The sequence below is a fragment of the Gossypium raimondii genome, chromosome 4 (genome assembly GCF_025698545.1).
Source record: "Gossypium raimondii isolate GPD5lz chromosome 4, ASM2569854v1, whole genome shotgun sequence".
Taxonomy (NCBI): Eukaryota; Viridiplantae; Streptophyta; class Magnoliopsida; order Malvales; family Malvaceae; genus Gossypium; species Gossypium raimondii.
In genome coordinates, this window is record NC_068568.1 from 3,482,075 (window position 1) to 3,543,022 (window position 60,948).

The following is a 60,948-nucleotide window of genomic DNA, read 5'->3' on the forward strand; positions in this document are numbered from 1 at the left end:
AAAACAAGAATGTTCTAATGATACAACGATATATATATATATTTATGATTGGTGGGTGAGAAAAACTTTACGAGAATTTCAATTTAGGCTTGGTTTATGAATGATTTTCAAAAGTATTTTGAAGAGAAATTAAAATTTTCGATTTCATAAAAAAATGATTTTGAATTAATTTTAGCTTGAGAAAATACTTTTTCTCTAAAATAAATAGCTTGTTTAAGCATATTTTTGTCTCAGAAAACATTCCTATATTGACCCAGATTCCCAAGAATTTTATATAACATTTTGAAAATTCTACTAACATGTTTTTCTTTTTCTTTTTACTATTTACTAAATTAGTAATTAAACATTTCAACTCCTTGAATAATTTTTTCCCAACATCACATCAATAGTTTTAAACACATTTTTAAACCCAATCTTCTTTTAATTTAATATTTTTTCCACACAAAAATTATTTTAAATTGGCCCTCAAAATAGACATGCTCCATTTTCTTTTAATTAGCAACCCATCAAAAAAGCGAATAAAGTTGGTCGTAAGGTTGACAACGAAAATTTCCACTAAGAAATTCATCCCTATATAAACAAAAAAGATAATGGAAAATAAATAAAGATAAAAGTTTGTCGTTAAACAGTTCAATAGATTTTGTCACATTAGAGCAATAATGTCGTGTTTATCAAGTAATTGACCTATCCTACGCATTACCTTCCCACATATTAAGGGTTTTTTTTTCTTCCTTTTTTTTTAATTTGCTGTTGATTTTTCTGTTTATATTTCGGCTTATAGTTATTTCTTTTAAGTAACATTATTTCAAGGTTTTTTTTAATGTTATTTTTGAGCGGTTAGAATTAAGTTGTGTATTTTGAGGTTTTCTTTAATGTTATTTCAGGTCTTCTAACCTACTCTTTTTTGGGTTGTCAGTCTAGCACATATAGAAAAGTAGGCATTTTTTTGTTTTTCAAAATTTAGCTTGGAAGTTTTTGGAAATCATTAAGATATCAATAAGTTGGGCTGAACAATATTGCATAGTACATAGCTGAGATTTATTTAGGAAGAATAACTCTAATCATAGGACTTTTTTAGGAAGTTATTGGAATGGAAGGGTAGCTAACTGTTAGGTATAGGTTTTTTTCACAAAAAAAATAATAATTTCATCATTGTATTAATTTATATTTATAATTTTAAGAAATTAAATTACAACTTTATCATTTGGGGTTAAAGTACAATTTAACAATTTACTAACTTATAATTTTATAAAATTTAATGGGCAAAAAATGTTATTTTCCCATTTTAGGAGGCCTTGGCCACTGTCAACCACTTAGTGCAGTTTTTATGCTTTACTACTACACCTAATGCTCGTTAGCATCTTTAAGGTTTTTATTTTTATTTTTATTTTTTAGTATAAAGAAGTTTTGGATGAGTGAAAATCTAAATTTATCATTATATTAAACTAATAGTTTGATTTTTTAGAGGTGTTAGAATTGAATTATAAATGTTTGGTGAAATCAAAATGTAATCTTAACTTTATATTAACTTACAAGTTTATAATTCTTGAAGGATTAAACTAACAATTCTCCATTTAGGGACCAAGGCTACTACCTATTTGTTGGAGTTGTCCCGAAAAATTATAAATATTAATACTCAAATTTTTAAAAAAATGTTTATAAGTACAAAGCAAAAATACGTGTTCGAGTAAGCATAAAATATAAAATCAATTTATTTCAACACAAATAGAGTAAGAACTGTAAAGTTAAACAATTACAATGCAAACATACCTTAATAATGGGAAGATTCTAAATTAGAACTAAACCTACACATGATAAGACTCAAAAACTTACAAATAATTATATATGATGAGTCTTGAACCTAAATATTCCAAACCCAAACTTCCATTTTTACTAGTCATGCTAAAACCAGCGTATTAATATTTGAATTTTAAATTTACCGAAATTTTATGTGACTAGCAAACCATCGTTGGCCGATTGTGGTTGAACCAAGACGACAAGATCCCTAATGTAGGTCTCCATTATATTTTTCTTTAAATTTTTTCTTTTAATTTTAAAGTTTGTTTAGAGATGTTGATATGAAATGGTTGCGTGGATTTTCAATGGTGGTTGACAGAGAAACGATTTTTTGAGTTGAAGCGCGTGCCATGCTTAAAGGATTGCATATAGCTTAAAAGAAAAGATTTAGGCAATTAGAAGTAATGTGATAATGTACTTCTAATGGAGACTCTGCTAATTGGTGGAGCTGTCAATAGTAATTTGGTGGATTTAGGTTTAATTAATTGTCTTTTCAGACGAAATTGAAAGATAAGATTTCGTCATATTCTAAAGTCTTAAAATATTGCTACTGATCAGATGGCTAAGTACCTAAATAATGGTACATTGGATTTATTGTTATTTGTGGACCCATTAAATTTAGTTCAAGGGACTTTGCAGTTCGATAATAATGGCTTTACACGGATTTGATTAGTTTAATATAATCATTTAACGTTGTTGTTTTCTAAAAAAAGAAAAGAGAAAAATATTAATAATTTGGGTCATTATGGCCAAAACAATAATAATTTTGGTCATTAACGATGCGTGCGGTGCACTAAATCGTAATTGGCAAGGAAATGCTTTAAAATAAGTTAATGAAAAACAGTATTTGCTATATTGCAAACAAAATCGAATTGGTCACGTGTATTGTACAGTAATAAAATAAATAAAATGTGACATTTCTTTTTAACTTAATAAAAAAATCACTACCAACAAGTGCCGGGTGTAGTGATTAATCACAGTATACTTTTTAGACCAGGTGTAAATTTAAAATTTAAAGAGATTGTTGAAAGGACAATCACGAACTCTAAACATGGATTGTAAAATAGACATAAACGATACAAAAAAACCATCAATACTAATGTGTTTAAGACCAACCAATCAGTTAACTAGATTTTAGCGATTCAACTTGTTTGTCTCAATTTTTGATTTTACCGATTTCAAGCAGTTTCCAATTCATTCAGTTCACCCCCTTTGTTTAGATTAGTATAACGGTCGAATCTCGGTCCAACCGACCTACTTCAATTAAATTTTGGGAGCACTGATCACATCATCAAATCTCAACGAAATCCAAATTCAATGACATAAATGGATCTAATTGCCAAGTTCAAATACCAAATTGAACCTAAAAATATACAAGTACCAAAATAGACCTAATTACTAAATTTAGCGACCAAAAATTATATTACCCATTTAAGAAACAAAAATTCTTATCTAAATACAATTTGATCTGACCTATGATGAAGTCTAATATCGATAGGTGAATATGTGATTTAAATTCAATTTTTTAGTGGACATATAAGCCTAAATTACTATTCATTAAACATTAAAAAAATAATTTTTAATATTTTTAATTGAGTAACATCAATCTAGTAAACCCCTTAATATAATATAACATAATATAAATAAATAAATTAAAATTAATTTTTTCCAACGAAGAAAATCGAATTTCTGTATTGACGTTATGAAAAAGCCAGTAATATGAATATCTTATCTGCACACCTGCAGTGCTCCCATGTGCTATTTTGTGCACGTGAGTCCACTGCTAACGAAGCACCTATTTTTTCTTGCTGCACACGCAATACGTACTCACTCTCTCGACTATTGTCTTATACTGCATGCAAAATAAGATTTTAAATCAATTTGATATTTTCACCATGTTAAAACAGTCCCTGTAATTTTATATAATTTAATATTTAGTCCACATACTTAAAAAATTAAAAATTAAATCCTTTTACCTATAAGAAAATTTTAACTATATGATTGACGTAAAATAAACATATTAAATTAATAGAAAATAAAAAAAACTTATCTCTCAAATTTTATCAAATATAAAGACTAACAACATATTTTAACCTAATGTCAGATCAATAATAACATTTCATGACTATAAAAATAATTTATATTCTTTATCAAATATTATTTTGTAATAAATTTGAGTGCGAGTTGCTGCATATAGAAAACGTGCATGGTTTTGGGTGGACGAAATCATTATTATTTGGGAATTGGACCACAATTTATCTATGGGAAATGTTTGATAATTAATTAGTGGCACTGAGTCAGATTTTATTAAAATAAATTATCTTCCTTTTTCAGGTAATAATACAATATATCTTCTTAATATATAGACTTAGATACCAGACAGAATCTATGAAAATCTTAAATTCAATAGATTGTACCACATCGTGTATGTGGGACAAAACAATTATATAAATAATTTGAATAATCTATTAGATTCTTATCATATCATTCTTTTTAACACGATGCTTAAAATTATTCATAACCTTTCCCCAACCTATAAATAGGAAGATAATGCGTTTCAACACATTCGAAACCCATGTCCTCAGTATTGACAATAATATTCATACTAATTGAATTAAGACTCAATCAGTAAGAATTATGTATATTTTAGATGTTATATAATTTTAGATTTTATATAGTCAAAATTGAGTGGGACTCAATTCAAATATGTATACATATATATATTTTAAAATTTTATAAAAATGAAAAAAATTAAAATAATTGAGATGAGACTCAGTGGAGAATAACAATAGTAAATAATTTAAAAATATATAAAATAAATATATTTTAAAAACAACAAAATTAATTAATAAATAAATATAAAAATTCTAAAGAATTCAAAAACTATAAAAGCTTTCCAAATTTTCAATAAAAATGTAAGAAAAAAATTAATTTTAACAATTTTAAAAATTCAAAAATGAAAATGAAAATGAAAATCCAAAATAATGAAAATAAGAGAATCTCAAAATAAAAAAAATTAACTTAATTGAGTAAGTAATATTAAATATAAGCTTAAAGCCTTAACGAAAAACACAATTAATTGGACTCTCAAATTTGAAATTGCATCAATTAAATTCTCTAATTAATGAAATTTATTATTGACAATTATAGTACTGATAAATATAGTTGAATCAACAATTATTATGTCGGCTTGACAATACATATATATATATATATATTTAATTGTTGATGTAATATTATTTTGTCATTTAAAAATTAAAAAATTTATAATAATCTATTAATTTAACTCTGACATGTAAGACACTTAAGAATGTATTTGGTACATCAAATCTCAGATTACCTTTCATAATAAAATTATGAGAATGTAAGTTTACCTCATTTGGTTTGTTTGATTGAAATGTAAGATTCAAGTGCTTAGTTGACAGAATATAAGGTTACTTAAAAGTAAATTTTACTATATTATCCTTGTTATAGAGTTTTTATTTCTACAAGTTTACTTCTTTTAACATTTTAGGTGTTGTTTGATAAACTGAAAAATTAAGTACTGAAATTAATTTATAAAATTTATTTGATATATTTGTTAAAACTAAATGTGGAATGTGATTAGTATGTTTGCTAAATGCAATTTTAAAATTTTAAAAGTAAAGTAATTGAAGGATAATATTAAAAGAAATAAAATAAAAAATTGAGAAAAATTCCATATTAAGTGATAAATAGATCCTTATCTACTTTTGCTCAAAAAAAAAAAGATCCGTATCTACTTGTTATTTTTCACACTTATTTGTTGAAAAGGTTCTATAATTTATTTTATTTTGAATGATCAAATGTGCTTAAAAATTAAATCACCAAAAATATTAATTTTCATTTGATTTAAGTTTTCAATGACTTATCCAAACAAGACCTTAGTCTTTTTTTATTATTATAAAAGTATAATAACTTAATAAATTTATTGCTATTACACCTTGATTTTATCATATGAATTCAATTCAACCACCATTGAACCTAATTATGATAATTTATTTATATGTTTTATCAATTTCTTGTTGTAGAGGAATTAGTTGTTTTTAATATGAAAAGAGGAATGAAACTAAAAATTTCACAAAAGTAATTATTATATTTATATTGAAAAATTATTTAGTACACTGTCAGTGGAGTTTTTAGACTCCATAAACAGGATCAAGACATTTTTAAGTGCCCTATAAAGGTATAGTAAAATATTAAAAAAACAGACACATATCAACCGACGAAGTCAAAACAGGCCCGACGTCGGGACAAGGAGGTCCCTGACGCCGGGACGGCGTGACAGTTTTTGGTAGTGGATGTGGCGACGACGTCGTGACAAGGAGAGTTGGCACGTCATGACGATTCGTGATGTTATGCAACCACGTTTTGTATAACTCGACAAGACCTCTTCTTCCAGTTGGACTCTGATTATTTCATGGTTATTTTAGTCATTTTAGCCCTTAGTATTGAACCTATTTAAAGGGTCTTTGTAACCCTAATTTAGACACGCCAATCAGCAATGACTTTTCTTTGAAGGCGACAAGATGTAGTTGCATATGGAATTTTGGTGAGAGTTTGAGAGAACTTTGTGAAACCCTTTTTGTGAGAGCTTTGGGTGTGAGTTTTGTATTTGGGGTTTGGGTTTTGTATTATCTTTGTACTCTCATTTTGTCTACTCCATTAATATTAAGTCAATACTTCTTTTGTCATGGTTTTTATTCTCTTTGAAGGAATTTTCTACATAAAATTTGTGTTAATTTTTTTACTTTTTTTTTTCATTATTTATACAAGTCCATCCTAACATGCATAATTATCTTTAATTTGCTAGGCTCACATCATGAATACCAATCTATTAGCAATTAACTGTCTAATTTAATGCAAATTAACAAATCAATATATAAACGCACAATAAAATGAAGTACTCTAGCAATAATGCTATGCCCAAAACAAGAGAAATAGGTTTATCTTCAATGTATTTGGTCACTTCCCAACTTTACTTATTTTTATTGGAAAATTTGCTTCAAATGGAAGGATTAAATTGAATAAAGATTTAAAAGTTGATGATTAAGTTTGTTATTATGTCTAACATATAAAATATTGTTAAATAATTCTTAATACCTATAACTCACCAAATCAAAGGATAATACGTGGTTAAGCGTGATTTAACACACGTGATCATGTGTATGTTACAATAACAATGATGTCAACTCAACTAAACTTAATCGATGATAAAATATTAAAATAAATATTTAACAATAGAAAAATTATTTTACTCTTTCATCAAATATATAAAAATTAATTCGATTATTTTTCAATAAAAGAATCAAAATGTAATCCAAATATATAGTAATGATTTGATTTACATGGTAATTAGTATAGAATAAAGATTTTTTTATAAACAAATAAAGAATAGTTTTAATGATATAAGGCTATTTATGTAATTCAAGTCACCAACCATGTCCAATTTCTTCACCTTACTCCTTTATAAGACATCCCAAATAAACTCTACATTCCCACAAGTTGTTTAAGAGAAAGACGAAGACGAAGAAGAAGAAGAAGAAGAGCAAAGCAAAAAGAAAGAAACCCTTATTCAACATCTCCATCCATTTCTCTCCCATTAAAACCCTACTCTGTTGATTATAGAGATATAAGGGAGATAATATATAATGGGTGGTGGGAAGAGATTTGCTGTTCTTCTGTGTGCTGAGGATTCCGAGTACGTTAAAAAGAGGTACGGCGGCTACTACGGCGTTTTCGTGGAAATGCTGGCGGAGGAAGGCGAGACTTGGGACGTGTTCAGGGTGGCCAACGGTGAGTTCCCCGACGACGAACAAGTTGACCGCTTTGATGGCTTCGTTATAACGGGGAGTTGCAATGACGCGCACGGCAATGACGCTTGGATATGTCGGCTGGTTTCGCTTTTGAAAAAGTTGGATTCTTTGAATAAAAAAGTCCTCGGGATTTGCTTCGGTCACCAGGTTGGTATATTTTAATTTTAAGTAATTAACATTTAATTATTTTCTCTAGTCCTTTATTATTACTATATTATGATACATATACTATGCACGTAAAAATTAATATTTATAACGTATTATTAATATTATTATTCATTTCATTTATTTAATAAGAATATAGTTTTTGCTCGATTGATATAGATATTATTGTCAATACAATATGACGTGAGTTCGAGTATATTAAAACGTATTATTATCTCAGTTATAGATTGAAGTGAAATTATAAGTAGTTTTATACATTAATAAATATTATTGGTCACAGTATCCATCAATTATATTAATGAGGGGATATTAAAAATTGAGTGGTCCATAGACCATAGTGTACTGACATACTTTCCATCTAATTTGGAGGTTTTTATTTTTTAATTATGGACCAACGTTTTCAATCTTATGCCACTTTTCTTGGCCGCAGAAAGGCTTAAATGATGAAATTTGTATGGTGTGAACCATTGGTTAAAATGTGCAAAAAATAACCAAAAGCCAAAGACCTTTGTTTATTTTTTTTATTATGATAATTTTTTTTCCAAAAATGGTATAAAAAAGTAATATTTATTTAAAACTTGAATATAAATTTTTTCACTAAAGGCCAAAGGCCAAACCTGAATTGTGAAGTGAAAGAAAATAATCATTTGTTGCACATGGGTTATGTTTGTTTTGCCTTTTTCTTCTGTCTTCACCAAATCCCATTATTCACCACTTAATTAACATTTTGTTTTATTTACTAGAAGTCCGGTCGCACAAAGTTAATTGAATGGGAGGATTTGAATAAAAGTAGGTTAGAAAAATAAATTTAGGTAAAATTTAAATTCTATTTTTTAAATAAGTTAGGCATTGTATAAAATTATTTTTACTCTAATTTGACCCGAATATAATAATTATTGTTGAGTGAGGACTAAAATTTTAAAAATCGAAAAATATAAAAGTTAAAAATGACCAAACTAATATATACGAAATTCATAACTTTTATAAATACAGGGAATTAATAGCAGAAATATTTAACCTTAATTAAATTATGGATGACCCTAGGAACTTTAGAGGTTATATATATGAATGAATGTATGATAATGTCGACAACTCAGGAACTGGTTGGCAGTCTCAGCATATGGATTTAAACAAAAGCTGCCTTTGTTGTCAGCCGCAAAGTTATTGGACTCACAGCTCATTGGCTGAATACTGATGGAGAGAAATAAATTCCATGAATTGATTTAGGAATTGATATAAATCAATTGAATTAGTGAATGAATGGATTAAATCTAATTTAATTAATTGAATTGATTGAATTAATAATCATTGATCTAATTAGAAAAAAATTGTGAAATTTTCTGAATTTCCCACCAATTGCACCACACGTATATTTTCTCCATATGATTCATACAATGTAATATGATTTCTTTGACCTAAATGTTCACTTTTCTTAACTATCATAAGGTTCTCAGCCGTGCACTGGGAGGAAAGACAGGCCGTGCCATCAGCGGTTGGGACATTGGTGTCACAACCATTCATTTCTCATCATCTTCATCAAAGCTCTTTTCGTCTTTGAAAATCCCAACCACTCTTTCCATCATCGAGTGCCACCGTGACGAGGTTTGTCGATTTTACCAAGAAGAACATTCGATAATCTATTGTTTCGAGATTTAAATTAATGTTTTTTTTCCCCTTCTAATGTACTACCATAGGTCCGAGAACTTCCGCCGAAAGCAGAGGTGCTTGCATGGTCCGAGAAAACTGGGGTCGAGATGTTTCGATATGGGAATCATATCATGGGCATTCAAGGTCACCCTGAATACACTAAAGACATTCTTGTTCACCTCATCGATCGGCTCAGCCAACGCGATTTCATTGCGGTAAATCGATTGTTATTTAATGGTTGAATGGTGAAGAATAAATAAAAAGATTTTGAAGGGTTTTACGTATCAAATGCAGGACTCATATGCTGATGATTTGAAAGCAAATATGGGGAAAGTGGAGCCTGATAAAGATGCATGGAAGAAGCTATGCACCAGCTTCCTCAAGGGTAGATTATGATCCAAATTTACAAAAAAATAAAAGAAGATTGAAGTTGAAGAAGTATATGTTGAAGTGACATGGGTTGCCTAAGAACTTGGATTTCGAATGATCCATTTTGATTTCCAAGAAAAATTAATATTCAATTATTCATAATTATATTTTTTTCATAATTGGTTTTCTATTCTTAATTTTGAAATAATAAATTTAAATTTGATATCTAAAATCATTATCATCAAAATCAATTTATTGTGATTATTGGAGTGTTCCAACTTTAAATGTTATAAGCACCTTTCTAATTTCATTCCGGGACTTTTGGTGTGTAATTCCTCTAATATTAAGTACTTTTAGAACAGAAACAAGTTGGTAAAATTGATAACAATATTAAAAGAAATCATCCAAATTTTTGACATGACATGTATGTCGGCACAAATTTAACATGATATTGACAGTAAGGGTAAATTATTAAAATAGTAATTTTTGTTTGTTTCGGGTTACATTCTAATCACTTACGTTTTCGTATTGTAACATTTTAATCACTGAGCCTTTAATTGCCGTTAACAATATAATGGTAAGCTGAAGTGGCACGTTAAATTATCATTTTAAACAAAAATTTTAGGTTAAATTCTACAATTGATCCCTATTTTTTTTCATTTTGAGCAATTTAATTTTTTTTCTTTTATGTTCTTTTCACTTTTTTTTTTAATTTTCCATTCTCTTCCGCTTCTCTCTCTGTTTTCCTCCCTTCTTCATTTCTTTTAATGTAGTTTTTCTATGTTTTTCATTTGTTAAAACTAGTCCACAAGCTTGCCTCACTCCAAAAAATTAAATTGTTAAAAAAATAAAAGTATAGAGACTAGTTTTAACAAATGAAAAATAAAAAATTACGTTAAAAAAATAGAGAAGGAGGAAAACAGAGAGAGAAGTAAAAGAGAATGGAAAAAAAAAGGAAAAAAAAAAGGGAAGTTAGAAAAAAAACATAAAAGAAAAAAATTAAATTGCTCAAAACGGAAAAATATGGCCAGATAAACCTAAAATTTTTATTTGAAATGATGATTTAACGTACCACATCAGCTTACCGTTATACCGTTAACGATAATTAATGGCTCAATGATTAAAATGTTACAACGCGATAACGTAAGTGATTAAAACTTAACATTTCAAACATAAGTGTCCACAGTGTAACCTGACGTAAATAAAAATGACTATTTTGATTGTTTACCTGAACAATAATATCTAGAATACAATAAAATAATTAATTTTAATATAAAGTGAATTTTAATTACAAAAAAATACATGCATCTAATATTAATATATTGTAAAAAAACTAAAATTGTGTGTTTTTTTTACTTTAATTTACTAATTACTTTAGAAAATAAATAAAATATGATTGGCTCTATTTAATAAAATTAAACAAAATAAAGTGAAAAATATATAATTATTGAGTAAAAGTTTTTTCTTTTGGGTAAATTATAAGAAGAGGACAAAACCCTAAACAGCAGCGCGACTAGCACAACTTAAACTTAGACCACACTTGAAGTGGCGGACATCCTAAACATCATGCCGACAAATTGATTCCATTTGAATTAAATAAAGAAACATTTTAGTTGACTTTTTTCTCTAAAATTTTCCCTTTTTTTTAGTTAATTAATTAATTAAATCAAAATATCTCTTTTAAAAGCCACATGTCAGCTTTTATAACAAATCAATATTCACTACCTGTACAATTTTATTATTAATTATCATATTTATTTTAGTCATCTTCATCAATGTTATCACTATTTTGAATGATTTTTGTTAACACCCTTAATTATTTTAAAAGTATAGGGACTTGGTTGGTCCATTCTTTAATAACTTGAAATTAGAAGAACTGAGTAGAGACTAGACCTGTCTATGGGCTGGGCGGCCCGGCCCGACAGCCCGCCCGAAATATGGGAGGGTTCAGGTAAAAATATAGGCCCGAAATATGGGCTTGGGCAAAAAAACGAGGCCCGTTTAAAAAACGGGCCGGGCCTCGGGCACCACTTTTTTGGCCCGGCCCGAATATAATAAATATATATTTTTTATTTTTATTTTTTAATTTTAAAATACTTTTAAAATATTTTTATTTTTAAAATAATTTTTTAATGTTTATTAAAAAATGGGCCGGGCCGGGCTCGGGCTTATGATATTTTTCCCGGGTCGAGCTTGGACAAAATTTCAGGCCCATATTTTGGGCCGGGCCTGGTTCGGGCCTAGGAGGCAGGCCGAAAATTTTTTTCGGGCCCAGCCCGAACCCGGCCCAGCCAATGGACAGGTCTAGTAGAGACTCTCCCATAAATAATTACATTTAAAAATAATAAAAATAATTAAATTAAGAGGGAAGATAGTTTACAGCTATGGCTATGATGATATAATTAAGCAATTATTACACTTTGAAAATCATAACAATGGGCAAATTATCAAAATGGTCACTTTTATTTTCTTCAAGTTATATTTTAGTCTCTTATGTTTGAAATGTTATGTTTTAGCCACTTACGTTAACGTGTTGTAACATTTTAGTCACTGAGCTATTAATTGCCGTTAACGGTGTAACGGTAAAAGAAAAAAAGTACTCAAAACGAAAAAAATATAGGCACCAATTGTATAATTTAACCTAAGATTTTCATTTGAAATGATGATTGAATATGCCACATCAGCTTACCGTTACCCATTAATAATAATTAACGCTCAGTGACTAAAATGTTACAACATGTTAACATAAATGACTAAAACGTAATATTTTAAACATAAGTGACTAAAATATAATCTGAGACAAACAAAAGTGACTATTTTAATCTAAGAAGTACAAGACAAATAGTGATCTTCATAGCCAATGAAAACAACAATACACAAAGTGTAGAAACCATGGATGTAATGTAACAAAGCATCAAAACTGGAAAACAATAAATTGACAAAGAAGTTAACTACCAAGAACTCACTCCTTGGCTTCCATGGACAGTGCTGCTTTGAAAGAAAGGATGTCGACTGCCTGCGTTATCGATGGGCGGTCAAAATAGTTTGGGTGAGCACAAGCCAGCCCAACTAACAGCAGCCGTTCCATTTGTTCCATGTCGTAATTGCCAGACAATCTTGGGTCAGCCGCATCAAAAAGACTCTCTTTCCCATATAGTTCCCAAACCCATTCCACCAGTTTTGTTTTGAATCTCTGGCCGTTCCTTTCGATTAAAGCAATGGCCTTCTTTTCGGAGGCTATTTCTAAGGCAACAATACCAAAGTTATATACGTTGGATTCTTTAATGGCTTTGTATGTGTCAAGACACTCGGGTGCTATATAACCGCCGGTTCCGAGCATAACCTTAGTTGTTTGAGACCCTTGTCCATGGTCAACAACCCTAGCCAACCCAAGGTCACTAAGCTTGGCATTGAAACTCAAATCCAACAGAACATTGCTTGACTTGATGTCTCGATGCAGCACGCATTGGTCACATTCTTCTTGCAAATAGAACAACGCTGAGGCCACTCCCATGGCGATTTTATACCTTGTATCCCGTGTCAACAAGCATGGCTGGCGATTTTATACCATGTATCCCGTGTCAACAAGCATGGCTCTCTATGTAGATGGTAATCGAGACTCTTATTTGGAAGGAACTCCTTATTCTCATGGCACCAACCGATGAGTTGGACCAAATTCCTATGCCTCAATCTGCCACTAGTTGTAACTTCTGATTCTACTCTTTCACTCCTTGGTGATGGGTGTCGAATCCACCAATATAAACCTACACCTTAGTTTGCAAATTATGCGATGAGGGGGAATAGGGTCGATCCTCGAGACCGGTTTATCAGAACTGCTGTTGCTCGCTTGACCAGATTTATGTCGGGGTAGCTGTCGTGCCCAAGACATTTGGGGGGATAAAAATTTGAAAACCTAAAATTAACAGAAAAATAACGTCAAAAGTAAAAGTTGAAAACAGAATAATAAAAACCGTGAAATAAATATTAAGGAAATTAATTAGAATGAGCTCAGCTTTAGACATGAATTTTCCTCGTCTTTGAACCGATTCTCGAAATTGGATGAACTCCTCTTTTCCAATAAGCTAGTTATAGCTACCAAGGATGCCTCGGACACCAACTCTTCCTTGTGTAAATTAGTTATGGAACGTCCAATAACTAATTCTTACCGATCGAACAACCACGAAATGTTCGTGATTTAGAACTCCAGCAGCTTTGCGTTCTAGAAGAGCCTAGCTCGAACCAATACCCTCAACCGCGTGGGACATTTAAATCCGGTTACTACTTCCCTTGACGGAACCAAACAGCAATCTCCACTTGGCACGCCAATGTGTTCACAGAAAACCGATTAGAAACGTTCCTTTTGGAATTCCAAATGTACGTTTAACCACACTAAACCAAACGATGTCTTTTTTGACTTAGTGTTGATCTGACTTTATGAGTTGACAAAATCATACTCTTAATCCGGAGAAGTAATAAGTACTGGAATTTTAGGAGTTAAATGGCTCGGGTTCGTAACTCACGGGTTTTGACGAGGCTAATTTCGGCCAAAAGCTGAAAATAGGTTTAGTTGGCTAAGGTTTGGGGCATGTTGGTATTTGATAAATTAAATAAGGTAGGAATGGTGAAAAGATGGGTGATGTGATTGAGTATGGGGGTTGGAATATATTAAACTGGGGTGGTTGACTATTTGGAAAAAAAAATTGAAAAAGGAATTGCAAATGGCTTGATTTGGTGATTAGCTACTGGAAATTAAAAATTGAAGGAAAGGAAACTAAAGAAACAACAATACTACGTGAAAAAAGACAGAATGTATTGAAAGACAAGAACTTAATATTTTTGATTCATTCATAAATGAACAATACATGCTCTATTTATACTAGAGGATTTACTAAATTAGGAGCCAACTAGTCATAGGAAATTAAGGAAAAATATCCCATAATAAAATAAATCCCGAAATAATCTCCCCCACTAAGTCAACAAAATTTTCAGCTAATTAATATTGGAAAAATTCTACTTTGGCCCTCCTTCTTTGCTTCTTTCTTTAATTTGGCCCAATTGTTTCCTTTTTCTTCTATTTAGCCCCAAATTGCAATCCTGCACAAAATTCAATAAATATGGCAAAATTAGTGGTGCATTCTCATAAATTAACCAATTTAATTACATAAAATATGTAACTTTAGCATTTAATCACTTGGTGAGAATTTGGAGTTTTCCTTTTGACAGCAATACTACAGTTGATGTTACTCAAGAAGCCTAAATAAACCTTCCCAAGACCTCCCTCTCCAAGGAGCCCTTCATCGGCAAAATTACTAGTTGCAAACCTGAGTTCCCTGTAGGAAAACTTCCTAGCTGCTGTCACCATTTCCATTTTTCTGTTGACAGACATGGCTTTATCTTCCCTCATCCTACTGTACTTTTCTCTCCTACAGAATAACCAAACCAGACCCAGAACTAGGAGTAAAGTAGAAATGCCACCAACAATGGCTACAACTACCATAGCCATGTCAGGCTATCCCCCAACCCTCGACTCTCAAGCTTTCCCAACTATTGTCTAGCACCGGTCAGGCATCGTCAACCATCGACTATCAGATTCGGATATTAATTTTAAAATGAAAAAATGTAAAATAAATTAGTTTTTTATTTGATTTTATATTAATTTTTAAATTTTAATTTTTTTGGGTTCGAATTTTTTTGAGGATTTGGAAATCCACGTATGGTTGAAAATGTTAAATTCAGAAATTTTACTGACCAATATTGCTATTTAATTGGGTTCAGATTTGGATAATAAAAGTTGGATTTTTTTGAATTTGGATTTTAAGACAAATATGTGGATTTGGATAATCTAGAATTTACAAATATCCGACCTACTGCCATCTCTAATTAATAGAGTAATAGAAAGTTAACATATCATGTTATATCATCATTTGAAAATTTTAAATTAAATTTCACAACTAATATTATATTTATATTTTGAGTAATTTAATTTCTTTTTACCGAATGAAAATAAAAAGGTATAAATATTGACCGTGTAATTTGACCTAACATTTCTTGTTTAAAGTAATGGTATAATATACTACATCAACTTGTAGTTCGTTAACAATGATTCACAACTTAGTAATTCAAACGTAATTTAAACTATATATAATTGACTAAATCTATAGTTTACCCATAATTTTCATTAAGTTTTAAATCCATATAATTTAACTTTGAAAAATAATATAAACCTATGTACGGGCCCAATTTTACCCGGGCCTTAGATACCAAACACAGAACACAAAACATAAACAAATTTAAAACAAAATCCCTAAGCCCAATTACAAATCCAACCATGGCCCAAACTTAAAACAATTTCAGCAAAAATCAAACCCTAGTCCCAGCCTCCACGCCGCTCCTCCTCGGGCGCAACGCCCACGCCTCGTCCCAAGGCCTACCTGGCCACCTTGCACCAAAATGGCAAAAAGCCGAAACCTTCGCCTCCGTTGACTTCACCAGTACCTGCAAACAAAGCAAAAAAGGAGAACCACAACAGCAACAGCAGCGATATTGGACAGAAATGATAAAAATAAAATAGGAAATAGAATAGATTTTTAGGATTATCTTTTGGCTATAAAAGCACCAAAATCTGTATTAAAAAAAAGGAACCCGAATGAAAAGCAGATCAAAAAAGAAAAATTGAAAAGGTTGACTCCAATGTTCTTCTTCTTTCTCAGTTTTTAATTTTTTTATATTCTTCTATTTTTTGTTGTTTGCCCTTTTTTTTAATACTTTTAAAAACTAAAAACAAAACGAAAAAGAAAAGAAGGGGATACCTACCGGTCTCGAAAGCCCGTCGCCGGAGACCACCTTCGGCGTTGGAATCGGACTAAAAGGGGTACGAAAAACCCCTCCTTTTTCGACTTTTCGGGACTAAAAGGGTATATTTTAGAGGGGATTGAGATCGAGGTTCTAAAAACCCAACTTTTGGGTACCCCGGCCACCGCCCGCGGTGGAACTGGCGGCGGTTTCTCGCCGGATTCTGGGGAACGCCCGAAGGAGACAGAGAAAAGGGGGATTTCATTTTTCTCTTTTGAGTTAAAACAAAAAAATAAAAATAAAAAATAAAGAACTTTTTTTATTTAAATAACCATTTTTTGAAACGGCGCCGTTTTGCCTTATGGCCTCCTACCCGCGAGCCGACCCGACCCGCAACCCAGGATCCGCGTATTTCCATATTAATGGGATATTATCGCGTAAGGTCCTTCCGCTTTTGCGCTTTAATGCAATATGTCCCTTTTTTGCTTCTTTAATTCAGCTACATAATTTTATTTATGTTTCATTTCAGCCCGTGTCAAAACGCTGCGTGTAGGGACTGGGATATTTTCCAAATCGATCCCCTGGGCTTCGCACGCGTTATAAATCAGTCCCCTTTTTATTTTCCATGTTAAAATTCGCCCAGTATTTTTGTTTTTACTTCGATTTAGTCCATGATTTAGCAATTTCATTATTTAGTTTATTATTATTATTATTATTAGTGTTATTATCATTATTATTACTATTATTAACTATTATTAATTTTATTTTCCTTTTATTTATTTGTTACTACTATATTAATTAGTAATATATTATTTTTAGCTTCATTTTTATTCTATATATACATACATATACACCTATACATGTACATATTTTTTTTATAACTTGTTTATATATATGTATACGTACATACTTATATATTCTATATATTTTAATTTACATACATATCTATATATATGTATTTATATACATTTTACGAATATATTCACATACTTACATGTTTTATAAACTTTATATACATACACATGTATATACACGCTTACATAAACTTTATAAATTTAATATATATATATATATATGTTTTCATATTTTCATAATTTTATATATATACATATATATTTCCCTTGTATGTACATACATATTTTCATATTTTATAATTTTCATATATCTTACTTTATTTTTGTGTTCATTTATGTATTTATTTATATGCCCATTATTGTGCTTTAATTTATTTATTTATTTGCTATGGTATATGCATGATTGATTTATTTTATCATTCGTTTTTGTTGCCTTTTTTATTATTCCCATTATCATGTTTATTATTCCATCATGCATATAAATATCATATTTCAAAAAAAAAAAAGAGAAAATATTTCTAATTGAGGCAATATTTAGCGTTTGGAAATTCGAGAAAACGTGCCCTAAGGTGCTGGGTGTCGATTTTTCTCGTTCAACAAAATAGCTAAATATCCTTTCAAAATTTTAAAATAAGGCAATGTTTTGCGTTTGAAAATTCGAGGAAACATGCCCTAAGGTGTTGGGTGTCGATTTTTCTCGTTCAACCAAATGGCTAAATATCCTTTTAAAAAAATTCGAAATAAGGCAATGTTTTGCATTTGGGAAATTCGAGAAAACGTGCCCTAAGGTGCTGGGTGTCGATTTTTCTCATTTAACCAAATAGCAAAATATCCTCTTGAATTTCAATCCATATCATCCGAGTTGTTTTTAGGATCGTATTTTTAAATTCATTAAAGTTTTCAATTTTTCGACACTAAGACATTAAGTAATCAACTAGGTACCAATTTTGGGCGTATCGAGGGTGCTAATCCTTCCTCGTGCGTAACCGACTCCCGAACTCATTTCTCTGAATTTCGTGGACCAAAATCGTTGTTTTAGTAAAATTAAATCGTTTATTAAAAACAACCACTTTTCAAGGTGATCCGATCACACCTTATCAAAAAAAGGATTGGTGGCGACTCCCGTTTTTGTTTCATTTTTCAAAACTCAAGTCGACCCCGTTTTCAATCAAAAAATGGTGTCAACAACCCAAAATCCAAAATAACTTAAAAAAATTTTATGAAAAAAAATGGTAGTGATCGTATTATAAATTTTTTAAATTTGGTGATTAAAATATAATTTAAACTATATGACTCATCATTTTAATAGAGTGATAAATCGAAAGTGGGATATAACTAATACAAATCCAAAAATAAATCAAATATTTATTTTATGTAAAAGATAATTTAATTTTTCTTTTGTATTTTCATGTCTATTTTATATTTATGTTCGAGATTCATAGTTGTTCTTTTAAGAATATCATCTTCAAAGTTCAAACTCGTATCTCTCTTAAAGAATACAATATACTTTAACATTGCATCTAATACTTGTTGATATAATCTATAATAACTGACATTAATCTGCAATTATTTTCTTTGGTTGGGAACAATTGTAATATTAAAATAAAAATCTTTTGTAATTTTTTATACAATTTTAGAATTACTCGTAACCTCTTTCAATTCATAAATATAAGGATAATACGCTTTAATACACTTGAACACACGTCCTCTTATATTAACAACAAACAATAAAAAATCAAACCGCTAAAACTCGAGTTCATAGACTTACCTCGTTCTAACATCCAACACGTTAATTGGTATTATCAAGGTGAACATCGAACACACTCTTTGAAAATGAGGAAAGGGGATTGGTGCCTTCATCGAAATGATTTCGTTTCGTTGTAAAATTTTAAAGTAATTGAATATATAAAAATGACCACATATTCATTTAATATTATTTGTATAATGGCTTAAATGGGTTTTTTTTTTGTAAGTAAAGCAAATTGTAAAAGTAAATATTGACTCATTGATTACTTAAGATTTAATTAAAATTAAGTTGCATTACATGATTAAATTGTAACAAAAGAAAACAATTTATGTTAGTAGTTAATCTAAATTATTCATATACCATGGGGTCAAATTAAACAAACGACTAATATAAGCAATATTATGTTGTCTATAAGTTCAATTAGAGAGATAGCTTGTCCTAGCTATCGAAACAACCACCAAAAATAAAGATATATATGCGATTGTTTGAATTGACAATACATTAGATATTAACCAAGTTGAATTTATCCTATGATCTTAAGGTAGTGGGTTAAATGTTATTATGTTGGGTATATGACTTATACATGATAATGCTTCACTCACAATTGTTGAATAATAGCTCCATAAAAATAGTAAATCATATATTCTCATTGACATTGTATGAGTCATTTGTTTGGGTCAAATTATTTTATCATTACTAGTATGAGTAATGATCATTTTCATTGCGGAGTGTACTGTTGTCAAAGTTTCCAAAATTAAAACATACGGAGTGTACGGTTGTCAAAGTTGCCAAAATTAAAATATACTTGAAAAAATTTAGTAGAAGCGATAAGTAGGGTCGGATTCACAGGGATTAGTAGAAATTTTATTCCTTCAACTAAAACAAATAAAATTTTGGGAAAAATCAATGAGATGAAACTCTAGTTAAAGTAAATTATTCATTTGATTTAAGAGTTCGATCATTGATGCAAAGATGATTTTCAATGTTCTTTAATAAATTGGTTATAGTTGCCGATGATTGTCTAGCAACCTAATCTCTTCTTATCTTATTGATAATTAAGACAATTGTCATTAATTACTTCCCTTATTGATAAACAACCCTATAACAATCACTTAAGAATTTAATCTATCAATAGCATTAAGAACGAAAGACACACAATCAATGTATATCTAGGCTAGATCACATGCCCACACTACACAAATAATCCTGCAGTAGTCACAAATATTAGAAGTCAATAGATTGACTAATTATCTAATTGGCAAAGCATTTGTTCAAAGCTATCAAATACAATTAAGAAGGCCATTGTATGATTTTAAAGGGGCCATTGTATTCATGTTTTAAAAGGCCAATTAAGAAGGCAATTAAAGATGTCATATTACAGGGTTTTTCTTTTGAGGGCTACAAGATGTAATCACAGATGAGTTTTGGTGAGAGTTTTCGTAGTAATTAAGGAGATAATTTTGTTTTTGAGTTACGAATTTGTATTTGGGTTTTGGGTTTATATGTTTAGTACATTTAGGTTTATTACTCTCGTTTGTTTACTCATTTGGTGAAAAGTCGAAGCCTCCTTTGCCCATATTTTTTATCCTCTTCGGAGGAGTTTTCTATGTAAAGTATTTGTATTCATTCTTCTCTATTGTTCTTATTCGTTGCCTAAACAAGCTGATCCCCAACAAAAACTCATGTAAAAAATAATGCCTATTCAAAATAAGCGAAAATTTTTCAGTTTCTTTACTAAAAATATAAGACATGGAAGTGACTAAATATTACCAACTGAGTTAGTTTATTGCTAACTCATATAATAAAACATGCCTAGAAAATAATACTCCAACCTAATGTAAGATAAATGATTTGCATTATAAAAATTGTGAATGAATGGGCAAAATGATGAAAAATAGATTGCATGAATTACTATACACAGAAAATGTACTTTTTCAAAGAGGCAAAAGATGACTTAAGATTAATTGATTTTCTATAAATTTTATTTAATTGAATGAATAAATTAAATAATTGAGTTCAAAGTGAAAAATTAAATTACATAATCATCGTAATCTAAATTTACTCGGATAATTAAATAAATTTGTCCATAAATTTTAATTAAATAATTAAATATTTCAGCTTAATTTTTTCATTCAAGCTTAAAAAATTGGACCCATTTAGATTGACCCAATTGGCACAAAGGGGCATTGATGTCGTGGCATAGGGAGTGCCCTCCATTAGTGTGTCATTGACTTTGGTTATCTTGAGTCTTACATGTATAAAACTCCCCCGATTTAATTAATTTGGAGCTTTGAATTAAAATTAAATTTTTGTATATTTTCCTTTATAAATACCCTAATTGATATAATACAAATTATTAAGAGAAACTCTGCAGCAAATTTTTTTTGGTATTTTATTTGAATAATTTTAGTGTACTAAAAAAATATTTTTCTTGAGTTGAGATTTTAAATTGAGAGCAATTATAATTGCAATCATTTAATAATTATAATTTGAATTTATAAGTTTAAATTTTGGTTACGAGTTGGAGGTTTGCGCAAAGCTCTTCTCAAGGGAGTCTCTATTTTTGTTTTGTTTTCGATTATTTGAGTTAGAGTCTACTCTCTAAACAATTGTGAGCTCCAGAATAATGAATAAGATGAATTAATTGAAAGCTTAAGCATTTGGATTTTAATTCGGGTTGATAGAAAAGTCCAAACACTTTACTTTAGGCACTTGCCTCCCTTAAGTTTAGTGTAATTTATTGTAACACCTCAAACCCGACCTAGACTTTATGGCCGAATCCGGAGATGTCACAAAGAATGGGTTATGAAAACAGATTCGTTAAGTTAAATCATTTCAGCTTAATAACTCATATTCGTTTATATCCATTGTCGAAAATGTTAATTAATTGGTTTATTTGCCAAAACGTAATTTACCGCGAAAATTATAGTAAGTGTTATTTTCTTAAAATCCCAGTCATAAGTTTGGAAAACCTTTGTTTAGCAAAAACCATGTTTCTAGATAACCGTTGCAGATAAAGTATTAAACGAGAAATCCAAATCCAAAAATTAAACAACAGTCCGGATAGTCTAATTAATACAAAAATTGCAGAAATAATCTTTAAATAAATAAAACATTTATTTTAAGTCAGTTCATAGACTAGTGGTCACCGCAAGCCTCAACTGCACCGATCCGCCTAAGTATGTGGATTACCTGAACAGAGCAGACAAACAAAAGTGAGTTTACGTAAACTCCGTGTGTAACCTATCAGAAATAGACATGCTATACATACAAAATTCACATACACAGTTAGATTCAGATTCATATTTGGATTTAAGTCCTTTACAGATTTAGATAACAGAAACATATATGCAGAATAGATATATAGAATCCTACCCCCATCCTCTACACACCAACTCCGACCATCCCATCACACCATGTGGGGTTAAAAACACCCACCCAACCCTACACACCACATTGTGTCATTATGACATATATCAGATAATATGCAGCCAATCTGCCAGAATAAAGGCGATGGTCGCCCTTCAGAAGACTTCCTCCACATATACAAATCTCACCCCAATCAAATATATATAATCAGAATTATCATGCTTACATGGTCATATACAAATATCAAATATATATATCAGACTAATCAGACATGCATAACAGTGTCATACTCAGAGTAGAATATTAAATTATCAGATTATACAATTTTAGGGTTCGGTTAGTCCTTACCGACCCTACGGTAGGCCCACAGTCGATTGGAACGACCCGTGAGACCTTAGAGAAAATTTTAGAATTATTGGCCCATATGCCCGAGTGGGCCCACACGCCCAACTTTGCCTAGCCCGTGTGGTCCACATGGCCACACCCATACCATCACACAGTCGTATCTTGCACATGGCCATGCCCTCGTCAAACACACGACCGTGTCTCGCACACAGCCAACCACACAGCTAGGCATACGCCCGTGTGGCGTCGACAGTAAGGTTTTTCGGCTTTTGCCGAAGTTTGATCTTCTGCGTTTTGGGTACACATACGGTACGATTTCGATGCAGAAACACTCTCGAACCATACAGCACCTAAGGTTGACCAATAAAACACTGAATTAGAAGCTTAAAACCAAATTAAAACTGAACCCAAGTCGATCCATTCATCTATTAAATAACCAAACCTTTACCTTCGATCAAACAATGGTAATTCCCATGCAACTAAGTCACCGAAGGACGATTCTAAGCCCCTTGATCTTTCCCTTAAACAACATTAACGACACCCATCAATAAAGGATTACCAAACGAAAGCAAAACTACCCTACCCAAACTTACCAAATTAAATCTCAATTGAAAATTAGACAGAAAGAAGCAACAATTGCACCACAACCCATAGTTTAATTGGAACAAAGTTCGAAAGATGGAGAGGAAAAAGAAAAAGAAAACGTAGAGAATGAGAAGCAACAGAAAAAAATTCAACAGAAGAAATTTTGGGAAAAAATAATAAATAAAATTAAAACCAATTTGATATTCCCAACTTCCCACTAACACCTCAATCTCAACCACTTCAGAACTTTAGCTCTACCGAAACTCTATCAGTCAACTGAAGAAAAATAAACACCCTCACTCACACAGGAATTCGAACTTAGGACCTCCAACACACACCAACTCCCTTACCACTAGAACCAACAGAATCATTCTGATATGGACTAACATACAATTTTATATAAGCCTATTCAACAAGGGTAAATCTTGGATCAAAAAAATATTAAAATTTGGCAAAGGTGAAACTTGAACCCAAGACCTCACACACACACCCAGAATACTTAACCATTGAAGCAGATACACATTTTTCAAGTATTTACAGAAATAGAAATAAATTATTCAGGGCGTTACAACTCTACCTCCTAAAAGAAATTTTGACCTCGAAATTTACCTGATCAGAACAGATGAGGATACTATTGATGCATCGAGTCCTCAGGTTCCGACGTGACTTCCTCAGTGCTATGATTCCGACATAGAACCTTTACTAATGCAATGGACTTCCTTCTAAAAACCTTAATATCACGATCCAAAATTTGAACCGGCTCCTCCTCAAAAGTCAAGTCCGACCTCATCTCGATCTCCTCAATAGAGACAACGTGAGATGGATCAGACCAATACCACCTCAGCATCAAGACGTGAAACACATCATGGATACAGGTTGACTCTGGAGGTAACTCCAACTGATAAGTAACTGATCTCACATGCTTCAGAATCTGATATGACCTAATGAACCTAAGGCTCAACTTGCCCTTACGACCAAATCTTAGAACTTTTTTCACGGGAAAACCTTAAGAAAGACGAAGTCACCCACAAAGTACTCAATATCTCACCTCTTTAAACCTGTATAAGACTTCTGTCTATCAGAAGCCGCTTTCAAACGATCCCTAATCAATCTAACCTTATCTTCGGTCTCAAAAACCAACTCAGGACCCAAAACCCGACACTCACCCAACTCAGTCCAACACAGTGGAGTACGACACTTACGACCATATAAAGTCTTGTAAGGTGCCATCTGGATGCTAGACTGTAAATTGTTATTTTAGGCAAACTCAGCTAGTGACAGAAAATCACCCCAACTACCTCGAAAATCAATCACACAACTCCCAAGCATATCATCTAGTATCTGAATCACCCTCTCAGATTGACCATCAGTCTGAGGATGGAATGCAGTACTGAAGTCTAATCTCAAACTTAGAGCCTCGTGTAATTTTTTCCAGAACCGAGAAGTGAAGCGAGGATCTCTACTAGAAATTATCGAAACAGGAACCCCATGAAGTCTTACAATCTCAGAAATATAGAGCTTCGCTAACTTCTACAGAGAATAGTCTGTTCGGACTGAAAGAAAATAAGCAGACTTAGTCAATTAATCCACGATGACCCAAATAGAAATCCTTATTAGTGGGTGTCAAGGGCAGCCTACTAACAAAGTTTATCGTTACTCTTTTTCATTTCGATAAGGGAATCTTAACGGGTTGAAGCAAACCTAAAGGTAACTAGTGTTCAGCCTTAACCTGCTGGCACATCAAACAACGAGCAACAAAATCTGTAACCTCACGTTTCAAACTTGGCCACTAATACAATTCATAGAGATCCTAATACATCTTATTACCACCAAGATACATAGTATAAGGGCTACTATGTGCCTCTCTTAGAATCGACTGCCTCAAATCAGAATCGTCCGGTACACAAATTCGTTCTCGAAAAATAGAACCCCATCACTATTCAGCCCAAAATCTGAAATACTACCACTCTCAACCTGACGGAACCGCAAACCCAAAGACTCATCCTCTAACTGCTTATCCCGAATTTGATCAATCCAAGTCGGCCTAATCTGCAACTCGGTTAACATACCTTCATCATCAAACAAACTAAAATAAGTGAACATTGCTCTCAAATCAGTCATCGCTCTACGACTAAGAGTATCGGCCACCATATTGGCCTTACCAGAATGATACTCTATCATCCAGTCATAATATTTGAACAACTCAATCCATCGACGCTGTCTAAGATTTAACTCTTTATGAGTAAAGAGGTACTTGAAGCTCTTGTGATTAGTGTAGATGATACACCTCTCACCATACAGATAGTGCTTCCAAATCTTTAACGCAAAACCACAACAGCCAACTCGAAATTATGCATCAGGTAATTTTCTTCGTGTATCCTAAGCTGACGGGACGTAAAAGCCACACCTTACCATCCTGCATCAATACACATCCCAACCCAACGTGCGATGCATCATTGTACACCATAAATTTTTTACCAGATTCAGACTATATTAGAATAGGAGCTTGAGTCAGAACAGACATGAGCTTCTCGAAGGTTGATTGTTGTGTATCAGTCCAAAATAAAGAAACACCCTTGCGCAGAAGCTTAGTCAAAGGAGCTGCAATCAGAGAGAAACCCTCAACAAACTGTCGATAATAACCTGTAAGACCCAAAAAACTACGGATCTTAGATACGTTCTTAGGCTGTTTCCAATCAAGCACAACCTCGATCTTTCTCGGATCCACTCGGATCCCCTCAACAGAAATCATATGCCCTAGAAAAGTTACCTCTTACAACCAGAACTCACACTTTCTCAACTTAGCGTAGTGCTATTTCTTTCAGAGTGTCTGAAGCACTACTCTAAGATGCTCATCATGCTCATCGTCGGTCTTAGAGTAAACCATAATATAATTGATGAAAACCACGATGAACTGATCCAGATATCGCTAAACTATTAGATTCATTAGATCTATAAATGCAGCCGGAGCATTTGTCAGACTAAAAGGCATAACTAGGAACTTATAATGTCTATAACAAGTCCTAAATGCAGTCTTATGAACTTCAGCTTCCTTAAATCTAAGCTTATGGTACCCAAAACGAAGGTTAATCTTTGAAAACACTAAAGCCCCTCGGAACTGAACAAACAAATCGTCGATCCTTGAAAGTGGATACTTATTCTTCACCGTCAGTTTATTCAGTTGTCGATAATCAATACACATCATCATGGTCTCATCTTTTTTCTTAACAAACAGAACCAGTCCCCCCCATAATGACACACTAAGACGGATGAAACCACAATCTAGAAACTCTTAAAGTTAAGCCTTAAGCTCTGTAAGCTCCTTCAGTGCCATACGATATGGAGCGATAGACACCGAAACTGTACCTAGTAGAAGCTCAATATCGAACTCAAACTCACGATTTGGAGGTAAACCCAGTAACTCTTCAGGAAAGACATCCGAAAAATCTCGCACTATTCTGATATCCGCGACAGAATAGTCATCAGAAACAAAAACACTAACGTAGGCCATAAACGCCTCACACCTTTTTTGAATCATTTTCTCAGCCACTAGAGTGGAGATCACATTAGATAGATAATCTCGATACTCACCGATCATAATCACCTCCTTATCATCTTCGGTCCTAAGAACAACCCTCCCAGTCGCGCAATCTAAGCTAACTCGATGCTCAACCAACCAATTCATACCCAAAATTAAATCAAACTCCTCAAACGGAAGCTTCATCAGATTTACCAGAAATACATCCCCTTGCACCACTAACGGAATATTCCTATAAAGTTTACTAACCCGCACAGATTGTCCTAACGGACTCAGTACAATAGTCTCACTGGAAATGCTCTGGACTAAAATCTCTAGGTTTTCAGAAACAGAACTAGCTACATAGAAGTGTGTAGAACATATGTCTATCAGAGTAGTATAAGGTACATCAAAAATAAAAAACATATAGGTGATAACATCAGGAGCATCTCTATCCTCTCGACGTCAAGCAGCATAAACTAACGTAGGCTGCCTTACCTTAGTTTGACTAGCACCTCTACCTGGTGCTCTCTATCCACGACCTATACAATTACCACTCCTAGCCGGTCGACAGCCCCTAAGTGACTGCTGAATTGCCCTTTGAGGCTGTACAGAACCCGATCCTAAAGCTTGCATCTGATCTACCCGCTATGGACACTCTCTAATACGGTGCTCCAAAGATCCATACATCAAGCAACCCCCTATCTTCTTCCAACACTCACTCAGATGGCGCTTACCTCAATCTTCACATGGTTGAATCCTAGTACGAGCAACATGAACCCCCACACTAACTGACCCATCAGTTCTGGCCTTTTTCTTAGGCCTCTGAATAGAACTAAAGTGCCCCCGACTCCCTCTTACTCTTGCCTCTTTCATGGTCCCTGTTCTGGCGCTCCACACGCTTAACTTCCTCGACGATCTTTACTTTATCCACAAGAATAGAAAACTCGCGCTCCCTCTGCGGAGTAATCAAAATCCTCAAACTATCTCTCAGAATGTCCTCAAGTGAACACACTTCTCATACTCAGACACCACCATGCCTCGAGCGTAGCGGCTCAACCTTAGAAACTCGGCCTCATACTCAGCCACTAATCTATCATCCTGTGTAAGATTCATGAACTCACGCCTACGAGCATCAACGTAGCTCGTACCCACATATTTCCCCTAAAAATTAGTCTTGAAGAAGTCCCAATTCAGACGATCTGCCTGAGTACCCTCCTCAACAGATAACCACCATTGATACGCCTCGTCGAGAAGTAAAGAGACTGCACCCATAAGTTTCTGCTCAGGAGTACAGTCTATATCATTCATGATCCTCTCGGTGGCCTCCAACCAATACTCTACCACAGTAGGGACGACTTTAGTGACACCCCTAAACAACTTTGCACCATTGGACCGGAGTCATTTAGTTACTGACCTACGACCCCCAGATCCAAAATGGGGTCCAGTGACCCTCTCCAATATCCTCAACATGGCTTGGGATAGTACTTCATCCCCAGCAGAATGGCTTCGAGACCCAGTCTCAGTAGCAGGCAAAACCGATGTCTCACTTGTATTTAAGTTTGGCATATTGCCTAGAGAGGAAGACTCAGCTCGAGCCCCCTACAGCCTTTACCACGGCCACGAATATAAAGTCTGCGAGTTCCACGAGTGCTTATTGTAAAATTTAAATTTTAACTACACTATAAAATTTTATGTATCAGTTCCAGTATTTATTAGCAGATATTTTATGTATAAATTTTCAGAAGTTCAGAACTGTTTTTAGAGGTTTTAGTTTCCGACTAACTTAGTACAGTTTTAGAGAGTTCTATCTACAGTTTTTTAGAGTATTCTATCTAAATTTAGAAATACTTACAGGATTGGCGCTGGAGACTCAATATACCACATACTTTCTCAAAGTATCCAAATTGTTTGAAAACCAATTCTTTTGAAACACAATTTTGGAACCTAAAATTCATAGCCTGAGTTTTGTAACCTGGCTCTGATACCACTAAATCTAACACCACAAACCCGGCTTAGACGTTATGGCCGAATCCGGAGATGTCACAAAGAATGAGTTATGAAAACAGAATCGTTAAGTTAAATCATTTCAGCTTAATAACTTATATTTGTTTATATCCATTGTCGAAAATGTTAATTAATTGGTTTATTTGCCAAAATGTAATTTACAGCGAAAATTATAGTAAGCGTTATTTTCCTAAAATTCCATTCGTAAGTTTGGAAAACCTTTGTTTTAGTAAAAACCATGATTCTAGATAATAGTCGCAAATAAAATATTAAACGAAAAATCCAAATCCCAAAAATTAAACAACAGCCCAGAGAGTCCAATTAATACAAAACTTCCAGAAATAATCTTTAAATAAATAAAACATTTATTTTAAGTCAGTTCGTAGACTGGTGGTCACCGCAAGATTTCGCTGTACCGATCCGCCTAAGTCTATGGATTACCTGAACAGAGAAGACAAACAGAAGTGAGTTTACGTAAACTTCGTATGTAACCCATCAGAAATAGACATGTTATACATACATAATTAACATACACAGTCAGATTCAGATTCATATTTGGACTTAAGTCCTTTACAGATTCAAATAACAGAAACAGATATGCATAACAGATATACAGAATCCTATCCCCATCCTCTACACACCAGCTCCGACCATCCCATCACACCATGTGGGGTTAAAAACACCCATCCAACCCTACACACCACATTGTGTCATTATGACACATATCAGATAATATGCAGCCAATCTGCCAGAATAAAGGCGATGGTCACCCTTTAGAACACTTCCTCCACATATGCAAATCCCACCCCAATCAGATATATAAAATCAGAATTATCATGCTTACATGGTCATATACAAATATCAAATATATATCAGACTAATCAGACATGCATAACAGTGTCATACTAAGAGCAGAATATTAGACTATCAGATCATATAATTTTAGGGTTTAGTTAGCCTTTACGGACCCTACGGTAGGCCCACAGTCGATCGAAACGACTTGTGAAACCCTAGGAAAATTTTAAAATTATTGTCTCATATGCCTATGTGGGCCCACACGCCCAACTTGGCCTAGCCCGTGTGGCCCACACGGCCACACCCACACTATCACACAGTCGTGTCTTGCACATGGCCATACCCTCGTCAAACACACAACCGTGTCTCCCACACGGCCAGGCATACGCCCGTGTGGCGTCGAAAGTAAGGTTTTTTTGGCTTTTACCAAAGTTTGATCTTTTGCATTTTTGGTACACACATGGTACAATTTCGATGCGGAAACACTCTCGAACCTCACAGCACCTAAGATTGACCAATAAAACACTAAATTAGACGCTTAAAACCAAACTAAAACTGAACCCAAGTCGGTCCATTCATCCATTAAACAACCAAACCTTTACCTTCGATCGAACAACGGTAATTCCCACGCAACTAAGTCACCGACAGACGATTCTGAGCCCATTGATCTTCCCTTAATCAACATGAACGACACCCATTAATAAAGGATTACCAAACGAAAGCAAAACTACCCTACCCAAACTTACCAAATTAAATCGCAATTGAAAGTTGGACAGAAAGAAGCAATAATTGCACAACAATGCCGATCAGTCAACGAAACCCACAGTTTAATTGGAACAAAGTTTGAAAGATGGAGAGGAAAAAGAAAAAAAAATGTAGAGAATGAAAAGCAACAGAAAAAAAAGTCAACAGAGGAAATTTTGGGAAAAAAATAATAAATAAAATTAAAACCAATTTGATATTCCCAACTTCCCACTAACACCTCAATCTCAACCACTTCAAAACTTTAGCTCTACCGAAACTCTATTAGTTAACCGAAGAAAAATAAACACCTTCACTCATGCAAGGATTTGAACTTAGGACCTCCAACACACACCAACTCCTTTACCACTCAAACCAACAAGCTCATTCTAATATAGATTAACAGAAAATTTTATATAAGCCCACTCAATAAGGGTAAGGCTTGGATAAAAAAATAACAAAATTTGACAAAGATGAGACTTGAACTCAATACCTCAAACACATACCCAGAACACTTAACCACTGAAATAAATACACATTTGTCAAGTATTTACAGAAATAAAAATAAATTATTTAGGGCGTTACATATATACTTACCCATATGGTTTCACGAATGCCCATTTGGTCCCCCACTCCCCCTTAGTTTGAAGAATATCTCAAAAATTTCCTTGTGATCTATTTAGTTTGCAAAATTTAAATAAAAATATAATAACAATGAAGGGAATTTATTAAATTATTTTATGTAAAATTAATTAGTTATCATTGTTAGGAAGGTTTTAATAAAAACAATTAATTAAAATATAAAATTAAAAATATTTCTAAGTTAGTATTATAATTAAATAATTAAAATTTAACATGTATTTTAACAAAAAATTGTTAAATTAAAACTAAAATAGCTAACAAAAACAATATATATTGTCTTCACTTAGATGGAGTGGTACTTAAAGTTTTTGGCAGACATTCGTATAATACAGATTTAAATCGTGTGACTTCCATCCCTAACCCTTAATTTTGTATCAAAAACAAAAACAATATATAAATATTATTGCTAATCCAAGTGACCAGATATAGAGATTTCCTTGGTGAATAGCCATGTGAGTACATAGTCCACATTTTTAGGCACCTAACAAGGCATTTCCACTGCGTGAATCACTACCTTTTCAAGTACTCAGGCTATCATCGGAGTCAAGAGACGAAATCCCTATTGGGAACAATATCGATCGGTTGAGGAATCATATGTGGGTTTTCATCATATATATATATATATTCTTGTTTATGTCCCACAATGTGAATTATATATAGATTTATTCTAATATAAGTTTGAATATCTTCTGATCATCAATTCGATTGTGTTTTTTAATGATTAATTATAATTATAATTGTTTGGATGTATTTTACATAATTTAATAGTGTTAACAATTCAACTTTTATTTTTAAATTTAAAAATTAAATGAATTAAATTTTTGAAATCAACCAAAGCAATCATTACACTAAGAAGAATCAAATATTTACATAGAGTGATCTTCGTATATACCCAATCAAAAGAACAAAACACAAGGTCCAGAAACCATGGATATAACACAGCATCAAACTGGAAACCAAGAAGCCAAATATACAACAACAACAACAACAACAAAAAAAGAAGGTTCAACTACCAACTGCCAAGAAGTCACTGCTTGGCTTCCGTGTCATAACCTGGAGCCATTGTTTTATCCTTAAAGGAATGGATACTTAACACAGTGCCTGAACTTTGAGTTTGGCTTCTGCTGGAGGCACTGGTATAGGATGAAGTGGCAGCTGAAGGTGTAACAATGTTGTCTTGCAGAGCTGCACTGTATATTGGAACCGGCATCTCGCGTGGTAAACTGGGCGGTGGGGCTTTGGAACCAAGTATTTCGATAGCCTGTGTTATGGATGGGCGGTCAAAATAGTTTGGGTGAGCACAAGCCATCCCAACTAACAGCAACCGTTCCATTTGTTCCGTGTCGTAGTTTCCAGACAATCTTGGGTCAGCAGCATCCAAAAGACGCTCTTCCCTATACAATTCCCAAACCCATTCCACCAGTTTTGTCTTGAATCTCTTGCCATTCCTTTCAATCACAGCTACGGCCTTCTTTCCGGAGGCTATTTCTAAGGCAACAATACCAAAGCCGTATATGTCGGATTCCTTAATGGCTTTGTATGTCTCAAGACACTCGGGTGCTATATAACCATCAGTCCCAAGGATCAATTTTGTTGTTTGAGACCCTTGTCCGTGGTCAACAAGCCTAGCCAGCCCAAAGTCACCAAGCTTGGCATTGTAACTCAAATCCAACAGAACATTACTTGACTTGATGTCTCGATGCAGCACGCATTGGTCACATTCTTCTTGCAAATAGAACAACGCTGAGGCCACTCCCATGGCAATTTTATACCTTGTATCCCATGTCAACAAGCATGGCTCTCTATGTAGATGGTAATCGAGACTCCTATTTGGAAGGAACTCATACACAATGAGGAACACCTTATTGTCATGGCACCAACCGATGAGTTGGACCAAATTCCTGTGCCTCAATCTGATAATAGTGGTAATTTCGGATTCGTACTCTTTCACCCCTTGTTGAGAATTTGGAGTTATCCTTTTGACAGCAATATTGGAATTGATGTCCCTCAAGAAGCCTAAATAAACTTTTCCAAAACCTCCCTCTCCAAGGAGACCTTTATCGGCAAAATTATTGGTTGCCAGCCAGAGTTCCCTGTAGGAAAACTTCCTAGGTGCTGTCACCATTTCCATGTCTACGTTGGCAGACATGGTCCCATTTTCCCTCATCCTTCTGTACTTTCTCCTCTTGCAGAAAAGCGAAGCCAGACCCAGAACTAGGAGCAATGCAAAAATGCCACCAGCAATGGCTAGAACTACCCACTGCCATGTCTTGCTCTTCCTTTTGGGGTTGATTGGAGGGCCTGGCGCCACATTTGGAGGATTGCTGGTTGGATTCATGGAAACCTGTAAGCTGGAGCTGAAATCCCAGGAATAAATAGTGTGTAGCTCAGATAATCGTCCCGTGGATCCGGAGAAGCCAAAAGTGACCCATTCTGGTAAATATAGACTAAGATCCAATATTGCAGAAAGACTAGATGAATTTTGATGAGTAAGGCCATCAGCATCACATAAAAGAACGCTAAGGTTTTTTGTACTGGAGTTGTAAGTGATGAAAGCATCAACTTTCCCCCCATTTTCAATATCATTCCACAGCCATTCGACAGGGTGGAGTGAAGCCTTTACAGAGTTGAGATCAATGGCCACGTGATCTGACATCGTCGGAGGATCCCATAGGTTGCGAAACGTATCAAACTCCACGGCAACAAATTTAGAGTTGGCGTCTGAATCGCAAGTTTGACTTCTTCTACTCAATATAGTATCTCAATTTCATATAATCTTTTACTCAATAGATAATTGACTTCTTCTCTATGGGCTCCACTTATTGTGGTCATAAATGTTTATAAAACTACAAAGACTTTAGATTAATTACAAGTCAATGGGTCTCCTCACAACAAGTTCGATATGATTTTTTTGATAAGATTTTATATATTTGTACATTTTGCTAAGAAAATTCAACTTTTATTAAGAACGAAAATAACCATTACTTTACACTTGGAAAACCATAACAAGAACAAAATTTAAATCTAAAAATAGTAGGGTAAACTACCAAAATAGTCACTTTTGTTTGGCTCAGGTTACATTTTAGTCACTTATGTTTGAAATGTTACGTTTTAGTCACTTATGTTATCACGTTGTAACATTTTAGTCACTGAGCCGTTAGTTTCTGTTAACGGTGTAACAGTAAACTGATGTGGCATGTTAAATCATCATTTCAAACAAAAATTCTAGGTTAATTTATACAATCGATCCCCATATTTTTTCGTTTGGAGCAATTTAATTTTTTTCTTTTATGTTTTTTTAACTTTCTTTTTTTCCATTCTCTTATGCTTCTCCTTTGTTTTCCTCCTTCTCCATTTCTTTCAACGTAGTTTTTTATGTTTTATTTTTTTGAACAAGTTAAATATTTCGAGTGAGGCGAGCTTGTGGACTAGTTACAAATGGAAAGCATAGAAAAACTATGTTAAAAGAAATGAAGAAGGGAGGAAAATAGAGGGAGAAGCATAAGAGAATGGAAAAAAAAATAGAAGAACATAAAAGAAATTTTTTAAATTGTTGAAAATGAAAAAATATAGGGACCAATTGTAGAATTTAACCTAAAATTTTGGTTTGAAATGATGATTTAACGTGCCACATCAACTTACCGTTACACCATTGTTGACAATTAATGACTCAGTGACTAAAATGTTACAACATGATAACGTAAGTGACTAAAACGTAACATTTCAAATATAAGTGACTAAAATGTAACCTAAGGCAAACAAAAGTGACTATTTTGATAGTTTACCCAAAATAGTAATCTTCATAGCCAATGAGAACAATCATTATCACCGGAGGACTTATTGAAGGAATCGATGGAGAAAGAAAAATGAGTGGTGTAAGGCCCAATATTTTCTCGGCCCGTAATAATAATAAACCAAATCAATATTTAAAAGTCTAAAGTCCAAATACATGGGCCCAAATCATTTTTAACCCAATACCCATACAATTGAAACCAAATCTAACCTAGACCCAATTCCTAAAACAGTGGCCCAATTACTATGTGGCCCAACGATGCAAAATCAAAAGCTGAATGGTAAGCCTCCAACGCCGCAGCCAACAAGGTTCTCCCTCAGCCTCACTCGTGCCTCCACACGCCACGTCTACCCTCCGTACGCCGTACCTGCAAGAAGGACAAACAAACAAGCAGCAAAACAAATAACAACAGTAAAGAAAGGGGGAACAATAATAGATTGACAGCAAATACTAGTAGAAAATAGGAAGAAAGTGCAAAAAAATAGAGAAATTTTATTTTTTTTCTTGGTTTGGCTATAAAGAGGACCGATTGAAATTTGTAAGGGGTTACACACACGCATTCAGAATACAAAGAAATTTTGAAATACCGAAAGGTGATTTTCTGGGTTTCATTTCTTTTTCCTTTCACCAGTTATTTCTTGTTTCTTTTTTCTTTTATTTATTTTTGTGTCATTAATCAGAGAGAAGAGAAGAGACAATAAAAAGAAAGGAAAAGGCGTACCTGGCGGTGGGATCCTGGCTCTCTCCGTCATCATCGAAGTATGGGTTAGGGTCAGCAATTGCTTGCATGCCCCAATGCCCAGAACGGCGCAGAGAACCTTAGTTCTCTTTAGGTTTTCAAAGTTAATAGATTATTAGGTTTTTTTTAAAACTTTAATTATGTAGTTTGAACGTCGTCGTTTAAAGCCAATGCAATGACTTTGAAACGACATCGTTTTGGTGACCAGATCCGAATGGTGACCCGATCCGGGAAGGATCCGCGCATTATGGATCATTTGGTCTATTTGTTCAATGGGTCCCTCTATGTTTGATGGAATTGCGATTTGATTTCTTTTAATTGTTTGTAATTCGTACTGCATATTTTGTTCTGTTTTCATTTAGATCCAAATTGAAACGATACCGTTTACTGCACTTGACTTTGATTATTCTGAGCTTTTGGGTTTAATTGTCGATTCAGTCCTCCAATTTTGAAATAAATTTTAATTTAACATGAGTTTAGTTTAAAAAAAAAGAAATCAATAACATTTTTTAATTATAATTAATCCTATTTTCGTATATTATAAAATCTAACGTTATTTGTAACATTTGATTTTGATGGTTTTTAAATCTACAATTATTATAATTTAAGATATGATAGATTATTATTTTAGTTTGTATTTTATATTTTAAATTTATTATATAATAATATTTTGAATCTACTATATTTATTTAATTTTGGCTTTTCCTTTTGGTTTAATTTTAAGTTCCGATTTTAAATTTATTAATATTTTTATTATAATATTGTTATTACTTTTCAAAATTGTTTTATTATATTTAATTTTGTCTTCAAAAAAATGTTTTTAAACAAATTAATTCTTATTTTAATTCATTTTCTAACATTATTTTGATATTTAGTATGATATTATTTTCAAATTTATTATTAGTACAAATTTTTAAATAAAATTATACATTATTTTTTAAATTATTATCAATATGTTTTAATTTTATCAATATTACTTTAAAAAATATATAATTTATATGAAATTATTTTTAGTATATATATGTATATAGAGTATATCATTAACTTTGGATTAACCTTTTTTACATAATTTTTATACATAAATGTTTTATTTCTTAAACCTTATTTATTTTATTCGTTTTATGGGTTGTTAAATTATTAATATGGATGTTTGTATGATATGATTAAGGTCAATGTTTGTATTTGCCTATTATTTGTTTAATTGCTTCTAGTTTAAGTTTAAATTGTTATTTTATCCATTTGTAAGAGTTGAATTTTATTAAAGCATCATAATCGTTTTATTTCATAATCCTTAAAAAAAGCTTGGTGTTCATAGGTTCTCGAGAGAATTGTGCCCTAACTTACTGGGCTTCAATTCTTCTCGATGAATTAAGATAATCAAGTGTTCATTTTATTAAAACCATACAACTATTAAAATAAAATTCTTTAAATTTCAAAATGTTGGATCCTAACTTACTGGATACGACATTTTGTTATCTCGATTTTAAAATAAAGGCAATATTTGATGTTTAAGAATTTCGAGAAATTGAACCCTACTTACTGGATTCCGATTTCTCGATTGACTTAAATAATCAAATATCCTTCTTAAAACATGTTTAAAAAAAATATTAAAAAGGGATGAACCTAACTTTGAAGATTGAACTGTTGCACTCTAACTCACTGAGTGTGGTGATCTATTTCTTTGAAATGGGTCCGTCCATTTAACCAATTCAATTATTTAAGCTTTCATTTCATGAGATCGTATTTAAAAATCTTTTCAAGTTAAGTTTCGACACTAAGACATTAAATAACCAATTTGGTACCAATTTTGGGCGTTATGAGGGTGCTAGCCCTTCCTCGTGCGCAACCGACTTCCGAACTTATTTTCTCAAAATTCGTAGACCAAAAATTATTTTTAAGGTGATCCGATCACACCTCAATAAAAGATTGGTGGCGACTCCCATTTTATTTTCAAAGTCGATCCCCGTTTTTTGAATTTAAAAAAATTGTTTCGACAAGTGGTGAAATCTTGAGATTCCCTGATGAATTGTCCCAAAGGTGCATTGTTTGGTAATAAGTGGCTCGACCAACACTATCGTTTAATTCCTTGTTTCTTTGGTTGGTGGTGAGTTGGATTGCCTATGCTAGGCATATTTTGGGTGAAATCAGTCAAATTGAATTGGATGTTACCAACATCAATTGATGCAGCCATGGTAAAATGAGCAAGTAAATTCGTAGAAAGATAATGTGTTTCAGCGTACTTAAATTCATATTCTCCTACATTAATAACAATACTCATGACAATCGAGTTAACACTCAACCGACATCTATAATACTATATTTTCAAATATAATTTTGATGTTTATTCCATAAAAGGAAAGTTCCAACCCACCCCAACTAAATTATAAATTAATTTATTTTGAGTTAATTTTAATTTTAGAAAGTTATAAATTAACTTGTCTTGTTGCTTATTTTCTCACAAGTCATTTTAAAGGTCTGACTTATGGGGTCCATCAATGACAATAGATAAAGAGTCTGTGTACAATTAGGATTGCTTTATCGCAACCTTCATGCATGTTGGAAGATTTTGATGGTTTAGTTTGACTTTTCGTGTTTAAATTATAAATAAATTTTTAATTTTATTTTGATGAATTTTGTTTAAATTTATTTAATTAAGCTTTCAATTTATTTCCATCAACCAAAATGAAAAAAATAAATATAGAACAAATTTATTAACAAATATACTTATTAAAGTTTCATATAAAAACTAAAATTAATTTAGTTTAAACGGTAAAGAAAACGTTTTATATGCACGATGTATTTGGTTTAAATCTCATTATAGAGTATTGATATATAAAATATAAAAAGCTAAAAATACTCACGTAATTGTATAATTTACTTTTTAAATACATGATTTTTTGATAGTTTTCTAACCGAATCAGACTCGATTGATAGGTGACACCAATTCAATAAAAATTTCTTAAATAGTATAGATAATAATTTAATTAAGTTATTGAATTTAGTTAATAATTTTCTAACATGTGTTGCTATTTGACATAGATATCGGCCTGATGATCTATTCGACCTGATAGATTATATAAATATTAATTTGGATAGCATCTTTAATCTTATTAAGAACGGAAATGGGTCGAATATCTGTATTTTTAAAATTATTTGAATTTAAATATGCAAATATGATTAAAGAGTTAAATCCGTTTATTACTCACAAATTATTTTAGTATTATTATATAAATTTAAATTCGAGTGATTAAATGTTAAAAATACATATTTTATGTAATTTAATTGGTCAATTTATGAGAATGCATCACTGATTTTTTCATGTTTATATTGAATTTTATATAGGGGTGCAATTTGAGGCTAATTAGAAAAAAAAAAGGAAACAATTGGGGCTAGATTGAAGAAAGGAGCAAAGAAGGCGGGCCAAAGCAGAATTTTTCCAAGATGTAATTAGCTGAAATTTTATGTTGACTTAGTGGGAGATTATGTAGGAATTTTGATATCATGAAAATATTTTGTTTCCTTGATTTTCTATGGCTAGTGGCCCTTAATTTGGCAAATTTGTTCAAAGCCACTAGTATAAATAGGGGGCTACTATGTTCATTTAATAATCAAGTTTTTAATCAAGTTTTCAATCAAGCTTTCATCTTTGGAATGCAATCTTTCCTTCATTCTCTCAAAATTATTTGTTGCCTTTGGTTTCTTTACTTTCAATTTATTAATTTCTAGCTTGTCCCCAACCTACACTACTTACAATTTTCTTTTCCTTTTCCAAACTTTTTTCTCATTCCGTGTAACCAAAAACTATTCCACATATTAAGCCACCCACTTTTTACCATTTCAACATTTTTTTCCATCCAACCTATTCAAGATATGACCAACTCCAATATGCCCCAAACCTTAGTTAACTAAACCCATTTCAGCTTCAGGTCGATGTTAGCTTCTTCAAGATCCATGAGTTACGAACCCGAGCAATTCAATTCCTAATTTTCAATTTTTATTACTTCTTCGGATTAAGAGTATGACTTCATCAACTCACAAAGTCAAATCGACACTAAGTCAAAAAAAAGATGTCGTTTGAGTTAGTGTGGTTAGACATACAGTTGGGATTCCGAAAGGATTGATTATCTAATCGGTTTTTCGTGAAAACATTGGCGTGCCAAGTGGGGATTGCTGTTTGGCTCTGTCAAGGGAAGTAGTAACCGGATTTAAATGTCTCAAGCGGTTGAGGATATTGGTTCGAGCTAGGCTCTTCTAGAACGCAAAGCTGCCGGAGTTCTAAACCACGAACGTTTCGTTGGTTGTTCGATCGGTAAGGTTTAGTTATAGGACGTTTCATAACTAATTTACACAAGGAAGAGTTGGTGTCCGAGGCGTCCTTGGTATCTATAACTAGCTTATTGGAAAAGAGGAGTTCATCTAATTTCGAGGATCGATTCAAAGACGAGGAAAAACCCGTGCCTGAAGCTGAGCTAAGTTTAATTAATCTTTCTTCAGATTTATTTAACTGTTTTTATTATTTGTTTTCAGCTTTTACTTTTTACGTATTTTTTTCTGTTTATTTCAAGTTTCAATTTTTATCCTCCCCCCAAATTTCTTGGGCACGACAACTGCCCAGACACGAATCTGGTCGAGAAAGAGCAACAATTTTACGTGAACCCAGTCTCTGAGGGATCGACCCTACTCCTTATACTGCTCAAGTTTACAAATTAGGTGTAACAGCCCAATTTTCAGTAGTGTCAGAATAGTGATTTGAGATCACTAAATCTGATGAAAACGTTAGAAAAATTTATTAATTAATAATTATAAGTTCAGCGTGATTTTAGAAATATTTTTGAATTAGCGAATTTTGTGATTTAAAAGAAATTATTAGGAAAATTGGGTCGAAAACGAGGTATAGAGACCTCGATATTATAAACTGAGCCGTAAATATTTTTATAAATATTTACGGAGTGTCATTAGGGTAGTATTAAAGTTTCGTTAAGAAATTTTAATGTTCCAATGGTTAATTGATTAAAAAGGACTAAATTGCAACAAAGGTAAAAGTTGAATTATAGATTAAAGAAAAGTTAAAATGACTAAATAGGTAAATATGCCAAGTCCCATAAATGAGGCGGCATATGCATGATAAAATCTGAGATTTTTTTGAAGTATATTATTATTTTATTATATTGTAAATTATATTATATTATTATATTATTATATTATTATATTATTATATTATTATATTTTAAATAAACAAAATTGTTGACAAATGTATGGTGTATATGATGAAATGTGGAAAAATAAAATACATATATTAGTAATTATTACACATTTACTTATTATTTAAGTAAATAATTTTATATTATTATTTTATTGTTATTATATTAAACTAATGAAATAAAAGATAGAAAAGAGAATAGAAACAGAATAGCATGGACGAAACAGAGAAGGAAAGAAGGAAAGAAAGAAAAGAAAGAAAGAAAAGAGAAAATTGAGGTTTTGAGGTTCTAAGCTCATTTGGTAAGTCAATTTAATCCCTTTTCTCTTAGTTTTGATGTTTTGGAATCCTAGAGATAAATACTACTTGATTTATGTTGATATTTTGAAAGTTAGTAGATTATTAGATGATGTTCATGTTGAATAAATTGAAGTGTTAGGGTTAAATTGATTTAATTTCAAGTTAGAAGTTAGTAAATGATTTAATTGTAAAATAAAGTGTAAGTTTTGAATAGTAGGGACTAAATTGAGAGAATTTCGAAATTAGGGATTTATGGTGAAATTGAAGAGTTAAAATGAGTTTATAGTGAGAATTAAGAGAGAATATGGAGTTAGATTAGGAAAAATAAAATTAGTATTGATAAGGGATTAAATTAGAGTTTAGGTATAAATGGAAATATTTTGATGAAATTGTGTATTAATGATTTTTAATTGTTTAATTACGTAGCTAATGTCGTGCAAGAGTCATTGTACGAGAAAGGAAAGGAGAAGGTGGACAAGGAGTGATTCGAGAAAATTTCGGTTAGTATTACCATAATTCGAATTTAATTATTCATTGTTGAAATTTAAATTAATATACATTATAAGCAAATTTAAGGTGAGTATCATGATTGAATTGAATGAAATATATAGATATATACACACACGTATTGGTATTGAATTTATTGATAGTAATTGTTGAATTTTGAATAATATGTTTAGTAAATAAAAATAAGGTGAATATCGATATTGAATTAAATGAATTAAAAATATGAATTGAATAAAAGTGAATTAAATTATGATTATGTGTGAATATGTGAATTGAGTATAGATAGAAAAGTGGTTTGAATTGAATTGAAGTATGATTGTACGTGAATATCTGAAATATGTATTGGTATTGAATTGTATATTGATTAGAAAGTGGGAAGTGAATCTGAATTAAATTGTGATTGAATCGAAAGTGATTTTGAAATAGAAAAATGATTTGAATACCCTATTAACTAGTCGGGCTGAGTCGGATATAGTTGGCATGCCATAGGATTGGAAGTGTTCAGGGATATTTTGACCTTGAGTCGATGAGACACTGGGTGTCATACTGTTACTTCGGATAGATTCGATGAGGTACTGGGTACCAACTTTCTTCGGCTCTGCCGATGAGACACTGGGTGTCACTTTATTGCTTCGAACTATCCGATGAGGCACTGGGTGCCATTCTGGTGTGTTTGGTTGGATCCGTGTATCCGCCAAAGTCCGAGTCTTGTTAATAGGGTAAATAATTGGAATGAAAAAAAAATTGAATAAGTGTGATTGATTGAGGTATGGAAAGAAATGAGAAAGTGAAATTGTGAATTGATAGGTGAATTGGAAATCGAGATAAGAGATTTGAAGATATGAACCCAAAGCTCATGATTTGATTAAGAGTAAATTTTTGTTATATGATATTAGTGAGTAAAAATTGCAATAGAATTGATACTAAATATAGTGATAAATAGAATGAATTTCATATGAATTGAAATAAATTATTGGAATGAGATGTGAAAATCCAATAAAATTTAGATAGTGAAATAAGGTATGAATACCGAATGAAATATTGCTTATTGTTATTAATGGTCAAGTTGATTTAAAGTATGGGATAATTAATGAATAATTGTAGACATAAATTAAATGTATATAATTTATCCATTAATGTTATAAATTTGAATTATGGTAATACCACTGAGTATTCCCATGCTCAGTGTACGGTTGTTTCCGTGCGCAAGTTAGTAGAAATCCAGTGTTCGGTCCAGCATCCAGAGTAGTCCCGACCTCAGAGAATTTAGCGATGTACCTTTCTTTTGATAACGTGGCATGTACCTAAGTAATGTTTATACCTAAGTGATGTATAGGGATTAGTCATTTTGAATGTTTTTATCTATGATATTGCTAAAGGAAGATGTGTGAGTATGTGATAATGTTTGGTAATATGTATATTTAGATGATAAATCATGCATGGAAATCATGAAAGAGTAAAAGTTTGCAAAGAAACAGATTTCAAGCAGCTACAGTGATGTGACTTTAAAAATCACCTAGGATAGTATATAATGAGTTAGAAGGTGAATGATATATGGAATTAAAGCTTGTTGTGTCTATTTTCATGGAAAAATAACGGTTTAACAAAAGGAGTTTTATATTTTAAGATATTTGAATTTTCGTGACACAGGGTCAGAACAGTTTTTGGTGTCCCCTGTTTTGAGTTTAGGAAATCATTAAAAATTGTAAAAAAATATTTATGAGTTGTATTTTACATGCTTAGATTACTTATTGAGTCTATTTTCTATACAAACAAGTAATAACTTCATATGAAAATCCTACAATGAGAAAATTTATTTTTAGTGGCAAGAGGTCAGGACAGTCAAGTGGTGAAACAGGGGAGTCTTTAACTAATAAACTGTACTAATTGACTGAAGCAAAAATTCTAAAAATTTTATAGTAGGAAGATATATGAGTCTAGTTTCAGGGAAAATTTGCGGAATTAAATTTTGAGTCCCGTAACTCGAGTTATAATTAATTTAGTAACTGTTACACGATTGGACAGATTTGCAGTAAATAGTGAAATTAATTTTCAAAACAAGTTTTTATACTCCGAATTAGTAAGATAAGCTAAGTAATGCCTCTTGCTCGACTCCGACAATGGTCTCGGGTAAGGGGTGTTACATTAGGCGTAGGATTATATTGGTGGAATCGACACCCATCATCGAGTTAATTACTGCTATCAGAATTCGTAAAAGAAATTTCAAAAATTTTACTTAGCCATGCATACACACAAACATTTCAGGGGCTCAAATCTACAAATCCAACAATAGGCCCTCCTTTGATGTACTGTTCAAATTAGCAAGTTGGAATGATGAATCCAAAAAAATCCAATTAATAGATTTAATAATCGCCGTTAGTATTAATATTTAAAATTTAAAATTCAAAAAGCATAAAGATTAAAAATGATGAATTTAGAGAACGCGGAATAAGTCTACAACTTTATGTATACTATATGGGACTAATATTAGAATTTAACAAAATAGATTTAATTGCTATTGTTTAGGTTTAAATTTAACTAATTCAAAAAGTATAAAAACTAAAATTGACTAAATTAAAATATTAAGACTACAATTTTAAAACTTCCAATTACAAGAATTAAATTTAACCAATTCGAAAAGTATAAGAATTAAAATTAACCAAATTAAAATACAAATACCAAGATTACAATTTTAAAACTTCAAATTAAAGGAATTAAATTGAACCAATTCATAATGTATAAAACTAAAATTAATCAGAAAGCTTTGTAAGATTAACAATAAAGCAAGAGACGCAAATAACAAAGGTTGGACCAAAAGTTAGGATCACTAACTCGAGTCAATAAACGCCACTCAAACATGCACTTCTATATCTATTAATTCCATTAGAACCTATTAAGAGATTATCCGAAATAAAAATATCTAAAATACAATTAAAATTGTTAAAATTTTAATTATTATATTCATGTATCAATCCATATAGTTTAATATTAGATTTCTTCACACACTCACTACCTTAGTGATAATTCTTTTATATCTCACCCTATAAAATAAAAATAAATATTCATATAGAATATTTGTTGGTGGTTTTTTTCCTTTTAAATTAATTTATTTTATAACCTTATTAATATATAATTTTTATGAATATATTTAATTTGTCTTTTATCTGATTAAATTGATGTATCAACTCAATCGTGAGCATAAATATCATATATATATATATATATATATATATAGACAGACATGATATGACCTACTAATATTAAGGTGAGAACAAAATTTTCACCAAAGCATCAAAACTAGAAAACAAGAAGCCAAATATACAACAAAAGAAGGTTCGAACTACCAACTGCCAAGAATTCACTGCTTGGCTTCCGTGTCATAACCTGGAGCCATTGTTTTATCCTTAAAGGAATGGATACTTGACCCAGTGCCTGAACTTTGAGTTTGGCTTCTGTTGGAGGCACTGGTATAGGATGAAGTGGATGCTGAAGATGTAAAGATGTTGTCTTGCAGAGCTGCAATGTATATTGGAACCGGCATCTCGCGTGGTAAACTGGGCAGTGGGGCCTTGGAACCAAGGATTTCCATAGCATTCGTTATGGATGGACGGTCAAAATAGTTTGGGTGAGCACAAGCCATCCCAACTAACAGCAACCGTTCCATTCGTTCCGTGTCGTAGTTTCCAGACAATCTTGGGTCAGCAGCGTCCAAAAGACGCTCTTCCCTATACAATTCCCAAACCCATTCCACCAGTTTTGTCTTGAATCTCTTGCCATTCCTTTCAATTACATCTACGGCCTTCTTTCCGGAGGCTATTTCTAAGGCAACAATACCAAAGCTGTATATGTCGGATTCCTTAATGGCTTTGTATGTCTCAAGACACTCGGGTGCTATATAACCATCAGTTCCAAGGATCAATTTTGTTGTTTGACACCCTTGTCCGTGGTCAACAAGCCTAGCCAGCCCAAAGTCACCAAGCTTGGCATTGAAACTAAAATCTAGCAGAACATTACTTGACTTGATGTCTCGATGCAGCACGCATCGATCACATTCTTCTTGCAGATAAAACAACCCTGAGGCCACTCCCATGGCGATTTTATACCTTGTATCCCATGTCAACAAGCATGGCTCTCTATGTAGATGGTAATCGAGACTCCTATTTGGAAGGAACTCATACACAATGAGGAACTCCTTATTGTCATGGCACCAACCGATGAGTTGGACCAAATTCCTGTGCCTCAATTTGATAATAGTGGTAATTTCGGATTCGTACTCTTTCACCCCTTGTTGAGAATTTGGAGTTATCCTTTTGACAGCAATATTGGAATTGATGTCCCTCAAGAAGCCTAAATAAACTTTTCCAAAACCTCCCTCTCCAAGGAGACCTTCATCGGCAAAATTATTGGTTGCAAGCCTGAGTTCCCTGTAGGAAAACTTCCTAGGTGCTGTCATCATTTCCACGTCTACGTTGACAGACATGGTCCCATCTTCCCTCATCCTTCTGTACTTTCTCCTCCTACAGAAAAGCCAAACCAGACTCAGAACTGGGAGCAATGCAGAAATGCCACCAGCAATGGCTAGAACTACCCATAGCCATGTCTTGCTCTTCCTTTTGGGGTTGATTGGAGGGCCTGGCGCCACATTTGGAGGATTGATGGTTTTATTCGTGGAAACTTGTAAGTTGGAGCTGAAACTCCAGGAATAAATAGTGTGTAGCTCAATGCTAGATCCAGTGGCTCCGGAGAAGCCAAAAGTGACCCATTCTGGTAAATATTGACTAAGATCCAATATTGCAGAAAGAGCAGATGAATTTAGACGATTAAAGTCCTCAGCACCGAGTAAAAAGACACTCAGGTTTTTTGTACTAGAGTTGTAAGTGATGAAAGCATCAACTTTACTCCCATTTTCAATATCACTCCACAGCCATTCGACAGGGTGGAATGAAGCTTTTACAGAGTTGAGATCAATGGCCACGTGATCTGACCTCAGATCATCCCATACATTGGGAAACGTATCAAATTCCACTGCAACAAATTTAGAGTTGGCGTCTATATCGCAACTTTGAAGTCCCAAGCAACCACCTCCGGAGTAAGGAGGGATTTTTGAGCCAACGGGAGCAAGGAAAAACGCAAACCCATCACCCCTATCTCCGGAGGGCTTCTTCAAGGAATTGATGGAGAAAGAAAAATGAGTGGTGAAATCTGCAAGTCTGGGATTCCCTGATGAATTGTCCCAAAGGTGCATTGGTTGGTAATAAGTGGCTCGACCAACACTATCGTTTAAATTCTTGTTTATCTGGTTGGTGGTGAGTTGGATTTGGCCACCTGATGCGGTTGTATCATTTTCAAACTCTATGTGAGGCATATCTGGGGTGAAATCAGTCAAATTGAAATGGATGTTACCATCATCAATTGCTGCAGCCATGGTAAAAGGAACAAGTAACCCCATAGGAAGGGTGTATAAGAATAATAGTATGAAGAGAAATTCAGGTTTACGTGATTTGAGATACATATTCTCAGCTTTTTGAGCTTTCTTCATTTTCGGAGTAAGGATTTTGAGGAAAGTTGCTGCAACACAATGTAATTCATTTCCTGGAATAAAATAATTCATTCCTCACTAAAATAAAGTTTGCCATTCTTGCCCTACATTGGACCTTCAAAGCATCGTATTGAATCTCCTACTTTGTGGTGGGAACTTGGACAAAAAAAAAAAAAACTTATATATGAAATTTAAAAAAAATTATATTATTTTAAAAAATATTTATTAATTTATATATGAAATTTGATGATAAAATTTAAATTGATGTAATTATATATAAAATTTTAATTTTGATTCAATTGTACACGTTTAAATTACATACATTTATTCTCATACTATGTATATAATATAACAACGTAAATTATACTAATTCGATAATATTGTTAATAATTTGTGAAAATTGAATCAAATAAAAGATTCATATATAATAACATAAAATTAAAATTTATATATATGATATTATTCATTAAATTAAATTTCAAATACAATTTTGATATTTATTCAATAAAAGAAGGTGCCAACCTACCCCCAATTACAAGTTATAAATTAATTTGGCCTTGTTGCTTATTTTTTTGGGTGGAATTTATTTTAATCCAGCCATCAATGCAAGACTTGGAATCTTTGGATTAATTACAAGTCAATGGTTCTCTTAAGAACTTCTCGAAATGACTTTTTTTGATAATATTTTATATATTTGTTCATTTTGTTAAGAAAATTCAACTTTTATTAAGAACCAAAACAATCCTTACTTTACACTTGGAAAACCATAAGAACAAGAACAAAATAGTAATCTTCATATCCAATGAAAAGAACAAAATACTAACCAAGACTTTTACTTTTACAAGTGAATGGACGTGTTAGGTAAGGAATCCAACCAATGTCTTCATTGGTATTATCAAGTTTAACATTGAACACACTCTCAGAAAAAGAAGAAAGGGGATTGGTGCATTCATTGAAGTGATTTCGTTAATTACCTGTAATGACTTAAAAATTCACAGGCATTGGAAAAGTATAATATCGGGCCTCTGTCTTAGTAAATTGAGTTCGAAAATAATTATTAGAAATATTTATTAAACTAGTTGTGTGTTTAATTAGGTTTTAGATAGGTGAATTTAGCTTAATTAAGAGTAATTAGTAAAAAGAATTAAATTATAATAGAAGTGAAAGTTTAATTATAGATCAAAATAAAATAAGAAGGACTAAATAGGTAAATAAGCCAATGGCTTAAGATTAGGCGGCAATACATGGAAAAATCTTAGATTTTTCTTGATTTATATTATAAAATATTATTAAATTAAAATATTATAAATTATATTAATTAAAATTAAAATAATATATTATAGGAAACAAAAAGATAAAGACAAATGTGTGATGATAAATAATACATGTGTAATATATATAAAATAACTTGTAATAAAATAAAATATTTTCTTATAGTTTAAGTAAAAGATATTTGTGAATAAAATATTATTATATGATTATTATAATATATTATTATTATTATTATTATTATTATTATTATTATTATTATTATTATTATTATTAACTAATGCATAAAAGAAATAGAGTCGGTAAGTAAAACAAAAAGAAAAAAGAAACAAAGGAAGAACAGAAAAGAAACAGAGAAAGAGACGAAAACAGGGGAAGAAAAAGGGAAAGAAAAGAAAGGGGAAAAATTGAGATTTTGAAGCTTGAAGTTTAATAGGTAAGCTAAATCGAGTCCTTTTCTCATAAATTTGATGTTTTTTGGAACCCTAGAGTGAAATACTCTTGGATTTAAGTTGAAAATTTGAAAGTTAATAGATTTTTGAGTAGGGTTTATGTTGAATAAATGATGAAATTGAGGTTTTATTTGATAGAATTTCTAGTTAGAGTTGATAAAAGGATTAAATTGTGAAGTAAGTCATAAATTTTATGTTTGTAGGAATTAAATTGAGGAAAATTTGAAATTAATGAAATATGCTGAAAATTTGGTAGTTAAATTTGAGTTTAGAAGAAATTTGAATAGAAATAGAGTGTAAATTAAATTAGAAAAGTAAATAAATTTAGTTAGGATTAAATTGGAATTAAAGTATAAATTAGATAGAAATTCTATTATTATTATTATTATAAATTAATGTTGTAATCGATGGTATAAATTATTATTATTTTCGTAGCTAACAAAGAACTCGAGGCATCGGCACACAAAGGAAAGGAGAAGGTTATTGAGGAATAATCGAGCAAAATTCGGGTTTGTATTACTATAATTCAAATTATTTATTATTTGATGTTAAATTTAAATTATGTGTATGGTAAGCATATAATAAGGTAAGTGACTTTATTGAATTGAATTTGAAGAAAAAAAGTTAAATTGAATGAGAGAAGTATGTGTTGGTATTGAACTGTGTTTTAATTAGTGAATGGAAAAAAAAAGTATAATTGATATTGAAAATGAATTCTTGAAATAAAAGTGAAAATTAGATTGTGAAATTTATATACCCTATTAACTAGTCAGGCTAGGTCGGATATAGTTGGCATGCCATAGGATTTGGATGAGTACGGGATTTATCGGCCTTGCCGATCAGGCACTTTATGTGTCGTATCTCAGGCACTTTATGTGTCGTATATCAGGCACCTCGTGGTCGTTTGAGCACTTATGTGTCGATATCTTGATCAGTACTATGTACCGCTTTTAGGCACAATGTGTCGATCTTGGTGTGTTTGGGTTGGAACGTGTATCCGTCAAAGTCCGATTGTTAATAGGGTGAATAATTAAAATGAGAAATTTAAATGAATTTGATCGATTGTGAATAATTGAAATAAGAAAATTTAAAATTGTGGATTGAAATTTGAGATTGAAAATGAAAGACATGAATTTAATGTTTATGTAGCGATTGAAATTATTACATGTGATATATGATTGAAATTGAAGAATAGCTAAAAATTGTATTGTTATTGTTAGTTAATGAAAGTTTATAAATTAATTGATATTTAAGAAATTGTATAGTTACATGCTTGGTAATTATAATTCTTTATTGCTATTATAATTTGAATTATGGTAATACCACTGAGTATAAAATACTCAGCGTACGGTTGTTTCCGTGCGCAGGTTGAAAAGGGTCAGAGTCTCGGTTCAGTATCCAGGACAATCCCAACTCCGACATAAATATTTTGGTATGTTTTCTTCTTTTAAGAGAAAGTGGCATGTACATAAGAATTATAATAGTTATTTTGGTATGCTATATAGTTTTGTTGTAAAGTAAGATATTATGTGTTTTGATGATTATGTTAGTAAAATGGTAGAAGTCCTTTATGGCATTGGTATCAAATTGAAATGGCTTGATTAGTTTTATGTGTTAATTAGAAATGATAATAGGATTTTTATTAATTGTTGTTATGTCAAGATGTCAAGCAAGATTTAAGTATATAAATGCTTTGGTTGAAATCTGGCATTGGGTTGGTTATGTTTGAAATTTTGCAGGGGTTAAAATTTTAATTATTACATTCATGTATCAATCCATATAGTTTAATACTAGATTTCTTCACACACTCACTACCTTAGTGATAATTCTTTTATATCGCACCCTATAAAATAAAAATAAATATTCATATAGAATATTTGTTGGTGGTTTTTTTCCTTTTAAATTAATTTATTTTATAACCTTATTAATATATAATTTTTTATGAATATATTTAATTTATCTTTTATCTAATTAAATTGATGTATCAACTCAATCATGAGCATAAATATCATATATATATATATATATATATATATATATAGATAGATAGATAGACATGATATGACCTACTAATATTAAGGTGAGAACAAAATTTTCACCAAAGCATCAAAACTCGAAAACAAGAAGCCAAATATACAACAAAAGAAGGTTCGAACTACCAACTGCCAAGAATTCAATGCTTGGCTTCCGTGTCATAACCTGGAGCCATTGTTTTATCCTTAAAGGAATGGATACTTGACCCAGTGCCTGAACTTTGAGTTTGGCTTCTGTTGGAGGCACTGGTATAAGATGAAGTGGATGCTGAAGATGTAAAGATGTTGTCTTGCAGAGCTGCAATGTATATTGGAACCGGCATCTCGCGTGGTAAACTGGGCAGTGGGGCCTTGGAACCAAGGATTTCAATAGCATTCGTTATGGATGGACGGTCAAAATAGTTTGGGTGAGCACAAGCCATCCCAACTAAAAGCAACCGTTCCATTCGTTCCGTGTCGTAGTTTCCAGACAATCTTGGGTCAGCAGCATCCAAAAGACGCCCTTCCCTATACAATTCCCAAACCCATTCCACCAGTTTTGTCTTGAATCTCTTGCCATTCCTTTCAATTACATCTACGGCCTTCTTTCCGGAGGCTATTTCTAAGGCAACAATACCAAAGCTGTATATGTCGGATTCCTTAATGGCTTTGTATGTCTCAAGACACTCGGGTGCTATATAACCATCAGTTCCAAGGATCAATTTTGTTGTTTGAGACCCTTGTCCGTGGTCAACAAGCCTAGCCAGCCCAAAGTCACCAAGCTTGGCATTGAAACTAAAATCTAGCAGAACATTACTTGACTTGATGTCTCGATGCAGCACGCATCGATCACATTCTTCTTGCAGATAAAACAACCCTGAGGCCACTCCCATGGCGATTTTATACCTTGTATCCCATGTCAACAAGCATGGCTCTCTATGTAGATGGTAATCGAGACTCCTATTTGGAAGGAACTCATACACAATGAGGAACTCCTTATTGTCATGGCACCAACCGATGAGTTGGACCAAATTCCTGTGCCTCAATTTGATAATAGTGGTAATTTCGGATTCGTACTCTTTCACCCCTTGTTGAGAATTTGGAGTTATCCTTTTGACAGCAATATTGGAATTGATGTCCCTCAAGAAGCCTAAATAAACTTTTCCAAAACCTCCCTCTCCAAGGAGACCTTCATCGGCAAAATTATTGGTTGCAAGCCTGAGTTCCCTGTAGGAAAACTTCCTAGGTGCTGTCATCATTTCCACGTCTACGTTGACAGGCATGGTCCCATCTTCCCTCATCCTTCTGTACTTTCTCCTCCTACAGAAAAGCCAAACCAGACTCAGAACTGGGAGCAATGCAGAAATGCCACCAGCAATGGCTAGAACTACCCATAGCCATGTCTTGCTCTTCCTTTTGGGGTTAATTGGAGGGCCTGGCGCCACATTTGGAGGATTGATGGTTTTATTCATGGAAACTTGTAAGTTGGAGCTGAAACTCCAGGAATAAATAGTGTGTAGCTCAATGCTAGATCCAGTGGCTCCGGAGAAGCCAAAAGTGACCCATTCTGGTAAATATTGACTAAGATCCAATATTGCAGAAAGAGCAGATGAATTTAGACGATTAAAGTCCTCAGCACCAAGTAAAAAGACACTCAGGTTTTTTGTACTAGAGTTGTAAGTGATGAAAGCATCAACTTTACCCCCATTTTCAATATCACTCCACAGCCATTCGACAGGGTGGAATGAAGCCTTTACAGAGTTGAGATCAATGGCCACGTGATCTAACCTCAGATCATCCCATACATTGGGAAACGTATCAAATTCCACTGCAACAAATTTAGAGTTGGCGTCTATATCGCAACTTTGAAGTCCCAAGCAACCACCTCCGGAGTTAGGAGGGATTTTTGAGCCATCGGGAGCAAGGAAAAACGCAAACCCATCACCCCTATATCCGGAGGACTTATTCAAGGAATCGATGGAGAAAGAAAAATGAGTGGTGAAATCTGCAAGTCGGGGATTCCCTGATGAATTGTCCCAAAGGTGCATTGGTTGGTAATAAGTGGCTCGACCAACACTATCGTTTAAAGCCTTGTTTATCTGGTTGGTGGTGAGTTGGATTTGGCCACCTGATGCGGTTGTATCAGCTTCAAACTCTACGTGAGGCATATTTGGGGTGAAATCTGTCAAATTGAAATGGATGTTGCCATCATCAATTGCTGCAGTCATGGTGAAAGGAACAAGTAACCCCATAGGAAGGGTGTATAAGAATAATAATATGAAGAAAAAATCAGATTTACGAGATTTGAGATACATATTCTCAGCTTTTTGAGCTTTCTTCATTTTCGGATAAGGATTTTGAGGAAAGTTGCTGCAACACAAGGTAATTCATTTCCTGGAATAAAACAATTCATTTTCCTCACTAAAATAAAGTTTGACATTCTTGCCCTACATTGGACCTACAAAGCATCGTATTGAATCTCCTACTTTGTGGTGGAACTTGGACAAAAAATAAGAAAATTTTTTTTTGTCAAATTCATTAATTATATTATTTAAAAAACTATTTATTAATTTATATATGAAATTTGATGATAAAATTTGATTTGATATAATTATATATAAAATTTTAATTTTGATTTAGTTGAACATTTAAATTACATGCATTTATTCTCACACTAGATTAATATATTGTTTGTGTATATAATATAACAATGTAAATTATACTAATTCGATAATATTGTTAGTAATTTGTAAAAATTGAATCAAATAAAAGATTCATATATAATTACATAAAATTAAAATTTATATATATGATATTATTCATTAAATTAAATTTCAATATTTATTCAATAAAAGAAGGTGCCAACCTACCCCAATTACAAGTTATAAATTAATTTGGTCTTGTTGCTTATTTTTTTGGGTGGAATTTATTTTAATCCAGTTTATTTCCTAGCAAGTGCTTTTAAAGGCATGATTTACGGGGTCCATCAATGCAAGACTTGGAATCTTTGTCAATGGTTCTCTTAAGAACCGCTAGAAATGATTTTTTTGATATTTTATATATTTCTTCATTTTGCAAAGAAAATTCAACTTTTATTAAGAACCAAAACAATCCTTACTTTACACTTGGAAAACCATAAGAACAAGAACAAAATAATAATCATCATAGCCAATGAAAAGAACAAAATACTAACCAAGAACTCACTATCTGTGTCTCAACTTGGGGTCTTTGTTTTATCCTTCAAGGAATGGATTGGATTTCGCTTCTTCTGGCACCACTGGTATGGGATGCCGAAGATGTAACAATATAGTCTTTCCAAGGATGTCGATAGCTTGTCTAGGCTCCACCACAAGACTGCATTATTGGGGGTCTATCAATAATAATAAAAGTGCCAAGACTTTTACCATTACAAGTCAATGGACGTGTTAGAAACGAACAAAAAGCAGTAAGGAATCCAACCAATGTCTTCATTGGTATTATCAAGTTTCACTCTCAGAAAAAGAAGAAGGGGGATTGGTGCCTTCATTGAAGTGATTTCGTTAATTACCTAACATTACAAATTAATAGGTAATCTAAATTGTTCGTAGATCATGGGGTTAAATTAAGTAAACGACTAATCTTAGCACTATTATGTTGTCTATAAGTTTAGTTAGAGATATAACTTGTCCTAACTATCTAAACAACTTTCAAAAATAAAAAATATAGATGTGATTGCCTTTATTGACAATAATTTAGATATGAACCAAGTTGAATTTATGCTATGATCTTAAGGTAGTGGGTTGAATGTTATTATGTTGGGTATATAACTTATACATGGTAATGTTTCACTCACAATAGTGGAAGCATAGCTCAATAAAACAGTAATTAATGATATCCTCTCATTGACATTGTATGTATTATGAAAATGGAACATGAGGTCAAGAGTCATTTATTTGCGTCAAATTATTTTATCATTACTAGTACGAGTAATGATCATTTTCATTACAGAATGTATGATTGCCAAAGCCGCCAAAAATAAAATCTACTTGAAAAAAATAGTAGAAGCACCAAGTAGGGCCGAATCTATAGGATCAGTAGAAATTTTATTCTTTCAACTAAAATAAATAAAATAAAGGGGAATGGGGAGTTTTGTTTAAAGAAAACTTAAAAATTAAAATTAAGATTTGAAAAAAAAAACCAAAGAAAGCAATAATCAAAATTCTGGAAAAAAAAAACAATGATATGAAACTCTAGTCAAAGTAAATTATCCATTTGATTTGATCATTGATGCAAAGATTATTTTCAGTGTTCTTTAATAAATTGGTTATAATTACGGACGATCGCCTAGCAACTTAATCTCTTCTTACCTTCTCGATAATTAAGACAATTGTAATTAATTACTTCCATTATTGACAAACAATCCTATAACAATCACTTAAGAATTTAATCTATCAATAGCATTAAGAACGAAAGAGACCAAATTCTAGCCAAAAAACACATCATCAAGGTATATTTAGCTTAGATCACATGAGCATACTACACAAATAATCATGCAGTTGTCACAAATATTAGAAATCAATAGATTGACTAATTATCTAATTGGCAAATTAAAGCGATTGTTTTAAGCTATCAAATACCAATCGAATATTTAACAAACCTGAACAATTGTAATTAAACCAGAAGACATGCAAATAGGGGCGAAACTAAGGGGTTGGCAAGGGCCTCGACCCCCTCAAAGCTGGAAAAATTTTCATTTAGGCCCTTTAAATTTTTTTGAAAAATTTAAATTAGTTAAGGTAAAATTACATTGTGGCCCCCCTAAAAAATATAAAAATTTGATTTAACCCTTTAATAATTATAAAAATATAGGCTATTAAAATGGTGAAATTACATTTTTGCTATTTTAAAGATTATAATTTAATTTCCGCTCCCCTTAAAAAAAATTTTGGTTTCGCCCTTGCATGCAAATACTAGAAAGCAAAAAAAGATTAAGAGCAATTCGATGTCACAAACTTGTAAAATCAAAATTTGAATATTACTTGAATTAGAAAAAAAAAAGAGTTAAGAACCCATAAAGAAAATAAAATGCAAAATCAGAATAAAACTAGGAGTGACTACCTCCATCTCTCAACTTTAAAATGTCTATTTATAGCACAAAAATAACATAATGTAGAAGTGTCCATGGGCCGGGCCGGGCCCAAAAAAAATTTCGGCCCGCCTCCTAGGCCCGGGCCCAGCCCGGCCCGAAATATAGGCCTAAAAATTTACCCAAGCCCGGCCCGAGAATAAAATTCTAAGCCCGGCCCGGCTCGACCCATTTTTTAATAAACACCAAAAAATTAATTTAAAAATAAAAGTATTTTAAAAATATTTTAAAATTAAAAAATAAAAATAAAATATATTTATTTATTAAATTCGGGCCGGGTCGGGATCGGGCCAAAAAAGTTGTGCCCGAGGCCTGGCCCGTTTTCTAAACGGGCCTCGTTTTTTTGCCCAAACCCATATTTAAGGCGGGCTGTCGGGCCGGGCCACCCGGCCCATGGACACCTCTAACGTAATGGAGAAAATACAAAAGTGTCTTTGAATACATAAAGTAGAAATTTTTAGGTTTTTCGATAATTTTCGCGTCAGACTTCCAGACCATGTTTGGTTGCCTTCTCGATGTTATTGGGCTTGAATAGTGAAATAACTTTAGCTAGATCTCTCAATTCCCTTCGAACATATATTATGGGCTCAAAACAGAGGCCTGTAGCTCAAGTTATAGTCAAAATATCGAAATTATATTGTGTTGAAAGTCCAAACCACAAAAATTTGTTAAAAATAAACTTTAAGCTCATTTTCTCCAATTATTACATAAATCAGTAATATAATATAATATAAAACAAAATTCAAGAGAAGAAATATCACAAATAATTTAAAAATTATGCACTTATCACAGAGGATACAACATTAACTATAAGATAAAAAAGAATCATATTAGGTGAATAAATTAAACCTAAAAAGGCCACAAATATACTATGAGGGCAACACACTGCCATTAAACTAAAGCTTAAATTAAACAATTTTCATGATGGTAAATAATGGGGAGTTAAGTTATAAAACTTTTAGTGGACTAATTCTGTAACACCCCTAATTTATAAATCTAGAAAAATAGTGTATTTTTTTTAAAATAAAGGTTGGGAATGAAAAAAAGGGGTCAAAAATAAGAGAACGATGAAATTTGAACTCAAATGAATATAAGTGAGTCGATGGCGAAGCACGGTGGTTGACGTGACCATTGATGTCAAAATTGAAAATTTTTAGGTTTAACTTGGGTTTTAGTTTGATGATTTAATTTTTAATTTAATTAAAGTAAATAGTAAGGGTTTTTTACTAAAATATTATAACAAAAATAAAAAATTACTAAAATGTTATAACTTTTTTTTTATTTACCAAAATATATATATATTTTTATTTACCAAAATATATAAAAAACCTGGAAAAAAAATCTGACCAATGTGACGGGTGTACCTTGGTCACGCCAATGGGATTGGCGGCACCAATGGTGCCAATACCATTGGCGGCACCAATGGTGCCGTATTGATTGGCGGCACTACTCGTATTATAAATACGACCTCTATCCAGCTGAAGAGAGAAAAATCAAAAGAAAAAAAAAGAAGAAGAGTTGCTGCGGAAAAGAAGAGAAAAAGAGAGAAAAAGAAAGTATTTTTTTAAAAATAATTGATTATATTGTTGTTATTATTTTGTATATTTTGTAATATTTTTTGTTTTACTTTATTTATTAAGATTAATAAAACTCAAAATAATAGTATTAGTTAGTATTATTATTATTGTTGTTGTTGTTGTTGTTGTTGTTGTTAGTATTAAGATGTTATTAATGTATTAAGATGTAACTTAGTAATATTATAGTTAGCAAAAACTAGTATTATTATTATGGTTACTTATTATTTTTATTCTGAAAATAAACTAGTTAGTAAAAACTAGTATTATTATTATAGTTAGTTAGTTAGTTATTATTTTAGTAAAATTAATAATTTTAGTGTGTATTATTTTGTATATTATTTTGAGTATAAAATTTTTTTTAAGTAATTTAGTTACCGTTCGAGAATTTTTATGAGATTTTTTTTTGACAGATTAAATATTGAAGATAGATGCTAAGTTTCTTGTATGCGTTTATTTCGATGGAGTCATCTTGACAACAAGTGTTGGATGTGTATTTGAATGTCGGCAACAAATAACAATGAGATTTAATAGAAATGTATCGTTCGATGAAATGAAGGCAAGGATTAATGCAAAAATTCATAGACGTTGTGGGAGAAGGATATCAAAAATTTTCTACAAGTTTCCAGTTTCGACAAATTCGGTCAAATTCGTCGAAATTGAACTTGTAGACGACGAAGACGTGGAGACAATAGTCGATCTCTACTGTAGGAATGGGAGTGAGAAGAATGCACCGATTCACTTATTTGCTGAGTTAGTCGGTATGGAGCAAAATGAAGATGTTAATGCATCTGATGAAGAAGACGGGGCTGAAGAACCGTGGATGGTGGCTCCAATATCATACGTTGATAGTGAATCAACTATGGGTGGGATCGATATCGACCTGAATATTACACCCGATGTTGACATGGTTGGTGGTGAAGAAGAAGGTGCTGGCGAAGAAGAAGGTGCTGGCGATCATTGGGATAAAGAGGTCGATAGTGACAGTGATCCCGATGTTGACGATGTACCTGATGATATTGACGATCAAGATGTCAACAACGATAAAGGCATTAACGCTTCTTCGGTGGGGGAGCAGATGCGGCGTATTGTGATACACAATAATCCTGGGCCACACATGTCGCTCATAGACCCCGACGCAGCGTATGTAGCTGAGTTTCCGGAGTACCCTGAAATAGTTTATTCTCACGGGCTGCCCGTAACATCTGATGATGATGAGATATTCATAGGCCAGAGATTCAGCTGTAAATAAGAGTGCGTATATGCCATTAAACGGTACAGCATGAAGATATCGGTGGATTATAAAGTATCCGTGTCTACTCCGACAATATATGTTGGGGAGTGTTGGAAGGCGTGAAGGTCGCAATTGGTGGGTCTGTCTGCATTCATTAGAAGTTCTCAGCTGTGGAAGATACGAAAATTTGTTGGTCCTCATACATGCACATCAACACGTATGACAGAAGATCATGGAAAACACCCCCAAAAAGTCCCTTACCACTTAAGTGTTGCTACCACTTTACATAGCCCAAGTCTCTTCTGTGCTTTATTGATGTAAGATTTTCCTAGAGTGTTTCATTAGAACCATTAACTACGGTCCATTTATGCTCCATCCCTTGACATTATAACCTTTGTAAACTTGAAACCTTAGTTACACTTCAACCCAAGACGGTATAATCACCGGCAACTTGGACCTCAAGTTGCAAAGTGATACTGACTTCTCAGGTGATGACGCTATACTCACACGATAGGTGAAATTTGTAGGCTATCAAGCTCCATGACATCACTGTGAACCCAATCGCAATTTAAAACTATGATTACGTCTCCTTCAAAGCGAGAGAGAAACAAATCTTTAAACTTGAATTTTTTTTAAAGAATATTGAGATGTGGTGAGTAGGGGGCGAAGAATGATCATTTATATAGGGGATGGGACGGGGTATAAAGGGAAAAATTTATGATGAGAATCTTGAGTTGTAGGGCTTAGAAGCAATTAAACTGGGGTGGTTGAAATGGTCAGAGAGAAAATGCTCTATACAAGAGACGTTTCATCTAACATGATAGTGAAAACACTTCCTACATAGGGCGTTTTCCTCAAACATGTGGCTTGAAAACGTGTCTTATAAGAAACGTTTTCACTATCATGTCTGTAACACCCCAAACTCAGCCTAGACGTTATGGCTGAATTTGAAGATGTCACAAGGTAAGGTTTTGAAAACAGAGTCATTTCGTCAAATCATTCAAGTTTCATAATTTATATTTGTTTATATCTATTTTCGAAAAATGTTTATTTAATTTATTTGTTTACCAAAACATAATTTACAGTGAAAGTCTTAAAACCGTTATATTTTAGAAATTCAATTCGTGTTTTCAGAAAAACCTTTATTTTTGTAAAATCGTGTTTTTCGTTATGCATTGCAATAAAATAGTCAAAACGCATCCAAAACCAAAATAAAAACTAACAGTCCGGAGAGTCCCAAAAATTACAAACTCTCGAATGAAACCAGAATTATAAATAAAAAACATAATTTACTAAGTGAAATAGTTCTCAATCAAGTGGTCACCGCTGAGCCTCCGTCGCACCTACCCATCTAAGTCAGTGGATTACCTGAACAAAACAGACAAACATATGTGATTTTTCGCAAACTCAGTGTGTAACCCAATAGAAATAGACATGCAATACATACAGTAAACTCATATACAGTAAGATATAGATTCGGACTTATGTCCATTTTAGATACAGATAACAGAATCAGGTAAGCAGTACAGATATGCAAAATTCTACCCCCATCATCTACACACCATCTCCGACCATCCTGTCACACTATGTGGGGTTAAAAATACCCACACATCCCTACACACCATATAGTGTCGATGCGACACGTTACAGATAATGGTGCAGCCAAGCTGCCAGAATAAAGGCGAAGTGTCACTGTACAAATTACTTCCTCCACATATACAAAACCCACCCTAATCACAGATAGAGAAATAACAGATTCAGTAATATCATGCTCATATACGGATGTCCTATATATATACTTAACAAAATAATCAGTCATGCATATCAGTGTCATACTCATAGCAGAATTTTAGACTATCAGATCACATAGTTTTAGGGTTTGGTTAGCCCTTACTGACCCTACGGTAGGCCCACAGTCGATCGGAACGACCTGTCTACCCTAGGGAAAATTTCAAAAATATGGGCCTACATGCCCGTGTGGCTTGCCCGTATGGGACC

At 32.5% G+C, this 60,948-nt stretch overlaps 4 protein-coding genes, 2 long non-coding RNA genes and 1 pseudogene across 6 annotated transcripts; 3 read left to right on the plus strand and 4 right to left on the minus strand.

The window, feature by feature from the left end:
* The first annotated feature begins 7,301 nt into the window (after positions 1-7,301).
* LOC105779911 (gamma-glutamyl peptidase 5) lies at positions 7,302-10,076 on the plus strand. The gene is made up of 4 exons (XM_012603910.2): positions 7,302-7,778; positions 9,243-9,398; positions 9,491-9,658; positions 9,738-10,076. The coding sequence occupies exons 1-4, from the start codon at positions 7,467-7,469 to the stop codon at positions 9,837-9,839; spliced, it is 738 nt and encodes a 245-aa protein (XP_012459364.1). The 5' UTR covers positions 7,302-7,466; the 3' UTR covers positions 9,840-10,076.
* Positions 10,077-12,774: 2,698 nt separating this feature from the next.
* Positions 12,775-15,315, minus strand: LOC128040627 (L-type lectin-domain containing receptor kinase IX.1-like; annotated as a pseudogene).
* A 16,709-nt stretch (positions 15,316-32,024) lies between these two features.
* On the minus strand, positions 32,025-34,033 carry LOC105779132 (L-type lectin-domain containing receptor kinase IX.1). Its single transcript, XM_012602878.2, has one exon. It carries the CDS (start codon positions 33,860-33,862, stop codon positions 32,234-32,236), a length of 1,629 nt encoding a protein of 542 aa, XP_012458332.2. The 5' UTR covers positions 33,863-34,033; the 3' UTR covers positions 32,025-32,233.
* A 6,987-nt stretch (positions 34,034-41,020) lies between these two features.
* On the plus strand, positions 41,021-43,127 carry LOC128040566 (uncharacterized). Its single transcript, XR_008195280.1, has 2 exons — positions 41,021-41,240; positions 41,665-43,127. It is a non-coding gene; the product is annotated as an uncharacterized LOC128040566 (long non-coding RNA).
* A 1,811-nt stretch (positions 43,128-44,938) lies between these two features.
* LOC128040391 (L-type lectin-domain containing receptor kinase IX.1-like) lies at positions 44,939-47,299 on the minus strand. The gene has a single exon (XM_052629119.1). It carries the CDS (start codon positions 47,282-47,284, stop codon positions 45,104-45,106), a length of 2,181 nt encoding a protein of 726 aa, XP_052485079.1. The 5' UTR covers positions 47,285-47,299; the 3' UTR covers positions 44,939-45,103.
* A 1,541-nt stretch (positions 47,300-48,840) lies between these two features.
* On the plus strand, positions 48,841-50,592 carry LOC105779912 (uncharacterized). The gene is made up of 3 exons (XR_001129154.2): positions 48,841-48,989; positions 49,441-49,514; positions 50,373-50,592. It is a non-coding gene; the product is annotated as an uncharacterized LOC105779912 (long non-coding RNA).
* Positions 50,593-51,054: 462 nt separating this feature from the next.
* On the minus strand, positions 51,055-53,485 carry LOC105779910 (L-type lectin-domain containing receptor kinase IX.1). Its single transcript, XM_012603908.2, has one exon. It carries the CDS (start codon positions 53,357-53,359, stop codon positions 51,179-51,181), a length of 2,181 nt encoding a protein of 726 aa, XP_012459362.2. The 5' UTR covers positions 53,360-53,485; the 3' UTR covers positions 51,055-51,178.
* Positions 53,486-60,948: the final 7,463 nt, after the last annotated feature.

What these genes read in the sequence shown, in the direction of transcription:
- LOC105779911 (XM_012603910.2), top strand. Translation starts at nt 7,467, where the DNA reads ATGGGTGGTGGGAAGAGATTTGCTGTTCTTCTGTGTGCTGAGGATTCC. An exon ending in GGATTTGCTTCGGTCACCAG is followed by an intron (nt 7,779 to 9,242) that starts GTTGGTATATTT and finishes AACTATCATAAG; the next exon opens with GTTCTCAGCCGTGCACTGGG. An exon ending in TCGAGTGCCACCGTGACGAG is followed by an intron (nt 9,399 to 9,490) that starts GTTTGTCGATTT and finishes GTACTACCATAG; the next exon opens with GTCCGAGAACTTCCGCCGAA.
- LOC105779132 (XM_012602878.2), bottom strand. Translation starts at nt 33,862, where the DNA reads ATGTCAGATCACGTGGCCATTGATCTCAACTCTGTAAAGGCTTCACTC.
- LOC128040391 (XM_052629119.1), bottom strand. Translation starts at nt 47,284, where the DNA reads ATGAAGAAAGCTCAAAAAGCTGAGAATATGTATCTCAAATCACGTAAA.
- LOC105779910 (XM_012603908.2), bottom strand. Translation starts at nt 53,359, where the DNA reads ATGAAGAAAGCTCAAAAAGCTGAGAATATGTATCTCAAATCTCGTAAA.